This window comes from Odontesthes bonariensis, chromosome 11, assembly GCF_027942865.1.
Source record: "Odontesthes bonariensis isolate fOdoBon6 chromosome 11, fOdoBon6.hap1, whole genome shotgun sequence".
NCBI lineage: Eukaryota > Metazoa > Chordata > Actinopteri > Atheriniformes > Atherinopsidae > Odontesthes > Odontesthes bonariensis.
The window spans coordinates 19,127,315-19,199,403 of NC_134516.1; the positions used below are offsets into that span (position 1 = coordinate 19,127,315).

Consider the following 72,089-nt stretch of genomic DNA (forward strand, 5'->3'; position numbering starts at 1 on the left):
TTTTGCGTAAAAAGGGTACATTTCTGTTATTTTGTTTCTCAAAATATCTCAACATTTTTCCCCCATCGCTTTGGCGCCCCCTCTTGTGCAGCGCCCCTATATGCGCCGCATATAGTGCATACTCACCTTTTGGGCCACTAAACCCAGTGCATCGAAACACGTGTGAAAATATAAAATCTCAAAGTCTGCTTGTACATCTGAATTATTGTGTTTTTAAAAGATCAAACGGGCAGAAAGAAATCCCTCAATTTATAAGTAAATTTATTTAAAAAGACGTAATTTCCAAAGACACTAAACTTAAATTTGACCTTATAAGCTCTGTATTTTGTGTCTGAAAGTGATATCAATACAACAACTTTAGCAAAAATAAAATGCAATCAGATATAATTAAGTTTATTAATAAAAGTTTTTGGTCACAAAACATGTTATATGTTCATTTTAGAGTAAATTCAGACACTACAAACTATAAAACATATTATTTACTACTGAAATATAAATAAAAAGTAAAGTCGCACTGGTCGGGAAGACGTTATTCACGGGAAACTGGGAAATCATCACAAATATAAACAGTAAAACAGTTGAGTGTTAAATTTAAGGCCTGAAGCAAGTTTTTATTCAATTGAACTGTTTACTTTCATCCGATTGCTGTTGATTTATATAAAACTCGTGGCCACAACCCCGAAAAAAAACAGTTCTTTTCTTTTCTCTGTGATAGTTTTCATTCTTTCTTCCAGTTGCTGCAGCTCGTCGTTCATGAGAGCTTTTTCCGGTTCTGGTCTTTTGTTGTTCATGAAAATAAATGTCCAGCAGCAGAAGCTGGACGGACTCTTGATCGTATTAACTCCTTAATTGATTTAAGCCATCTATTAAGCCCGGGAGTTTGGACAGAAAATTGATAATAATAAAGAATTATGAGAGTTAAGGCTCATTACAAAAAATAAATTATTCGTATAGATGATTTTTTTTTTTTTAATAAAATAAACCCTTATAATTGTATAAAAGCTTTGTTTTTAAATAAGAAATATTTATCTTAGATATCTAAATCACCAGAAAAGCTCTCCGGCTTATTGCTTAAACGATTCCAGGGGATGTATTATACAGCTAAATGAAAACTGAGCTTGTATTGATCCTGCCTCACGGCTCTGTTAAATAGCATTTAGCCCAACTGGAAATGTGATTTATCACAATGTAAGTTGAAAATTTACACAGCTGTGAAAAGTTTAGTCGGTGTGAATCAGAGTTCGGCGTGTGCATGAATAATTTGGAAATTACCTTCATATATACAAATATATCCACATGTTTCTTAGACATATATCTATTGATGTTCCGTTCCTCCATCAGTCAGGAAAATGAGCCGGGTTCACTTCCCCAGAGAATCCACCGGGCGTCCACTGGCTGTGGGGCTGCCTGGAGGCAGCAGGGACACCTGCGTGTGAGGAGACCCGCTGTTACTGATGGAGCCGTGGTCACGCCTGGGTTGACTGGGAAGATGCTGAGTGAGCCTCCATCTCCTCCACCTCCTCTTAAACTCCTGCTGCACCTACAAATGTGCACGTCAAAAGATCCTCAATCCGGTCCACGCTTTCCAAAGTCACATTCACTGCAGTTCCTTACCTCTCCGTTCATGAAGCAGTAGAGGACCGCGACCACAAAGCCCTGAGAGAGGTGAGGAGAGAAAGGTCAGAGATGCGTTGATGTATTTGTGATGATCCTGAGCCGATCGGACACCACATTTTACCTGTGTGGATGAGAGAGCCAGCTCTGCCAACATCCATATCTGAGACACGGAGATGCTGACCTCAATGGGGAGGAAAACAAACAGGATGTACTGCAGGCCGAACAGAACCACCAGAAAAAATGTGGATTTGATCAGCCTCCTGGGGAAGAAAAAGCAAAACATTGTCCTCGTGGATGGTAAAAACTTTTAAGTGTCAGGTGTTGAGGGTCACTGGAACGAGACATTAATGGACTGGAATTAAGGTTCTCACATTGTTGGAATGCTACTATTTCCAGTTAGATGGGGTATATGAAGAGTCACAGCTACTCACTTGTACTGGCTGAATTCGTTCCTTTGTGCGTCTGGCATCCTGAGTTTGCTCACCAGTATCCTCAAAATACCCAAGAAAAAGATGAGATTCGTCTAAAACGATTAAAACCGGAGAGCAGTATTGTTATATTTTGATAGTCAAAGTTCTCTGTTAAACATTTTGATGAAGTACATGGAGAGTTTTTTTTGGAAACCGTGAGAAAACCAGCAGTTGAGGCTGCGTTCACTGTCACTGGTCCTGTTTAATAATCGCAGGTTTTCAATGCCACAAGTGGTATTGCAACCTGAAAGTAAATCCTCATATTAATATCTCTTTTGGTCTGAACATTTTTGCCCGTGTTTCTGCTTTATAAATAGTAAATGTCACTGTAAAAAGAAAAGAGACATCAAAAGTTATTTCACCACCCAGAGAGCAAGTAGTAGCTAACTACCCACGCTATGCTAGCCTTCTAGGCTTACGTAAGGACTCATTCTACTAAGGAAAAGTGCTTTTAAGGGTTGTGAATATAATGTAGGCTAGGAGACTTGTTTAATTTTACATTAGTATTATTTTTAATCGGGAAATGTTTTTTTCTGTCTATTTTTGAATTATAAACAAAGTTGGTTCCATGAAGCCTAAATCTGGGCAATTCCTGTAATATTCAAAAGTTTTTTTTTGCTAATAAGTTTGAAAAGTGTAATGCATATAGTCATCATACGTTTTATTCATTGATGCATTATTTTGAAATACATTCAGGAAACTCAGAGATCCAGTACAGATGTAGTGCAGGTTGTGCACCAAAGCTAAGACCAAACTTATGCCCTTGGTTTAAATATGTGTGTGTGTGTGTATATATATATATATATATTTGTTGGAAATTTAACTTAAAGAAGAAGAAACAAAGGTTTTACCAGTATTGTTAGAAGAACTGGTACTCGAAGTATCCACCAGATCCATTCATGATCTCGGGTTTCCCAACAGCTATGGCGAGAAAATGAGACACAATTGTAAAATCTAATGATGACCTCCTCTCTAATCCTGAATGAGCAAAGCAGATTCTAACTCCTCACCCTTCATCTTCGTAAAAATACTTGGCACATCCCCAGGAGACGATAACTACAGCCGGTAAACCTACGCGATCAAATAAATCTAGGTTAAATCTACAAAGACGGTCTTTGTGTGACAGCGCTGCTCAAAGAATAAAACCGTGAGGTGCACGTGACGCAGTACCCCAGCTTAACACGATGTACCAGGCCAGGTGTTTCTTCAGGGAGAAGAAGGAGCGGCTCAACAAGGTGAACAGGAAGTGACCCTCCACAAGCAACCAGCTGTAGTTTGCCAGGATGGAGTAGTTGGAAAACGTCAGCACGACCTTGCACGCCACCTGCCTCACATTGTCACAGCAGAGAAAAAGGCCAAGTGTTGCTATCAATCTTTGGGGGACAAAAAGTCAGCCCAGACTTCTAATTTAAAGAGCAAATGTGCAGGATCGGAGGGATAGACCGTCCGTACCGGGTAGTAGTCGCAGTGGTAGAGGTCTTCGTCGGTAAATAGCTGAGAGTCTCTGATGAAGATGAACATGGCTCTCAGAATGAAGGAGATAAACAGCTGCATGTGGATGTGGTTCCTGGTGCAGTGCAGCTTCCTGAGGACATATATTGACTCGGGTTCAGCTTTCAGTGATGTGCCAACGAAAGGCGAAAGATGCGGCAAGGCGCACGGATAAGAGCCATATTTCTCACCTGAACATAGAGAAAATGGTGATGGCGATGATCAGGGAGATGAGAGACACTGCGTATCCAGCTGTGTACATGGTCTTCACGTAGGAGAAATACATACGGGAGCCTGAGGACTGAACAGCGCGAACAGAACTCAGTAACTCTTAAAAACAAAACAATTCTTCAAATGTCTTATTAGGAATCATTTAAGTATTTTAGCCAAAGCTGAATGTGTCAGAAACTCGAACAGGTACGTGTGATTTATTTTGCCTAAAGTGGCTGAAGCCACCTTCAAAGCAACTTTGAGACCATAAGAAACTGTTCACCATTTAATTTGATATTTTCACATCAGTGAAGACATGATTTTACTCTACAGTTAAATCCATTGAGATTCTCTACAGTTGAGCATTAAAGATCTTTGAATATAAGATTCTGAGTGTAAACTAAATTGATTTCCATCATGTGACGAGTGTAAAATCTCATTTTGTAAAACATTCGTTGCTCATATATCAGCAAAGCTTTTAAATATATTACCTACATTTAACACTGTATTTATTTTGTAGAGGTTTTAGATTGTTTTCAGTTTATCTCTGTTTTTCTTTCTGTCCCAATCAAACACATTTTGAATAGATACAAGAGAACGTTACTTCATTCATCCCAGATGTATCTTATGTATGAGTAGCCTGTGAAGTAATATTCTACATTGTCTCTATGATATGCGATAACCTTTGTGTGATAAGATGTCATTAGATGATTTGAACTTTCTGGGACTTCAACAGTCAGTTTTTCCCCCTTTCAGTAGATCTGCTGTGAGTTGAAGGGCAAATCCAGCCTGAACCTGCAGCAGGTGGAGCTCTGGTTCGTGCACAGATACATAAACCCCGCCACGGTTATAGAGCAGAACAGGGATTGTTTTCACCTGGACGGTGGAGTTGGAGTCATACCCTGACGGAGGAGACTCACCGGAGAGGCAACTAAATGTCATATGACGCTGCAGCAACGCTCACCCTGCCACCATGCATATACATAAACACAATAAAAGGCTTTGAGGCAAACTATCAGCTTTAAACACCTTTTAATAGCTCATTAAACAATTAGAAGGAAGCTTTACTTCATGTTTGTGTGCCAAACATGTTGCTAACACCTGGATGGAGTTAGCAGCTTAATGTCTTATCATTAAAATATTAAATTATCTGCATTTGTAATGATGAATGTCAGTTTCTTCCCAGTCTAACCAGTTAATTTTTCCAGCATGTAACCTCTAAAAGAAAATCGCTAACATGTAGCTTTTATTGTATTTTCTTTAAATCATTGGGCACAGCTCAGCTAGCTGTGTAGCCAACCTTGATAATGAAGCACTTTTTGTAGAATGTTTATTGAACGTGTGTAGTTTCAGTGCGCCTGCAGTCCAGCTGCGAGTCGGAAAAACTGTATTTTTCTCTCACTGACCCGGATATCTTGTACATCAGTATTTTCATCTGCAGATATTGCACAATAGCAATGTGTGTGACTGATTTAATGAGACAAAAAGTGACAGAAGTGCTACTAAATAGTGTATTACTGCAGCTGCCACAACTTTTTGTGTGCATGGCAGCCATGTTGGTGGGCGCTTTTTTGGGTACTCCAACTTTCTGACTTTAATTTCTACGGGGATCTTGGAAAGATTTTCTTCCAAGTTTCAATGAAATGCACCATTAGCTTTTCACAAACCTGGAATTCGTTTCATTTTTAGCATAAATATAAGTTAAGATATTACCTCTGCCAAGGTGGATAATTGGTTGGTGTTTTTGAATGGATCTGCATAGAGCAGAGGTGGAGCAAGACTCAACTTATTAGTGATCAACTTACTGGGACATGAAATTGATATCAGTAATACTGTATCTAACTCCCTGAAGGTGTGTTTCCTAGACAGATTTAGGACTATCTTGAATTTTGTCTGTGGAAAACCAGGTGTATTAATGTCTTATGGTTTGCCACCATGAAGCACTTACAGTTCTGTTCCAAAGTCTTGTGCCAGCCTTCATTTATTTATATAGGGCAAAGAAACGTGCAAACATATAAATGATAAAGCAGAGTTTATACAATTCTAACAGGCTCTAAACGTGAATATCTGCTCTGAGCTCCTTTATCCTCCAACACAGCCTGAACCCTCTCAGACCAGCTTTCTGTCCTTTCTTTAAGGAGTCTTCAGGAATAGTTCTCCAGGCTTCTTGAAGGACATCCCAAAGCTCTTCTTTGGATGTGGGCTGCCTTTTGTTCCGTTCTCTGCCAACATGATCCCACACTGCTTCAGTAATGTTGAGCTCCGGGCTATTTTATACTATTTTATGCCTGTGTTTTTCATAGATGAAACCAAAGAAATAGGAACAAATGACTGTAACAAATTGCCTAAAGATGCTATTTACAATTGATTCTTTGCTAAGTTGTCTGTTATATGTAGACACAACACTGGTTCATGCCTGAATGACACATAAGTCAGTTAACATAGAATATTGCTCTGAAAATGGTGGAAAGAAATTACTTCTACAAAGCCTGGAGAACTACTGCTCAGGGCCACCTTAAAAGATTACAAGAAACTCTGGCTGCTGATAAGGAAAAGAGGGGTGGATCAATAATTTTGCACAGTAATGGATGTACAGGATAAACTACACGTACTGTGTGGATAATAGAAACCGCTTACTTCTCCAATGAAGTCCAGTGTGTCGTTGAAAGTGTAGCCACATGCATCTTCATGTGGGATAAGTAGGGCTGTCCATCCATCGACAGTGCAGTTGCGATACACTTTACCTACAAAATGCCAATAAAATCATGGTTTTATCTCTTCTTTTACTGTGGAAAAGTCAGACGGATATATATATTTTAGAAAATATGTGTCTGTGTACAGAATATTCTCCCAAGCTGCAAAACCATTCATTTACCTTTTGTAGGCTCTTCAATAAACCTCCGTCTTTTCAGATAATTTATTATGTAATCTATCACCCTCATCTTCGAACATAAACCAAGCACTCTCGCTTGTTACCCAGTGCCTCTATGTACAGAAGCTTTTTATGGCTGACTGTTTGGATAAAGACCCTGAGAGGAAGAAGATGTCTCACTTACTAGTGAAAACAAATGAGTTTCCTTTGGCAAATAATTAACCAGTGCAATGTGACAGATAATGGGTGTCTGTTTGTAAATGTGCGTCACTGTGTGTGAGTGTTTAGATATCTCACCTTCTGACCCAAAAAACTCTGGGCATGGTTGAGAAACCGTTTCCCCAGAGGAAGCAGGTGGCCAGCAGTTTAAGTGATCCCACATTCCCTTGCAGTGTACGCTTGTATTGTTTTCTGAGTAGACAAAGAAAAAATGGCACATTTTGTTGTTATTTGCTGGGATGCAGCACAAATTAAAGTGGTCACAACATAGAAATACTATTACAAACCAGCTGGACAGGAACCCCCCCAAACACAATAAAGTAGGTATTCAGAATAAATAGATGGATGGAAAATAAATAATGCTTGATTTGATGCCTCAAATGCAGGTTAAAAACATTCGTACCAACATATTTGGCTTAATCTTCATCCTTCAGCATACATTAGATGGCTGTGTTTAATCCTTTGTATTTCAAAGTGTGTGCAGTTATGTCACCACTAGCTGTCACCAAAACATTGCATCACATTTTTGCTAAATTCAAAGGTTTTACTAACTCCATACATTTGTAGCAAACCTGAACATTAAATTATTACCACTAGTAAACTAGTATTTACCACCAAAGTAGTTTTTTTTGTACAAGATGTCACAGTATGGTGGTAATACAACATTTAGAAATTAAAGGGACTTACCTGTTGCTTTTTGTGACATTATCAGTAGATCCCTCTTGCACTTTTCTTCGTCTTTTACAAGACTAACATGAGGATGACAGCCCGAGGATGTTTTTACCTGGTAAAACACATAAAACAGTCCCCAGAGGAAATGCTGAGGCCTGTCAAATTGTTATTCATTAAACTCGAGGAGACGTGTTTTTTTTCTCACCTGGGATAAAAGCAACACCCCAATGAGTCCAACTTTCTTCATTATGTAGAACAGGTTTCCTTTCCACCCCTACAGATGTGCACTTATGTCCAAACTCCAAGCCGCATATCTGATCAGAGTGAAAAGTAAGTATCCTGCCATGCAGCAGATATATGAGCCTGAAAATCAAACATGGGTTTACACGAAATCATTTTAACCGTGCACTGTACTCTTCTGAACAATCAGACAGACGTTGCCTTCAAGGTAGATTTTATTCAAATGGTATTTCTTCAATTGACTATCAAAATAAAATCCTGACGTACATGCACGTGTAAAAATGGCACACGAAGGATCATACGAACACATTTTTTTAGCATATACATGTTAGTTAATGTATTTTACCGTGGTCTTATATACTGGAACAAATTAAAGTAAGCACTGCAAGCCACCGCAAGTTGCTTTGCTTTTATTTTGAAGCTAAAACCACTCGTTTCCGGTTTTACGGCGACCAGCTTGATGGAGTTCAATTGAACGCTCAGCCGATGACTCATATTCGCCCGCCCCTTCTCAGCGCTGGCGTCACTATGGTAACGACAGCGTTTCAATTAACAACAGGAAAAAGGTACGAAAATATGTAGAATATGGCCGTTATACGTGGAGAACTAAGATCAACACTTTGTCTGTAATCTAAGTAAGTCGCAAAGTAACAATTTCAGAAGTTTTTTTTGTCCGTAGACGTAGGACAAAATACTTTTATTTAAGTTAATGCGAGTTTAAGTAAGCTAATTACTTAGCTTCATTGCTAATTTAGCATAAATTTGAACAGTTATTATTACTGCTAAGACACGGTAGATAAGTTATATTTTCTTTATGTTTGCCGTCATTTCTACAATAAACGTAACGCTCAAGTGAGTTTACTTAATTCCCTTAAGTTTGCTTGATTTGCTCACATAAAAATAACCCACTGTCCTTTCACGTCTGCTCTTGTACACTGATCGCTTGGTTCAAGGTTTTCCACCATGATATTTCCCACCACGCAGCTGTCTCCTTGATTCTCCTCCAGCCTTCTGTCGTTTCTCACATGAGGAGCCAGAGCTGACCTTTTGCCAGGATGGAGGTGGCCCTGTCTGGCCCGGAGATACACTCAGAACCCCCCAGGAGGGGTGCGCCGCTGCCCCTGAGCCAGCTGGTGGAGCAGAGCAGCAGCAGAGCCAGCATTCCCAATCATCTGCTAGAATCAAGTACACACCAACCATTACCTCTGAAACCCTCTGATAGGATACATTAATAATGCTGACTTGCTGCAGTGATACTACAACCTTCCAGTGACATTCAATTTTACATATTTGACATCCACTAAAGATATTTAATAAATTACATTTTTTTTTATTTCCCCCACTGGGGGATGAATAAAGTATTTTTCTATTTCTATTGCTATTCTATTCTAGCCAATTTGTGTGCTTAAAGCAGATCCAGATGCTTAAGTTGTCTTCATTTCACTCTGTTAAAATCTGTTTCATCACTCTGATGAAATTTGTATTCTTATACACTTGCATTTTTATTCTACCATCTAGAAATCTATGCCAAACTGAGAAGCAACAGCCAGATCCAAGCAGAGCCCTCAGAGCTGCACTTCAGCGGGTTCGAGCTCGGGAAGGATTATGTAAAGATCCTGGTGAGGGAAAAAGTGCTGGTGTTATGACTGTTTGAGTATTTTTTTTTACCAATGGTTATGTCACTGTTTCTTTCACAGGCTAAATTGGACCACAAATGTACTGTTCCAGAGCTATGTTTGAAAAGTATAAAGAGCAGAGAGCTTTTTTGGTCAGTCTTTTCAGGCTTTAAGTTAAAAGTAGTGTATGGATTCCTCCTCAGTGAGACACACAAGTGAATAAGATGAATAAAGACGAGCCAATTGGTTCTGAAACGGTTTAATTCTAACACAGTGTGCACAGAATAAAAACGTCTCAAGTAAAGAGAAAATAACAAAAAAGAACAAGTTATTCCAAATCTTATTTCATAACATACTTGTAAAGAAGTAAAAGAGGAAATGGGACAAAATAACACCTGAAACTCCTCATCATTTGGTGTTTTCAGAGTCAGAACATTCTGTAAATGTGGTGAGAAGGTCTGGAAACATTCAAATGTGTTAAAAGCTTTACCGTCTCAACTCTTTTGGCCATGTGTTTCATGCCTGAAATGTAAAAATGGAGGCATGTTATCCAAGTAAATTAAAGGTGACAGGCCAATTCCTGAAATATCTTAGGTTCGTACTGTCTGCAGTGACATAAAAGTTAATTCCTCTAATTTGTTCCATCAGGGACAAGTTTGTTTTCAGTGAATATGGTCTGATTTTACACCCTACATGCATGATGAAGCACTGCAAGCTGGATGTAAGCATCAGGAATATGGAAATTGCTTTCTCAAGCGCTCATGATTTGATGGAAATGAATTATTTTTTTCTCTCTTTTCCCCGTCTCCTACAGAAACTAATCAACGTCTCATCTGAAGTTATGAATATTCATGTCATTCCAACCCTAACCAAGTACTTCCAAACATCCTACAACAAAAAGGTATTTGCTGACCTAATCTAAGTTAACGCAACTTGTCCATAAGTGCAGTCAGCGTTGTCCCTCACGATTCAACCGTCTCTTTCCGTCAAGCATCGACTCATCCCCGGCCTCGCCTACACCCTGAAGGTCAGATTCTGTCCAGATGAGTGGCGTTACTTCTATGACTGCATTCGTGTTCACTGCAAGGTTAGCGTCCACCAGTTTTAATGCCATGCGGTTGCTCTGCAGCTGTTCGGCTGTCGCATGTTCTCTGTTTTACACTTTAAATGTTTGAGCGTTCAAGTTAAAAGCAAACGTGAGGAAGCTGAAACACCGCCCAGCTCCTGTATCATTTGTCTTATCTCACATCTTATGTGGTCTGGCAAACATTTAAAAACAATGGGAACAATTCCGTGCTTTTTAAACTCATCTCTCTTGATGACGCGTTCTTGTATTTAACTTGAAACCTCTTCTTTCTTCTCTGACATGCTTTCTCTCTGTCTTGTTCATTCAACCCACCCACACTCTTTGTAAGGGGGAGGAGAACCTGTTAATTCCAGTTCATGCTTACCCTGTCATCGATGACCTGCACATCCCTTCTCGTATTGACCTATCAGCCGTACCACTTGGACAAAGGTGTGTGTGGGGATCTGCGATGGAGGGTTTTTGACCTCGTATCTGCCCGAGGTCTTAACTGTCTCTTTGTATCCCTCAATACAATCAACCATGCTTCCCTCAACCTGTTGGCGTCAAACCATCGTAAAAATAGTCTTATCTCGTTATTTCCTCCCCTGTCTGCAGTGTTTGCCATGCTATCCCTCTAAGATGCAGCTGCCCCATTGACTTTGAGTTTCAGGTGTTTGTTATTCAGCCACACGAGGCCTTCTACATCCATCCGCTCACAGGTAAGAACTCATGAAGCCATTTCATATCAACCGACTCATTTCAGAATTGATCTTTCAAGTGAAACGGACGAATAAAGTTCTTCGTTTCTAGTTCCGATTTAGCCGGATGAATTTAGAATATAACCCACCAGAAAGAGCAACCGTGCAGCTCTTTCTAAAAAAACCTGCGAGTACAGTGTTGTCATCACAGGACTTGAAGGATGCCTCCAGTTTCCACACACTGACACAAAGCAGTATTCATGGTCTGGAAAGCATCAAAACAGATGGCGGAAAAAGCACTTGGGATCTGGATTACAGACGGCTTAGCTCTGAGAAGAAGACATACAAATGAGTTTCTCATTTTGGAAATGCCTTTATACCCTTCCTCTTTTACACCACAATACAGGGAGGCCAACCACTAGAGTTCAGTAACCTTTAAAGGCTTCAAAAGTGGAGAGTTTTTCTATAAAAGTTCAAAACGGAAACACAGAATTGAAATAAATTAGGTAATTTGTTTACTGACTAAAAATATCCAACATTACACACGTCTAAATATGCCTGTTTAGCAGCTTAATTGAAGGGGAATTGATTTTTAATTAATGGGGTGTCCTTACTTAAAAAAACTGGGATTTCTCAAAGTCAGATCATTGTAACATGTTCCAGCTAAATGCTTTGAAAGGCCTGTTTCCTTAAAAATGTCCAAAATCATAGTTTATCTCTATCCATCTAAGTTCTGTGATGTTCACTGCAGCTATGAGTGAACCAGTTCCCACCAGCAGTCGCATGACAAAACACTCAGTGACTTTTGCCTCCACTTCAGGTTGTGTTTACACACAGCAGAAAGAGATGGAGAGGATAACAAAAACATGTTCTATGGCCCAAAATAACGGCAGTGTCGAACAAGCTGTCAACAAGCAGCTTGTTGGAGGATAAATTCAGCAGTGACAACTGAGATTCGGCTCCAGACAGTTTTAGATGCTGTTCAGGGGATGGTTTTAAAGGAGTGATGGCTTAATTCGAGGAGATGTGAGAACGTTTCGACACACTTTGATCGACTCACTCAGTAGCGACTGGGTCTGCTGCTGATTTAGTCTGTTTTATAGCATGAACATCACAATTATGAATGTAGAATAATATGCTGATTTTCTATCATTTCTTCTAAATGTGATAATGATAACGCAGGATATGATAACCTCCACTTTGATGACACAGATGTCACACCTGCCAAACAAAACTGCTGTAAAACCAGATGTGTTAAAGTCAGAAAATGCCTGTCCAGTGTTCCCTGAGAGGGGGTAAAATAAAAAAAAAGCCTGATTTTAGATAGAAACTGTCTATAGTTCATGTGAGGACGAGTGTGGAAAACAACCAGTGTGTTTATGTGATATGAAAGTACACTTTTTGATATTTATAGCATGTGGAACTCTTGGGTCTTTTGTTTTAACCGTAGCACAGAGCTGCTAGCTTACTGCACAGTTAAGCACCCCTGGTTTTAAATCTCTGACCTTGTCCTGTTCTTCCAGGTGTGATACCGGCCGGCGGAGGAGCCAAGATCACTGTGACCTTTACTCCTCTCCAGTATGAGACTTCTCAAGTCACCTTTCAGCTGGTTGTTTCACAGTTCAACACGAAGCCTTACCTGTGTACCATCACAGGGAGCTCAGCGCCTCACTTAGCCCTCAGGTAAAAGCAGATGTGACATGTAAAAATAAGTGCTTATTAAGTAAATGATCGCAATGTGCTTCCAGACATCACAATGGTGCATTAAAGTTATTTAGATGGCACAGATACCGGCACCTGAAATTAGTTTCAGCAGTGGTGTGTTTTTCATCTGCTGTTCATATTTTTACTTTCCTGCTCTCGCTGTGTTATCTTATCTGATCTTACTGCACGATCTCATACGCTCAACTGTTTCTTTTCCTCATTCAGTGAAGAGTTGGTGACCTTTCAAAAGATCCTGGTTACTCCACAGAGCATTTCTCTTCTGCTGTTCTGTAATAAAACATCTCTCAGGTTGTCTGAACGAACTACCAACCAAATCAGCTGCGGGGAGCGAAAACATGCATCCACTGAGATTCCCAGAAAATGGCCTCATGTTCCGATTTGGAGATCTAATTTATGGTTCCAGCCAGCATAAAGCCCAATATTTAATTTTGTTCCCATGAGAATGGGAGGGCTATCCATCACCCAGCAGGAGCTTCTTCCACTGCACTGTCTGGTGTTATCTCGGCCAAAAGTTAATAATTCATGAAAATAACTTGGTAGCGGGTGCAGTGATATCAGGATAGATACGGTTTGCAATGGATGTTTAACATATAAAACACTCTCGCTATGTTTGTTGCCTCCCACCGGAACCAAGGAACAGATGAGATATGTGCATGTGAAAGATGATGAAATGTATGGACCAGCCAATGTTTTTCCAGGCTGAAACAACCTCTGACACCTGCTTGTTTCTGATATAGTGGGTATTTTTAATGATAAACTGATGATTATCCTCTTAATATCCGAATGCCTGTGCTTCTGTGTTGCATTTTCCATCACTATATACATTGAATGTTATCTAATACGGGCTATAAGTAATAAATCCTGTGGGCAGAGTCAGAGATGTGCTGATTCAACTCTAGTGATTTAAGACTACATTTAGTGACGCAGTTGTATTGGACTATTGCTTTATTGAGAGGTTGTTTCACGCTCAAATTTACAGAAAATGAGAAATGACTGACAGTGAAAATATCTGACAGCTGCTAAGCCTCCCTGCACCTCACACCCTTCAACCTTAAGTATCCATAAGTCACTATATAAACAACCCTTATCTTGAATCTTTCAGACTCAGCCATAAGAACTGCTCCTAGTAGGATCACCACCTCTCTTTCACAGTTATTCAACCCAAAAGAATGGATCCCACAGTTCATTTGTCAGTGTTTAGTTGGTGCCATTTAGTAATTTTGTATGATTGCAAACAGTTTGAGCCCAAGATATTCCATCTTTTGTCACGTCAAATTCATTTAATTTGTCAATATGTGTTACTTTTTTAACATTTAAGGCCTGCAACACGTCTCTGAAAAGGTTGAAGCAGTAAAACTTTTACCGCTTTGTAACTTAAAGATGCTCTGGCTCAAATGATGATGAGTCTCAGGTGTTATTCTTTCCCATTCTTCCTCCAAACAAACATTAAGATGTGCATCAATGAAGATCTCCGACATTTTTTTGTCGGGGGATGGCTCAGGACTGCACACACAGTTCGCAATCAAAACAACTTCTTATTTCTTTATCTTCCTGCTCTTAGACACGCAGTACCTGCAGAATGCAATGGATCTCGACCTGCTGTGCCTCGTCGAAGTAAAACCAGATGCAGGTCAAAGAAGGCTGATGAATTAAAGGTAGAGTCCAGCTTAAGAAGAGAGTATTCCACATCTATCTCCACCTAAAACTGTCTCTTTCAGCCTGGAAGTGGGTTAGTTCTCAAATTAGATTTATTTTCTCATAATCCCTCAAAGGAATTAGCCATTTTTTAATCGAATAAACCGTTTATTCTTTGAATCTTTCTTTTGAAAAGATAATTGAAATTGTCACTTTGTGACACAAACGTTTTTAATCTTGACATCAAAATTACACATTGATTTTCTTTCCTCTCTCTGTCTCTCTCTCCGTAACTCGGGCTGTTCCTCTTCTTCTACCGTTTCTTGCTGCTTTGTCTTCACCTTGACTCCAGACACACAGAGATCAGGGTGATGTTAAGCATGGCTTAACAGCCTCACTGGATGTCTGTACCCCTGCTGGGGTGGCAAAGATGCTGATCAAAGACATCAATAAACTAAACTCTAAAGACCTGAAGCAAGGTAGATGCACCCAGTCACCCAGTGACTTTACTCTTAAAGTCGAAGCACATGCCACTCCTTCAAATGTGTGTTTGTACCGAATAACTCTGCTGTTTTTTGTTGTTCTTCTCTTTAGCTTTATCCTGCGGCAGTGTGGCAGGACTGCAAAGCAGGCAGATAAAAGAAGCCCTGTTCATGAAAAAGGTTCAAAAAGATGTGAAGGAGGAACAAGCCAACCACCTCAAATGGTAAACGCATACTCTACTCTCAAATATACTCGTAATTCCTTCAAATGTTTGGCCAGTTGTTGTATTTTCTTTAGGTTTGACCCACTTTTTATTTTAGTTTAAAGAATCTAAGAGCAGAATTTTAAGGTTTTGTGCTCCAACTAGACTTCATATTCATTTATCCATGAGTAGAAAAGTTAAAATGTTTTGGTATATTGTTTTTTTGAAGGTGATAGCTTAATTAATACATGCATATAAATGAACCCCAGGCAAGTCCATCTGGGTGTGGACCCGATGTCAGAGCAGACCAGGAGGCAGGTAGTGGAGGAGAGAGAGATGGCTCTGCATGAATATATGGTAAGATTCACACTCAGTGAGGACATACAGGACGCTTAGATCTGTTTTCCATATGTGTCCCTCGTGCTCCTCGGAGCTTATTATTTATTTTTTAACAAAAATGTTCTCAAATTACAGAAAAACTGTGAAACTAGTGAAAAACTAAGTCCACCCTTCCTGCTTTAATAGGAATTATAAGGGTAAGAAGCAGCCAGGTGCTGCTGATTAATTGATCATCAGTGTGAGCACCTCTATAAAAGCAGAAGTTCTGTCAGTTGGTGTTTCTGTCAGGTGTGTGTTAACACGATGCCAAGGAGGAAAGACATCAGCAATGATCTTAGAGAAGCAACTGTTGCTGCTCATCAACCTGGGAAGGGTTATAAGGCCGTTTCCAAACTATCTGGAGTCCATCGTTCTACAGAGAGAAAGATTATTCACAAGTGGAAAACATTCAGGACAGCTGTCAATCTTCCCAGGAGTGGACGTCCCAGCAAGGTCACCCCAAGGTCAGAAACCCAAGAGCTACATCTCAGACTCTGCAGGCTAAGCATGTTAAAGGTTAAAGGTCATGACAGCACAGTTAGAAACAGACTGAACAAGTATGGCTTGTGTGGAAGGGCTGCAGGAGAAAGCCTCTTCTCTCTAAAAAGAACATGGCAGCACAGCTTAGGTTTGCAAAGCTGCATCTGAACAAACCACAAGACTTCTGGAACAATGTCCTTTGGACAGACCAGACCAAAGTGGAGATGTTTGCTCATAATGCACAGCAGCACGTTTGGAGGAAACCAAACACAGCATATCAGCACAAACACCTCACACCAGCTGTCAAGCACGGTGGTGGAGGGCTGATGATCTGGGCTGGTTCTGCAGCCACAGGACCTGGGCACCTTGCAGCCACTGAGTCCACCATGAACTCCTCTGGATACCAAAGTGTTCCAGAGTCAGATGTGAGGCCGTCTGTCCGACAGCTGAAGCTGGGCTGAAACTGGCTCATCAACAGGACAAAGATCCCAAACACAGCAGCAGATCTACAGCAGAATGTGTGAAGAAGAGAAGAATCAAGGTGTTGCAACGGTTCAGTCAGAGTCCAGACCTCAGCCTGCCTGAGATGCTGTGGTGGGACCTTCAGAGAGCTGAGCAGAAACCAGAGCTGCAGACCTCAATAAGCTGAAGCAGCTGGAGAGAAGAGTGGGCCGAGATTCCTCCTTTAACCAGGAGAGAGACTGAGAACGTCCCACAGGAAACCAGCTGCTGGATCAGGGGTTCACTTAGTTTCTCACTGCTGCTACCAGCTGCTGGATCAGGGGTTCACTTAGTTTCTCACTCACTGCTTCTGCATCTTTGTTTTGTTTTCATTTTCATTCATTCATCTGCAGCTGTATTCACTTCATTTTACGACCCGGTAAGAAGCAGATGATTGTTTATGTAACACATTGATATTAAAAGAGGGTGCACTTTGTTTTTAACATGACTGTATGTATGTAGTTCCTTTAATGACTTACCAACCAGTGTCTTATATCATATAGATCTATCTTTTGTAGTGGAATCAGCACTCCCTCTTTGCTCTAATGCTTGTTTTTCCTGCAGTAAACGGACGACCGATGTGTAGTTTTCTTCCACTTTATGTCAACATGACATTCGCCAGATGTGTTGATAATTAGTCGCTTGGGCTCGGCTGCCGAGGCGCACCGATGTCCTAACCCGATTCAGATGTTGTATTACTGAATCCCACTGCGATTTTCATCCCTTTAACAATGCACTTCTGTTTTTAAGTGTTTGATTTCACTGAGTTAGGGAGGACTCGGCTGAGGTAACACTGGATTTGAAATATGACTCTTTGTGTGTGTGTGTGTGTGTGTGTGTGTGAGTATCATCTGAAAAGTTTGTTTGAATAGTTCATAGAACTCTCACAGAAACTTAACAGCACTTCCTCCCTCATGTCCTCTCCTCTCCACCCATGCTGTTTATAATACACACACACACAGTCATGCAGACACACACAGAAAACTGTTTTTTTTATCTCTGTGGTGAATTGCTTCCCTGGCCCCCTTTTATCCTAACCCTAACCATCCTCCTGCATGCTGAATATTAACCTTTAAACCTCACCTTAAGACCAAGTTCTGACCATTAAAAATCTCTTTAAACATGTTGATCCCACCATGAGGTCCCAAAAAAATCTGCTGGACCCCACAAGTATTGTATCCTTCCACAATTTGGTCCCCACAAACAACACACACGGACACACAGAGACAATCTCCCTTTTACAGCCTCATATCTCCCCACTTTGATATTTTATGGGAACTCTTTGCTTTTATGATCCGATGAGCTATCAAGTCTTCTTTAGGTCCTCTTTGGGAACCTTGATTAAAAATCCACAACTCAAAAAGCCACTTCTGCTCGGCTGTTTTTGCTCTACAGCTTTGCAGGACGACTTTCTCATAACCCGCTATGATGTCGAACATCAGAAAAGAGAAGAGAAGTTTGTCACCGAGTTGAGCCATCAATCTTTTCTGTGACAAAGGGAACATTTGGAACTGTGGCACAGCATTTAGATTAACATTGAAGTGGCACAAATGACAACCTAAACCACATCTGAACATGTGAAATCTGAGCTTAAAGCTGCCTCTAACTGTGTTATTTGTCAGCGTGGACAACAGAGAGCTTCATGAAGCTATGCTAACTGATTGTGTTGCAGGTAAAAAGGGGAGATGTGAGATTGGATGAAGACTTTGATGCTGGACGACCCAAACTTTCCTCCCAACGGGTGCTTTGTGACGCAGGACAGGTTCACCTTTGCTTTTGTTAATTTTCAGGTTTCATTCATCTGGCATTACTAGACTAGATTAACTTTAGCATCAGTGTAGTAATGAGCACAAACACTGGTGTGACAGGAGCCCTCAGACAGCATAACATCTGTCCTACATGGGAATCTGTCACTGTTACACCTGCAAATCACTCACATCATCTTTTGTAAATATATATAATCAGTGGAAGTATGTGGATGTTTTCTTTTATTCTTTGTACCCCAAAAATCAGATTTAGTGTTCAAATGGTTTTATTTCATTATGTTTTTATCTATATATCACTTATGTGCCGGTATTTGGCCCATTTCCTGGTGGGCGTAGCCAACTGCCGCTGACCAATCAGAGGGGCACACAGCCTTTCTCTTATTGTTGGAGGAAACATGTCCTGCTTACCGATTCATGTCATACATTAAACAAATACAACCTTTTTTTTACTATTTAAATCAAATCTAAGACCTCATGAGTTTTTACTTTATGGGTCATATGGTTCTTAAAAGTGTGACAAATGAGCATATTAAAGTCAGCAGTGAATGTCTTTCCATCCTCTTCCAGGTCCCAGAGGGAGTCCCGTCCTTCCAGTTCTACACCGATATTCAGTGGGAGCTGAGGAAAAGAGCCCTCAGACTGTTCCAGCAGGCAGCACGCAGGGTAATGCACGTGCACAGATTATAAAGTCATCCTTTTGCATGTGAAAATACTCACATCCATGATTATTTGCTCAGATCCTCACAGCTCCATCACTGTAGTTCAGATTCTTCAGATGCAATCAATTCAACTTCCAGCTGTCAGCACATCAGTATCAGAGTGGACTGTTCATTTAAAATGCCACCTTGCAACTAGTGTTGCTGCCAGTTTGCTTCATATGTTGATATGTAGGCACAGTACTGTGTAAAGGTCTTAAACGACCTCTCATTTCTGTATATATTACCAGGAAAACAGGAAATAGATGCAGTGATTTATTAAAACTAGGGCTGGGTAACGATTACAATTTTTAATCTAATTAATCACATGATTTCCCTGATTAATCACATTTACGTGAGAACGCAAAATCCAAAAATTAATTCAAAAGTAGTGTATAGCTTTTAGCATTTAGTTTTATTTTAAATGTGCTGCCATATGAATGAAAGTGCCATAATATTTGTTGTGCAAACACACTTTTAACATCAGCATCTTTCTGTAGTTTTTATGTAGAAGCCTCGCTCCACTGTCTCTTTCCTTGAATGACTTGCTGCTATCAGTTGTGTGTTTTGCCTTTAAGTGATATTTTAGACTGGAACTACTACGCTGAGAAGACAATTCAACTTGGCAGTGTTTACAGATGACTTTGGTTCTGTGGACTCCGCCGTCTGGAAGAACTTTAAAATGAAAATGGCCGAGTAAAAGTTCCGTACCCTTCTCCATGTTTGGTGGATCCGCCGATTACTTTCTTTTCCGGTTCCACAGCAGACAGCAACAGACTTTTACAAAATAAAAGCCTGTGAGCAACAGACTTTTACAAAAATAAAATAAATAATAAAACAGGGGTGGTCCGTGGCGTAGTGGGTTGAGCAGGCGCCCCCTGTACAAGAGGCTATAGTCCTCTCTGCAGCTGGCCCTGGTTCGAGTCTCGCATCGGACGGCCCTGTACTGCGTGTCGCCCCCCTCTCTCTGCCCCCTGCTTCCTGTCTTTCTAGACTTTACTATCCATTAAAGGCACAAAAGCCCCCACAATTTTTTGGCAAGCGCCAGGCCGGAAACGTCATTTTGACGTCACGGTCCACCACCGCCGTGACAGACGCGTCAACTGTAACTCCAGTTTTACAAGCACCCAACAGTTTCCACGTGCTTTAAGCTTTTAAAACCGTGCAAACATGAAAAATATTCAGCTCACTCGGAGGATGGGAGCTATATTACATTTTTACATAAATATTATTATTTTAAAGCTATTAAACTGTTATCCAAACATTTTCTATCATTGAAATGAATGTTCGAAATGCTCAAATCCCCGTGAAACAAGGTAAAAATGGATCTCCTTTCACGTACATTCAGTCAGATACGCCGTTCAGACTTGATATTAAACTTATATCCAGATTTTTTGATGCAACGTTTAGAGCTGCAGTGAGTGCAGAATGAGGGTGTCCATCTAATGCTTTTTTTTCTGAATACCAACACTTGTTTTTAATTGTTCCCAGTAAAAAGAGAGCATGTGGCAGCATGTGGCTGCTCCAACCAATCAAATGAAGCAACTGTCGCCCTGATAACCCGGGGAAAGCACAGAGACTATCTGCAGACCTGATCGTATCTCTGAATGTTGCACTGTGGACCATCTGAAAAGAGTCCCACTTAAAGTTGTGCCGTAATCAACCTAAAATAGCCACAGAATCGGGCTCCTTCTAATAGCGGCTCTTAAAAATGACTGATTTTCATTGTACCGACGCCTCCGACTTCTCCCTGCACCACAGCTGTCTAACTAAGTTGGGCTCATTCAGCCAGTATTCGGGCTCCATTTCCTGCTCACGGTGAAATAAACAAGGTTTATCGTGCAACGGTTAAAGTGGAGATGTGCTGTCATCACATGGTTGTCATGCTATGTGGAAAACTCTATTCAAGCGCTTGTTGTGTCCACAGTTTTTACACTACAGGCATTGTTTTACCACCAAAATGCAGGAGAGTTTATCTTCTCTCTTTCAATGTTATTTCTTTAGCCATCAAGCTGAAACTTCATCCCCTAAAAGGCTCTGAATCACAGCAACCCAGCCAACTGCCCAGATGACGTTAATACAAACTGAGAGCAGCTTGTCTGCCTAAAAAAAAAAACACACACAAGTTAACTTTTAATGACACGATGTTTTATCGCAGAAATACAAGCGACGCACCAGTGTGTTCGGCGAAGCCTTGTTGTTCCAGCAGCAGGAACACTGTGTTAACAGCGGTGGTGGATTTTCCTCAAAATCAAGAAGTCTGAGACCAAGTCTGAGTACATTTTCAGCCTGAGTCAGAGAGAAGGCTGCACTTACCATCACCATGGCAACGCAGCTGACACACAGAACACACAGCAGCTGTTAGAAGTCAGTGTGTAGAAACACACACACATTTAACGTCTCCTTTACAATATATTTTGCTACAATACATATGACACCAATGGATTAAGACCCGTTTATCCAGATCTCAGATTAAAAAGTTCACCCCATCTTCAGGAATAGTTCTCCAGGCTTCTTGAAGGACATCCCAAAGCTCTTCTTTGGATGTGGGCTGCCTTTTGTTCCGTTCTCTGCCAACATGACCCCACACTGCTTCAATAATGTTGAGGTCCGGGCTCTGGGGAGGATTCATCCCTCCCGTGATTTTTTTCCTCTTTCTTAAGGACATCACTTTCAGATCCTGTTCATTTGCTGGAGATAGTTCTTTAGGCCTGACACTTCTTCTTTTGTCCTCCACTTGTCCAGTTTCCTCAAATGTTTTAAGGACACACTGCACACCATGCTGAGATATGCCAAGTTTTCAGCTAACAGCTCTTTGTTGCTGCAGAAATCCTGTTTTCTGTCTGTCAAACTGTGTTATCTTTGCTGTTTTTCACACATGCAGCTAAAGAAATGGGAATAAATGATGTGTCTCTGTGACAGGCTGCTGGGAACAAAGTGTCTAAAGATCCAATTTAAAACAGGGTCTTTGCTAAGTTGTCTGTTATGTGTGGACAGCCTGTTTTGTTGTGTGGACATATAACACTGGTTCTGTCTACACATAACAGAGTTTGATGCTTTTTTTATGCTTGAGTGATTCATAGGTCAGTGTTAAGTGGCTTAACAAATAAACAACACATCCCTCTGAATATGATCACGTACAAGGTCTGGACTGAAAATCAGTGAAAAATAGAAACTCTGACAGACCTTCAGAAAGCCTGAAGAACTATTGTTCAAGAGCACTTTAAAAGATTAAAAGAGATCGGTTCCTTTGAAGTGAAATATAAAGAAATGAGGACTGGATGGAGACTTCTGCTAAGTTCTGTCATTAAGAAGCTGTTCAGGCTCTTTTATTTGCAGCACACTTGTTGAGAGGGTTTTGCTTCATGTGCACTCCATTTAGGTACAAGACATATTTGAATTGCAGCTTAAGTAGGCAGGATACACCCGCCCAAGATTTTGCAAACAGTTTGAATGTTTTTGTTCAGGATTTCAGATGAAAATGTCATTTTTTTCAACCACCGGGAATTAATTCTACAGCACGATAAAAAGCGGCTTCGTCTGCAGCCGGTGAGTCTCATTAAGGGCTCATTATGGAATAAAGAGAAGTGTGAAAGTGTCAAATCCCCTGACATAACGAGCATGAATGGCTTGTAAGTAAGAAGAAGTGGCACCACGCTGAGCTCACCTTTCTCTTCCAGGTCGTGATCCGATGTCGCATGAACCGGAGACTGTCCTCTTTGAAGAAGCTGGCTGATACTATGAAGAACCTTACCTCAATGCAGAAAGGTTCGGATCATTTTGTGAGATAATCTCCTTATGAGCATCTTTAATTGAAATTTAAATGAATTCCGTTCAGACACAGGGTGCTGCATGCATGTGGTTGCACATCAGATGCTGTCATAAACCTGTTGAAAATAACTTTCCTTTTATTATTTCTCACGTTGGCTTCAGCTGAGGAGAGGACACATGACCTAAAAATCTCTCCAGACAAAGTGTTTCTATCATCTTTCCCCATTTTCTGTAATGAGGACGACCCCTTGGTGAGTACAACGCAGAGCTGCCAACACCAAGCTGGGAAGAAATCTCCATTGCCTCTCCAGTAATGTCACAGACTAATAATCAGCAGCCTGTTAGCGAAAGAGCTTCATCGCTTCTTTATGAATCGGGCTCCTCCTGATCAGACACCTCTGTGGAGGAAGAACCGGTTAATGTCGAGCACATGAAGCAATTTTCACCCATTATTTCTTCCCCTACCCGAACCAGGGTTTGCATCCCCACCCCGCTGTGACTGGTGTGCAGTTGGTGAGAGGCTGGTTGGTTATCGCACTTACTCTAGCACTAGTTTTGCTCTTAGCTGTTTGGTATTGGAAGGAAATGCACTTATGATTTCTTGTGACCTGAAGTTCTTTTGCCTACCGATGTTGAACGCACTTATTGTAAGTCGCTTTGGTTAAAAGTGTCTGCAAAATGACCGTAATGTAATGTAATGTATTTCCTCTGAGAGACGTCTTTGATCTGAGCGTGGAGTCGAACAGGAAGCTCAGTTTGCTGCTCTTTGATGTAGCCCTTCATTCTTCAGGTGCCCCGCAGAGAAACTGACCCGAGGGCTCGATCGAAAAAATACTTACAGTTGTCTTCTTGATGTTTCCAGGTTCTCAGTGATTTGATCACAGTTCCTGTGGATGCTGTTAATGTGACATTAGCGGCACATGTGCCTTTCTTCAAGCTTCAGGTACGTATTTACATCAGTATCTGGCTTTCAGAGCATCAAACACTTACTCTATAAGTCACTAAAAACATCCATTTATTAGGTATAACAGCGCAGGAGGCTGTAGCATCTCCCAGCTGGCATTTGCCCAAAGGCAGTGTAGACTCCGGTCAGGTTGCCAGTCCATTACAGAGACAGACAACCATATGTGTTCACACTCACACCAGCTCAGCATCACCAATTTACTTAACATGCATGTGTGTGGACAGCAGCACCCAGAGGAAACCCACAGTGAGACACTCACAGGGAGAACAAGCAGGGAAAGGTCTAGCCGGCCTTCGCAACCGCTCTTTGAATCCCTCACAAAAATCAGCATTCCTTCCTATCTTCTGACCCACAGAAATAATCAGCTGCCCCAGCCTTTTATTTTCACCTTACACATTGTTACATTGGTATTAAAACTCTGTCTTATGTGATAAAAAGATCAGTCTCAGCCTCAGGGGAGCTTTCTCTCTGCAGAAACTGCTTTTATTTTTCAGGCTTGAGTTTAAATTGGCTGAATACTTCTTTATGTTTAAGTAGTCTTTCATATATAGTTACCTATCATCTGATGATATCAGTGTTTCTTTCTCCTTTTCCATAACTGAATGGTCATATTATACTTTTGTTTTGTCCCTTTCCTAAAAGTTCTGCATTGTTACAAAGACGGAAAAAGCTATTTCTGATCATTAACATTACCTTTCCTTTATAAATATAATCCTTTTATGCCATTGAATGGCTCAAACGTGAGTCTAACCCTGCCTGCTACACCCTGCAGCGTCAGTCAGAAGGTGAAGCATGTACCAAGTGGTACCACCTGAAACAGGAAAGGAAAAAACAGACGAGGAAACTCTCACACTGAGCTGTAATTTGGATAAAATCTGCCCGTTTGAATCCTTGAGTTTGAGACTGACTGTGTTCAGATTGCAAAGTGAGTAAGGCTGAGCAATTTTATCGTTACTGCGATATATATCGATATTTCGATTCCCGATAAAGTATCGATTTTTCAGCCGCGAGTATCGATTTCTTTTTTTAAATTTTTTTTTAAAGCAAACTTTATTGAAAAGTCAGACGTTACAATTAGTGAAAACACAGAACATTAAGGTAATAAAATACAATGCCAGGGGGTCACATTATACAAAACAGTGATAAATTAGTTCATAAAAATGTATAAAGTGCACAGCTCTGAACGTTTGTGACATGTTCGTTTGTTTCTGTTTATCTGGCGGTGTTTTCCTTCCGGTTCAAAGGTTGGACCACCACTCCAATCAGCGACGATTCATTTCAAATCACATTGTACCTTTTTTCACCCCAGAAAATGATGTGAGTGTATCGAATCGTATCGAATTGTATCGTTGGCTGAATATCGTATCGTATCGTATCGTGAGATTAGTGTATCGCTACAGCCCTAAAAGTGAGTAAGACATTTTGTAGGCCTGTTTGAAATTTCATCTGTACATATAATCTACTATTTAGTGTGCAACAAACTCGCCGTATTGCTCAGAAGCTGTGCATTACGTCCAATAAAATAGACCGTTGTGCATCGCGGCCTGTTGCCGGCACCTCTAGAGCTGATGGAGGATGTTAACTGAGCACAATACTAACTCCTCAGATGTCTCAAGAGTAAAGTGACCTGTCTCCTCCTCTGACTGAGCTGCAGGATTTTCTATGCCGTTGTTAAAATAACGACAGGAACCATATTTGAAACATGAGATGTTCAGTCTGCCTGGCCACCACAATCCCCTAACGAGTCGTCTTTGTATCAAACACTGTGTAGTGGGTGAGTGAACAGACTGAGCTCAGACTGTCACATGTGCAGTGCAGTTGCAAGCTGGAAATGTTCAGCCACTGTTTAACTGTTTGTTTCACTCATGATGATCAGCTGTTAGCCTATAAAACCCCACATGGACATCATTTCCAATTTAAAGCTGAAAACACATGGGGTTAATGCCAGCAGCCTCCAAGTCTGCATAGCATGTTTTTTATAATACTAAAATAAATCAAACTGTACTAATAAGATGAATAACCAGATCATATTCCATATGAAAGTACAAGAAGGCCTTACCAGTCATATAACAGCTGGGGTAGTCTCCAGCTTCCCCATCACCCTGAGCAGGATAAAAGCAGGTGTGGAAAATGGATGGAGGGATCATGTGGGGTCACCCGTCACTTTGACACAATTTCCCTCCTGAAGAGCCAATCTCCAGGGCCGGGCCTCCCCAGGCCGTCATATTTGAAACGATGGGGTCGTGGCCCACACAGATGTGGAGTCCAGAGTAATTCTTTGTTTTACACAAGAGAGAGAGAGAGAGAAAGCAACAACAAGAGGCGGGATGAACAAGCAGGGAGCGAGTGGGGAGGATGTTTTTGTTTAGCTGTTAAAGAGGATGAAGAGTGATGTGGAGGCGAAGCCTTAAAGAGGCATTGTAGTCGGTGACAGGTGCTGTGGAAGTGCACAACGGGAGAAAAATACTTAAACTGCTGAATAAAGTGTTTTTTTTTCTTCCCCAAACCTCAAATGGGACGAAACAGGTGATTTTCTTATGTCTGAATGAACGTGTATGAAAGGTATTTGCCCCACACTGTAATAATGGATCCATGCGGTTCCTCGTTATCTAACCACACCATCTGTTGATGTCATCAAGGTCCCCCAGCACTACAAGCTCAGGGGTTACCAGCCTGTTTCAGCTTGGGAGGCATTTAACTCTCACATTCCCACAACTTTGGCCAGACCACTTCGCACCGGAGCTCCGGTAACTGCAGCACCTTTTGTTAGAAGAACATCGGATCGTGTACTCGACCACCCGAGCTGCGCTCATCTCTTGTTTTTGTCACCTTTTAGGACGAGCTGGGCATCGATGTTCCCAGAACGGAGGAGGAACATGTGGCTGCAGCTGCTCTCTCCTTCGTTGCTCCCGATGCTCTGCTCAGACCCTTTGCAGCAAACCCACTCAGAATCTTTGTAAGGCTGGAATTTTTTTGCGTCATCATCAAGCCGATCACACACAGTGTGTCTGGTGCTTCCTCATGCAGGATACATGTATGACAGTATATTTGTCGTATGATAACATTGTTTAGAATCCAGCCCCGGACATTCAAACTTACAAACCTGACCCTAAATACCTTGAGAGCGAGTTGGAGTTTCACCTCTGCCTTCTGCCGAGGTAACTCAACACAGGCTCATCTACGTTATCCCTTTAATCTTCTTTAACTGTAACGTTTATGCTTTTTGTCCAGGTATACGCTCCCTAAGAGTAACACACGTGGCTCGAGGACTCAAATCCATCACAATCAGAAGATGTTTCACAAGGTCATTTCTGTTATACTTTCCAAGTTACGAGTTACTTTGAAAAGCTTTTAGTGTCTTTAAACTGATTGACCGTGGCTGTTCTTAGTAAGAAACACAAAGAGTTACTTTCCTGCTGAGTTAAAGTGTCCTGTACTTGAAACAGATGTTTTTTCAGATAAAGTGTCTGAAAATGAAAGAAAACATTTCATGCCTGGCGTTTCCCTCTTGACCTACGACAGGAAGCGATTGCAGGGGTCAAGAAATGGAAGAATTTTGACGCCATGTTTTTGAATCATCTGTCCAACCAGCCGGCTCTCACCGGTGACAGCGCTCCACGCAGGTGGGTCAGAACTGTGTTTGTTTTCGTTGGTGCAGAACGCTGCTGCCCGTCTTTTAACCAACACCAACAGACGTGTGCACATTGGCTTCCTGTCCTTTATAGAACTGATTTTAAACTTTTAATGTTTGTTTTTAAAGCTCTTAACGGCCTCGCCCCATCGTATTTATCTGAGCTTTTAACAGTCCTGGTAGAGCTCTGAGGTCAACAGATCAGTTTCTGCTGGAAGTGCCCAGGTCAGAACACAAACCCTGGGGTGAGCGAGCCTTTTCCCAAAGCTGCCCCCAGGCTCTGGAATAAGCTCCCCGTCCAGCTGCGTCTTATTTCTGACCTGGGCCTCTTCACATCTAGGCTAAAAACCTACTTATTTAGGATGGCTTTTAATACCCAGTATTATGATGACACCTTATTTTATCTTAATCGATTTTGTTGTATTTCATTGCTTTCACTGTTCTTTTATTGTTTTTATTTGTTTTTATTTATTCTTCTCTTTATTTATTACCTGCTGTAAAGCACTTTGGTACATCATAAGGATTGTCTGTAAAGGGCTGTATAAATAAAGTACATTTACATTTACATAAAATATGTTCATCTACTCACCGATAAGATATATGGAGATCGGTGTATATCCATATAACGGGAGAGAACAGGGCAGAGACGATACAGCCTCTAAATAAGGCATTATCTGTCTTTATTTCACCAATACTTTAACACCAATGAATGAATGAACGCGTACTATTGCACTGTTAGCTCAGAGCTGCCCTGTTGTTGTTATCGGGGGGCTTTCTACACACGCGTCTACTGGGATGATGTCATCAACGCGCGCCGCTGCAGCACAGTTCATTCACTCCGTGCTCTGTGACGGTCGGCTAGCTTCACACAGAGTTTGCTGCTGCTAGTTTTGTGCAACATGGCAGGATATTTATCAGATTTTGACAACGTGGACGAAGACTTTGAGTACGATGGATGTCCTTACCGGAGTGAACGCATTTTATGCCAGAAATAAGGTCCAGGTTTAAAAAAAAAAGAACTTCTCCTTTAAGTGCTGTCATGGCTGTCATCTGTGTGGTGAAAAGGCTTTCAGCTTTCTGCTGATGGTTTGCCACCACAGCTCTGTGTACAACATTGTGTTTTTTTTTTTTAAAGACAGAATGACCAAATACTGATAGCAGCCACCCAAAAGTTAACACAGAGACCATAATTACCATGTAAACACCGTCATGAGGCTTTTGTTTACAGTAGCCTTGTTTACAGAGTGGAAAGTGGCTGTTTTTCACTTCTTCTTCTGCTCATATCAGTCCAGTCTGTGGAAGCATTTAAAGTTTTGACCCTCGTGTGTAAAAAGAGAGTGAACCCCATTTCAATCCTGAAGTCTAAAGAGGATGTGTTACTTTCAGAAACACACAGTGTTTACTAGCTATTTATCTTCCTAAAGAGGATATAATCCTCTGTCTGTCAGACTTCACGAAAAAAACATCACCGCTGTTTAAAGCGGCAGTCGGCAACTTTTTTTTAGTCATATTAGCTTGAACTGTCATGGGATTCTGGAAGTAGAATATTAAATAGGCTGTTTAGGAAAAATAACGAAATCTGTAGCTCCCTCTGAAGCCTGTAATCATGCTTGCAAAAACCGAGCGCTCCCAGCTGTTTTTAACCAATCAAGTTAGGGTGGAGGAATCTTACCTGTCAATCACAGCTTGTGCACACGCTGCTGAGCGTGAGTCTGCCCCAGCTTGTGTGCGCTCACACTGGTGTGAACTCACGTGCACAACCTCGTCCACAGAGGGGGAGGGGTTTGGGGGGCGATTCGGAGCTTGTTTGAGGTTGGGGGAGGGACCTGAAAGTTGTGTCAGTTCGAATTTTCCGACTTTAGACTCGCAATTTTGAAAACTTGCCGACTGCAGCTTTAACAGCTTTGGTATCCATTCCTTCCTCTCACACTTAGCATTACAGAAACATGACTTCTCGCTGTTGCTTGACACAAATATGTAAAAGTAAAGTCCGCTAAGCTTCCTCCACCTGCCGGGTTGCAGGCTGTCAGATTGCCTGCTTGTAATATTTACAGCATAATTCTTTTTTCATTTCATTTTGAGTTGGAGGAGAGCGGTGGGGCAGCGTTTTGCACCTAAAGAGGTTTCTCTTTTTGGATTTCAAGTACTGGGTCAGATTTTTTTACATGTAAGCTGAAGTTATATTACAAAAAAAAAGTTATTTGCCAGATTAAGTGAGCAAGAGGATATTTATCAACTGGATGGATACAGAGACACTCATTCCCCTTGAAATCCTTCTGATTTTCTCATCCTGTTGTTGTTGCTTTAGATCAAATTAGAATCTAGGTCCATCCATCCATCCATCCATCCATCCATCATCTTCCGCTGGTCCGGGGATCGGGTCGCGGGGGCAGCAGCTTGAGCAAAGAGACCCAGACGTCCCTGTCAATCTAGAATCTAGGTCATGCTGCGTGATGGCAAAGTGTTCACTTCCTCTGAGAAATAATGATTTATTCAGATTCTAGGCTGAAGGACAGTGAATGTTTTGATGTCGTGTGTTGGGGAGCCCAGTGTCAGGATGTCCCGCTCTGTTTGTGCGTCTTCTCTGCACTCCTCTACGAACCCTTTCTGTTTCCCACCCTCCTCCAGAAAGTAACTCATTCACGTTTAACGTTGCAAAGCCAACAAAGCAGCATTCCTTAAGATCTGAAACTATTTTAAGTCATTGTTTGATGAGAAGGTCAGGTCATTTGGGCGGCCGCTGGTCAGATGTGTTCCCTCACCTTTCTCTCCTCCTCCTGCTTTTCCCCCTCACCTCCTTCAGGTTGCATAATCAGACACCTTGCAAGACGACGGATCCGCTTTCTGCCTGTCAGCACTGATCTGCAGGATAACTGTGGAAATTTTCTTCTTTATTCATGCGAGTCAAAGCTCTCCCTCAGCCTCTCTGCTCGGTCTTTTTTCTGTCACTACCTCGCAGTGTCTGTTTTTATCTTGTAAATACACAAACGCTGTGATTTATGTCAAGCGGACAGAAGGAAAGATGGGAACGAGCCCAACTCGATGATGCTCCAGCATATTTGAAACAGTAAATGTGGCTCCAAATGTGGGCAGTTTTTTTGGGGGGGGACTTCTGTAGCTCCTTCTGAAAGCTCTGACTTAAGTATCAGCTTTCATCATTCCTGCTCAATCTGACATCTCAAACAACCCTCGGCAGTCCTTTCATCTCAGTAAGACAGAGCAGAAATGCAAGCATTATCTTGATTCTGTAATGTGTGGTCCGACTCCTCGGTGTGCGTGTGTGTGTGTCTCCTGTAGGTCTGTCGACTACAACACAGATATACTTCCACTGACAGTACCTCCTCCTCCAGCTGCCCTCCCCGATGATCCGGCATTACTAATGGACACCCCGTAAGCACAACGCTATTCCCACAATGGAGCTCCTCTTTGTCGGAAGCTCTCTGTGTCGGCCTCCACTTCTCTTGATGTTTTTCGGGCGATGTGTTTTGTAGGGCTGCGTGCCGGTGTGAAGGTTCAGGGGTCCAGCTGACGCCTGAGATGATCAGAGCAGACTTCCTGTCTGGGGAAGCTCCGGTCGCCAATAGCAACCTCACAGCGGGAGTAACAGCCAGGTCAGTTTACTACCGGCACGATGTGCACGTTACAGAGGAAGAGATGGCTGCATATCTACATGAGGGAAGCACCTCCAGTGCAATAAATAGGATGGATGTTCACATGTTCATAGACGCTCGCATACTGCAGAGGCTGCTTTTTGAACTGAGCAAAAAAAACATGTTTAGTTTTAAGAGGGGAAGTGGTCAGGATAAACTAAACATGAAATTAATGAATGAGCAAGCCGTGTCTCTGCAGTTCCTTCCATCAACAGCTTCCTGCGAGCTGGAACACATCTGTGCATGATGCTGCTTTTCAGCTGCTGTCATAACAGTGAAATAGATTCACGAGCCTTTATTTTTGTCTCCTGGATCCTGGATATAAACAGTTGGACCCTCCTCTTTTTGTGGCATCAAATTTGCATGGCGCTAATATGTTGATGCTGTAAAGGCTCAAAAAAGAAGACGTAAGTGATGACGCGGTGCCCAGATATGAGAAAAGGTTCTCTTTAAATTCAATTAAATCTCAAATTGAGCTGAGAATAGAACAGGAATGACCTTCTGAAGCAGAACTTAGTGAAGCTGAGTGGAAAAAGCTCCAGCCCGAAGACACTTTTATGTGATTGCCATGTTTTATCGGTTCAATTACTTCTTTTATCAGGTGGTATTAACTGAAGAGGAAATGATGAGACTGGCCAGCGGCTGGCATTCCTGATTAAGTTAGGAATAACAGAGTCGTACATTAAATCCTTTAAAGAATCGTTGGGAGAGTTTCTGTGATCTGTGATTTGTTCACACAAGTTCAAAGAAAACGTTTCCTGAGTCTGCACTGGACAAATTCATTGAATCTAGAAAATACGAAGAAAGTGAAAATTCGATGCAGCAACACACAAGAAAAATTGGGGAATGTTGATGTTTCCCATTGTGTTCCATCAACTTCCTTTTGATAACACTTTTTAATGGTTTAGGACTAATATTTGCAGTTTTTCAGAGGAATCTGTGTCCATTCTTACTGAAAACAAGATTTCATCTGCTCAACAGTCCGTGTTTGTTGTCTGAAAACTCATCCATCCAACATCCAGCTCTGCATCAATGGCACCTTCACACATATGAAGCCATCCATGCCACGGACCCTGATGCCCCCCCATACCGTCACAGACCTTTTTCTGAGAACAGCCTGGATGCTCTTTCTCATCTCTGTAGAAGCAGAAGTCAGTTTTTCCCAGAAGCAGCTGAAACGTGGACTCATCTGACCACAGAACACATGTCCACTGTCTTTCTGTCCATCTGAGATGAGCTCATGTGTTGATACATGGCTTCCTCTTTGTGTAACACAGTTTCAGGTTACATTTCCGGATGCAGAGGTGAACTGTGATGAGTGAAAATAGTTCTCCAAGGTCCTCCTGAGCCCATGTGGCTGTATTGATCATGGTGGCATCCAACAGTGGTTTCTGTCCTCTTTTTTTCGATCTTATTGATGATTTTTTGACAGAGTTCGGCACAAAGTGGTGACCTACGACCCATCTTTGGTTGTAAAGACAAAGTCTTTGGTGGACGCTCCTTTTATACCCAATCTTGACACCCTCACCTGTCACCCTTTAATCTGCTGGTTGTATAAATCCTCCAAAACGAGGTTACTTTCATATTCTATGAAAGTGCGCCATCAATTTCTGTGTTTATATTTGTTCATTACGATTAAGTTGGTCAGTGAGGACTCAAAAAATCCTTTCTTTGGACTTTTATCTGTTATATAAAGGTCAAACTGACATTTTTAGAGATGGTGTCGTGATTACATGATTTGTTAGACTTATTTGTATATTGAAGTGTTTCCAGGCATGACCGAGTTCTTTACTACAGCTTCTTTTTGCCAGCTTTGAATCCTCCGTGGGTCCATCAGTCATGTTAAGCTGCTCTGTCACAGGCACCAGCGAGAGATGGAGGTGACCCACAGGCCTGAGATCAGCAAGATGGGACAAAGAGTGACGGCCAGGCTGGAGCAGAACGTCTCATTCACCAGGAGAGGACTGTGAATAGGCAAAACCTCTGCACACACATACTGTATATGAACACTATCACAGGACTCCAGGGACACATTATACAGCTGCCATCCCACTCACAACATGCAAGCCTCTCCTTTGTCTGCTTCGCCACGTCTGTGAAATAAAACCTGTTTACTTTCTCGCCCACCTGTACACCTTCTTACCTCCCACTCAAAATTACAAGCAAGCTTTCCTTCTTTTCCCTTCGAAAAAACTGGAAATGTGCTGTCCCTCCACCCACTCGGATCCGTGTGCAGTGAAAGCACAGCTGCAGTGCAATCTAAAAAAACACAACTGCGTATAATTAATCTGCCTTTTCCAGTGTAGCTTTGTTGTTCACGGCTGACCCTTTCTTGATTTGATTGCATTTGCTCTGCAAATGATTTCATGCGCCGTGTCGGTCTGACCAGGAGTCTTAATTGAGGTTTTATAGAAGATTCAGCTGTTAATTTGTCCAACAGCTCTCTGATTTGTGGTATTATTCTTGCCGTTTATTGTAAACATCCAATCAACAATCAGACATATGTGGCTGTCAGAGGAAAGCAGCTGAGGCCAGGATTTAATTGCAGAAAGGGCTGAGCTGTGAGCTCACTGCGGGCCTATAGAGGGCGCTCCGACTCTTTGACTTTTACAGCATTTTTGATGTGAGATGTGTGTGCGTGCTGCAGGAAAATACAGTGAGACTGGATTGCCTGTTTGAACTCCCCTCTGCAGACGCACACGGTCAGAGATATGCAAAAAAAAAGGTCACGTTGTTTAGGTTGGATTCTCACAGGGACACCGAAGCCCGTAGCCATATGACGTGTCCGTCAGATCTGTCACATGGAGATGACGGTAAAAGGACATCGCTTGTGTTTTCACTAAAAGAAGAACTCCACAGAGAATGGAACTGTATCATTAGCACTCACGTAATTATAGTTTTGCTCCTTGGTGCAGGTCGAAGCCTCAAAGGAAGCAGGACTAAAGCCACATGTTTAATTACAGGCCATAATCATGTATATTTAATAAGTAATAGAAAGTGTAAGAATAGTAACAGAAATGTATGCGGGAGGGACAGCAAATATAGCAGCAACTTATTCCTGCTGTAGTCATTGCGAGTGATTGTCTCACCCCCCGGTCAGTCATTTCCACGAAACGTATTTCTGCCTTCTTTTCTTTCACACCCCACTTTACTTGAAAGCTTTCACCCTGTGAACACAGGTGCCATTATTTCTTTCTCCATTCCAACTGAAGAATGAGACGAAGCGCTCTCCGACCCCACGGTGAAAATGAGAACTGCTTTGCCTCATCCAGCTGAATTTGAGCAGAGACGAAGCGGCGAGAAAATAGCTCCACACGTTCCCCACGACGACCAGAAGCGGGAGGGTTTGATCAGAAACAGTCTCTTTTTCTGCCTGAACAGAATTCTTAAGCTCAGACTCACAGTTTTCCTACTTCTGAGCACGTTTCGCCGGTTTGTGTCCCAACACTTCTCAATAGAAACACCTGCACGGCCCCCTGTGTTTCCAAATAGGGACACGAGAACACATCTTGAGCAGCTGCTCTAAGTCCTGAATGACCAGGTCCTGAAACCCACAATGTAAATTTCCCTGTAAAATAACAGTAAAATACTGGCAGTTTACCAAATAGCAGAAGATGTCTAAGGGACATATCAACATAACATCGTGGAATATTAATGGGTGTAGGCACCCAATTAAAAGACAAAAAGTTTTGACTTATCTAAAATCCAAGGGCACAGATATTGCATTTATCCAGGAATCACATATAACTGGGGATGAAGAAGCTGCTAAGTTCAAAAGAGGTTGGGTGGGTAAAGTGTTCCACAGCTCATACTCAAACAAACGAAATGGTGTAATGATTCTTGTAAATAAAAACATAAGTTTTGTTATGCTTAAACAACATAATGATAAGGAAGGGCGCTTCATATGCGTTGAAGCCTTGCTGAATGGAATTAGGACTGTCCTCTTTAACATTTATGCACCTAATCAGGAAGAACCTGACTTTTTTCATGAAATTAATAGCATATTAGGAAATACTGAGGGCCATATTATTTTGGGAGGTGATTTCAACCAGGTGATGGATGGATTTATTGACAAAAGTGTGATAAGGGGGAAACTAACACCTAAGGACAGGGCTGCAATCCAAATGTTAGCAGAAGATTGGAATCTGGTTGATATATGGAGACTGGTAAACCCACGAGAGAGAGAATATACTTTTTACTCTCACAGCCATAAGGTATATTCTAGAATTGACTTTTTTTTAATATCTAATAAGTTAGTGGAGTCTGTAATGGGGTCTGAAATAGGAGCAATTATCATCAGTGATCATGGCATAGTGGAAGTACATATAGACTTCAATATGGAAAAAGAAAGCAAAGGACGTTGGAGACTTAATACTACGTTACTTGAGAACGAGACATTTAATAACTCTATTTTGGAGGATCTTATCTTTTTTCTCCAAGTAAATACTGGTTCCACAGATAATATGGCCTCTGTGTGGGAAGCATCGAAAGCATACATACGGGGAAAATGCATTGCGTATGCATCTAAAACTAAAAAAGAAAACAACGGGAAAGAAAAAATGTTGGCGAAAGAAATTTGTCTGTTAGAGAAAAAAATAGCACATAATTACTCAAATCATTTATATCAAACACTTTGTAATCTTAAATATCAGTTACATGAACTATATAATAAAAAAGTTGAATATGCCTTATTTAGACTTAAAATTAGATATTATGAAAGTGGAGAAAAAAATGGCAAACTATTGGCAAGACAACTCCAATAATATCCCACTAATTAAAAAAGATGGCAAAACATTTACTGCAGCCAAAGATATAAATAGGATCTTTGAAGAGTTTTATAGAAACCTCTACACATCCACTAATAAACCCGACATAGAATAAATGAATGCTTTTCTCTCGTCACTGAAGCTGCCTACCATTTCCAATGAGCAAAGAGAAAAATTGGATTCTCCTATCACTCTAGAAGAAATCAAAACTACGATCTTGTCTATGAAATCTGGTAAATCGCCGGGCTTGGATGGCTTTCCAGTTGAATATTATAGAAAATATATTGATGTCATAGCCCCAGTACTACATGATGTATACAGAGAAGCCTTTGAGTCAGGTTCCCTGCCTGACACCCTTAATGAGGCTCTGATATCACTTATTCCTAAAAAAGATAGAGATATTTCAGACCCATCTAATTTCAGACCCATTAGTCTCATAGGAGTAGACTGCAAAATATTAACAAAAACGCTAGCATCACGATTAGAAAAAGTACTCCCTGATATCATAAATGAAGATCAAGTAGGCTTTATTAAGAATAGATCTTCAATTGACAATATGAGAAGACTTACGCATCTAATACATTTGAATTCTTCTAATCCAATCCCCGTTGCGGCGCTATCTCTGGATGCCGAGAAAGCCTTCGACCGCGTGGAGTGGGGGTTTCTCAAAACAGTACTTCAAAAATTTGGACTTGGATCTATGTTTTGCAAATGGGTGGAGATATTATATTCTAAACCAAAAGCAGCAATTATGACGAATGGTCAGTTGTCCAAATTTTTTCAGCTCTCCAGAGGGACAAGACAGGGCTGTGCTCTGTCCCCATTGCTCTTCACGTTGGTTTTGGAACCTTATCGCAGAGGCGATAAGAGTCGAACCAAGAATTAAAGGAATTCATGCAGGAGGAAAAGAGCACAAACTGCTTATGTATGCGGATGATATCTTAGCTGTAATAGCAGACCCAATCGCTTCTGTTCCAGTTCTGTTACAAACTGTTGAATCGTATTCCAAATTTTCAGGATATAAGATTAATTGGAACAAATCTGAATGTATGCCCATATCCCAAGCGTGTTACTCAAATACTGTTACACAATTTAATTTTAAATGGGTTCCCTCAGGTATGAAATATCTGGGTATACGACTCCACTCGAATCTAGAGGAAATGATGCTACTGAATATGGAACCGCTTCTTCAGAAGATAAAAACTAATCTTAACAAATGGGCAAAATTGAAATTCTCTTTATGGGGAAAGGTGAATGTGATAAAGATGGTTATAGCCCCATTATTCAATTACGTATCCATGATGGTGCCTGTTGACATCCCATCTCAGGTTTATAAACAATATGAGACTTATGTTAAGGACTTCCTCTGGGACAAGAAGAAACCAAGGATTAGCATCAAGAAATTGTGGTGTGCAAGGGACGTAGGGGGCATGGCCCTCCCTAACGTAAGGCTATATAACCTCGCATTTGAAATGTCTAGGTTATTCAAATATTTTGAAAAGGGTGAAACAAAGCTGAGTTGGATGAACATTGAAGAAGAATTAGTGAATCCTTTCAGACCGATAGATATCCTCTCACATGGTAAAACGGATAATAGAAAACCTCTTCCCACAAACCCAGTGTTAGCACATTCTAAATTAGCATGGAAGGAGATTCATAAAATATGTAGGATATCACATTTAAAACAGTTGTACTCCTCATTGTGGCTTAACCCATCCATCTGTGTTGGAAAGAAAACTGTTTACTGGGAACAATGGCTTGTGAAGGGAATACGTACAGTGAATGATTTGTATACAGACGGGGTCTTTATGTCTTTTTCAGATGTCATGCTGAAATATAATATAAAAAAAGATAGTTTCTGGAAATATTTACAAATTAGAGACTGTATTATTAAAGACAATTTCATACATAATGAAAATCCAATACAGAAATGTATGGGCTCGAGTAGTGTTAAATATAAGGCATCTACATTCTATAAATTATTTAATAGCATGCAAAAAGATGTATGTAAAGGTCTGGGGATTGTCTGGCAGAGGGACCTTGGCTGCACTTTTAATGATGAAGAGTGGTTGAAAATATTATCAGATAATGGGAAATACATTAAAGAATCAAGAGGGAAATTTACACACTACAAGATGGTACATAGATTTTATTTCACCCCATCCAGGCTCTATAGAATGGGCATACTCACCAATAACCTATGTTGGAAATGCAAAAATGAATCAGGAACTTTTATACATGCAATCTGGGAATGTAAATGTATTCTCCCATTTTGGAAAATAGTACTACAACACATTTGAACGTGGATAGGTGTGGGTATACCCATGTCACCAAGACTCTGCTTACTTGGAGATCAAACAGTGATGCCTAATTTGTCAAAACACCAAATCACTGTGGTGCAGGTGGGGACGGTCACGGCTGCCAGAATAATCCTCAGACTATGGAAATCTACAACTGTTCCCAATGTTAAAATCGGGAATGTAGCATTATGTGTTTTACTGAGACATGGCTACAGGATCATATACCCGACTCCAGCGTCTCTCTGCCGGGCTTCCTGACTGTAGGAGCAGATCGAGATATAAAGAGTAGCAGGAAAAGGAAAGGGGGTGGATTGGCAGTGCTTGTCAACAACAGATGGTGTCACCCAGGACATGTTACTGTGAAGAGTCGTATCTGCAGTCCTGACATTGAACTATTGGCAGTAAGTTTTCGTCCATATTATTTGCCAAGAGAGTTCACCAGTGTTGTTTTGGTGGCTGTTTACATTCCACCCTCAGCTGTTGCCGACACTGCATGTGATGTCATCAGTTCCGTTGTTGCTAAGATACAGACTCAACACCCCAATTCTTTTGTGGCAATATCTGGTGATTTTAATCATGCCTCACTCTCTGCTACACTGCCAACTTTTCAACAGTTTGTCAGCTGCTCTACCAGAGAAAACAAGACATTGGATTTGTTTTACACAAATGTCAAGGATTCATACATTTCCAAATCAAGACCTCCCCTGGGAAAATCAGATCACAACCTTGTTTTTCTCTGTTCAGCATATAAACCCCTTGTTCAGAGACTACCTGTCACAAAAAAGACTGTTAGAAAATGGTCAGAGGAAGCTGAAGAAGCCTTACAGGGTTGTTTTGATGCAACCGATTGGATTTCTCTTTGTAAGCCACATGGAGAGGACATTAATGCCATGACTGAGTGTGTGACTGACTATATTAACTTCTGTGTGGACAACACCATCCCCACCAGAACAGTGAGATGCTTCCCTAATAACAAACCCTGGATCACCAGTGAGCTAAAGGAACTATTGAACAAGAAAAAAAGAGCCTTTAGGGAGCGAGACAGGGAGTTACTGAGGAGTATACAGAAGCAGCTCAAAGTCAAGATCAGAGAGAGCAAGGAGGTGTATAGAAAGAAACTTGAGAGTAAACTGCAGAGGAACAATATCAGAGATGTGTGGTCAGGAATGAAGAAGATCACAGGCCTCAAGCAGAGGGAGGATCGGATGGATGGAAGTCTGGACAGAGCAAATGAGCTGAACACATTCTTCAACAGGTTCAGTTCAGGAACAAGCTCACCATCCTCCCCTCCTGTTCCCAGCCAAAGAGACATCCCACCCTCCTCTGACCCACAGCTTTCCTGTAACATCTCCACCTCCACCTCAGTCATGGATTCTTCTGCTTCCACTAGTTTGTCTTCAACCCAATCAGGAGATGCTGCTGTCCCCTTTGCCTCCCCCTCCCACTTTTCTGTTTCTAGAAGTCAGGTGAAGAGGCAGTTGGAAAGACTGAACCGGAACAAGGCTGCAGGTCCAGATGGTGTCAGCCCCCGAGTCCTGAAGGCCTGTGCAGAGCAGCTCTGTGGGATTCTGCAACACCTTTTCAACCTTAGCTTGACCCAAGAGAAGGTACCACTGTTGTGGAAGACATCCTGTCTGGTTCCGGTACCAAAGAAAACTCACCCCTCAGACATCAATGATTACAGACCTGTTGCCCTGACATCCCACATCATGAAGGTCCTGGAGAGACTCCTGCTGACTCACCTGTGTAAGCAAACCAGCACATATCAGGACCCCTGCAGTTTGCTTATCGCCATGGAGTTGGAGTTGAAGACGCTATCATACACCTGCTTCAACAAACCCACTGTCATCTGGACAAAGCAGGCAGCACTGTGAGGATAATGTTCTTTGATTTCTCCAGTGCATTTAACACAATCCAGCCTGATCTGCTTAGTCTGAAACTCCAGAAGACTCAGGTGGAGGCCTCAACAATCACCTGGATTAATGACTACCTGACAAACAGACCACAGTTTGTCAGACTGAAGAAATGTGTGTCTAACCAGGTGATCAGCAGCACAGGAGCACCACAGGGGACTGTACTCTCACCATTCCTTTTCACTCTGTACACTTCAGACTTCCAGTACAAGTCAGACTCCTGTCATCTACAGAAATATTCAGATGACTCTGCAGTTGTCGGGTGTATCAGAGATGGACAAGAAGCTGAGTACAGAGAGCTGGTGGACCGCTTTGTGGCATGGTGTGGGAACAATCATCTCATCTTGAATGTTAACAAAACAAAGGAGATGATTGTAGATTTCAGGAGAAACAGGGTCAGATCAAACCCTGTTAACATCATGGGATAAGAAGTGGAGGTGGTTGAGGAATATAAATACCTTGGTGTTCATGTGGACAACAGACTGGACTGGAGACACAACAGTGAAGCCATCTACAAGAAAGGACAGAGCAGACTGTACTTCTTGAGGAAGCTAAGGTCCTTCAAGGTTTGCAACAAGATGTTGCAGATCTTCTACAAGTCTGTTGTTGAGAGCGTCATTTCCTCTTGCGTCATCTGTTGGGGCAGCAGCATCAGAACCAGGGACCTAAAAAGACTCAACAACCTGATAAGGAAGGCTGGTTCTGTTCTGGGGACGACTGTGGAACCTCTGGAGACAATAATGCAAAGAAGGATTTTGCATAAAATCAAGAGAATTATGGACAACCCTGAACATCCTCTCCATGAGACTGTTATTGGAAAACAGAGTCTCTTCAGTCAAAGGCTTCTTCAGTTTGGATGCAAAACGGACCGCTACAGGAAATCTTTCCTGCCCACAGCCATCAGCATCTATAATAACTCTTTGATTTAATTGAGCTACATCAACATTTAATTTCCCTCTGGGATAAATAAAGTATTTTTGAATTTGAATTTGAATTTGAATAAAAGCTGGTTGGAACTAATGTTAGAAATAGTGTCATATGAACAAATGATGGCCAAGCTAAATAATGACATAGAAAACTTCAAGAAATCCTGGAACTGTTTCCTCTCCTGCAATATTGGGACAAGTAAACTACTATGATGAACTGCTGCTTTGCTTTGATTTGATATGCGCTGACCTGGTTATTATTTTTTTTAATTTTTATTATTATTATTATTATTATTATTTTTCCTTTTTTTATTTTATAATTTGTTTTGCTTTGTATTTGTGAATTTTGTCCTGTGAGGGTGTGGGGAGGGCCGGGAAGGGTTATGTGCGTATATGTTATAAATCAATAAAACCTTTAATAACAAAAAAATAAAAAAATACTGTCAGTAGGGACGTCAGTATTTTACTGTTATTTATTTTAACAGTATATTACCGTTTTTTTTAATTACAGTATATGACCGTAGAATAATGGTAGGTGTTGTAGTTATTTTACAGTGCAACTACAGTTATTTATCAAACAGTATAATACTGTTTTTTGGATTACCGTACATGACGGTAGCATAACTGTGTTTTAGTCATTTTACAGCGCATCTACCGTAATTTATTTAACAGTATAACAACGTATTTTGGATTTGGACATCAATTCATTACAAATACTGTTTTATGCTGTTAAATTACAGTTATCTACTGGTATTGTTAAATGACTGGTTTAACTGTTAATTTACATGTGAGGGATGAATATTCAACGGTATTTTACAATTATTGTAAAATACAGTCGGATACTGTTGTAAATCCACCGTAAATATACAGCAATTTGTTACAGTGCATTGTGGAGGCGATCGGCAAGGGGATCAAGGACAGCCGATGCTACCAAGCTGCAGCCAAGGCCATTCGCTTCGTTAAGGAAGGACAAAGGCCAGAGAGGGCACCGAAGAACTGCTCTGTTTGGTTTGCCCTCCACGCCACGAGACCCGGAAAGGCAGCTGAAAATCACGCATGAGACCTGACCTCATCTTGGTCTCGGAGGCCACAAGACAACTGATCTAGCTAGAGCTCACGGAAGAAAGGGTTGAGGAGCAGTGACGGACTGGGGTAAAAAAACGGCCCTGGCATTTTGCACCCACAAGCGGCCCGTAGACCAGCATTTGCTAAACCCCCCCCCCCACACACACACACACGCACACACACTTCGCCACATGACGCATTCTGTAAGCATTTATTGACGCGCAATGTCATACTACATCAATAGGCAAAGAAGATGGAATGATGTGGCGATTCTCAGTAGTAATTACGTGCAACACACAGACATATAGAAAAATGGTGACGCGCACCTTCAATACAAACATTGGTGACAGCGCACCACATCCACATCTAAACTCAAGTTTCAGAAACCAAAATTAAGCTTCAAACTAGAAACAACAGGCACCGGGCATCAAACTTGCCTGCACGCACACACGCACGCACACACACACACACACACACACACACACACACAATCGTCCACTAGTTTTTGATGTCCACTTCGCTCCTGCACCCTGTGTTTATATGCAAAAGTCCCTTCTTTAGATCGCTGTCCACTCGAGAGAGACCCAGCTAATACTTCATGACAAGACAGTTATGGTAGTCCAACTAACCAGTCCAGAGCTAAATACAAAGCAAATTGTCAGCAAGACAAGCCGTCAAATCGAGAACCCATTGTCATGAAGTTAGTAATAGGAATAAGAACAACTACAACAGCGCTGCCATAGATTACCAGGCAGTTACCACAAGCTAAACAGGTTTACACATCGTGAAAAGTGTGCCTTGTATTACTCTTTAGGTTAGCCAGAATAGCCACAGACTAGCTTATGACAGTAGGCTACACTGATATAGAAAAGTGAGTGACAATACAGACAGACCCTACGTCAAAGAGATGAGATGAAATATAAAAATAAATAGTGCCACGGCGGACACAATGATTAGTGGAAATCCTTCGGCCCCTACCTTGTCTTGTTCGTAGCGTCTGTGCAACACATCTTGTTAATATCCATATTTGTGTAGACTCGTTGCTATTCCATTGTGAACGTATTTCTTGGCGATTGCAGAGACTAAACTTCGTCATGTTCTTTTTTTCTAGCAAGCCAAGAAGGCATACTACAACATAGATTATAAGTTATTTATATTTACTTAGTTAAAACTCTTTTCAATTTGTCCCTCTTTTTCTCCGGCGGGAGCCGGGTAAATGAAATTCCCACAATGCATTGCTTTACTCCAGTTGTCTCAAAAACATACAGAACATAGATAGGTATACATTTCTTTTATTTTAAACATTTTTACATTGTACGAAGATATATTCAGATAAAATAAAATAATGGAATGTAAATTAACCATAATAAAACACATCATCAAGGTCCCACCGTCAGTGTGTAATGTATAGCGATTTTAGTGGTATAAAAAGCGAAAAGGCTCCACTGAAAGGTCAGTAAGAAGGAACTTTTAGGATGACGAGGGAGCGTGATGACCGACCATGACTGCGGGCCCGGGATGGGTATTGTCGGGCCCGCGATCAGCATTGTCAGGGCCGCGGCCCTTCGGGCATGTGCCCAAATGCCAGACCGCTCAGTCCGTGCCTGTTGAGGAGGCTCAAGAGAAAAAGAGGGAGAAATACCAAGAGCTGGTGGAGGGATGTCGGAGGAACAGGTGGATGCCAGTGGAGGTGAGCTGTCGCCCGCCACTCTCTGAGCAAGGGCTGCGGCACGCTGGGCATTACAGGTGCCAACCAAAGAAGAGCTATGAGCAACAACGTGGAGGCAGCAGAAAAGCATCCAGGTGGCTCTGGGTGAAGAGGGGAGTGGGGGCAGCAGAATGGGGGCTGATCAGCCTCGGTCGGGTCGTCTGGAGGAGGGTTGTAGGACCCGAAACAGCAATGATGATGTGTCCCAGGTTCTGTAACCTCAGGTGAAAAATGTGCAGGTGTTTTAGTTTGCCCCGACAGAAATACAGCGTTCTCCCTGAATTTCTTCTCCTGGCACGCCAGAGAAACAAGTTCACTTCGACTCATCTGTTTGGAAAGCCTTCAAGAAGGAAAAACGACAAACGTAATCCTCCAGCACTCAAGGCTGTTTGAGTGTACTAAGGCTAAGAGTCTTTTAGACAACACGAAATAACTCAATTCGTTGACTTTGTCTTCAGCCAACGGCAGAGCAGAAGGTGGAGGGCAGGGTGGAGGATGGCCAGGTTGCTGCGTTTGAGAGATAACGCAAAGCAGAATCTGCTCGTACCGTGTCAGCTGTTCACTCAGCTCTAACAGCTCCGCTCTGAACAACAGCCGCGACATCTTCCCCGACTGTTTCTGACCTGCAGGTGAATGTTGAGCCTGCTGCTCTTCCTCTTGTCCTTGATGACAGCGAGGCTTAATGGCCGTGGCAGTGGCGAAGCGCCCCGAAACCATTTTCAGAGCGGGACCGCTGAAAGGCCCGTTTAAATCCCACCACAGCGCACTTCTACCTCTGTCCAAATTGAGTGCATTTAGGTGGCCGGAGCGGGCGTGCTGGCACAACACAGATGGGACTGAGCGAGCTTTTATTCAGCTCTGCTGAATAAAGCCGTTTCATAGATTTCACTAGAAGATGTGGGACTAATATTTCTAACTCTGCAGCCATGATTAGTTTAGTTGGGCTTATGAAAACCTGATGAACCGCTGCTCAATAGTATCGATCAATCGCTCGGTGTCATAAATTGGCTGTGATTTTTGCCATCGTGGCAGCATAAGAGCCAGAATCTGAGAATCGTAACTGCTTTGAGCTTTAAAAAACGGCACTTTAGAGTCTTTTTTTTTTTTTAACGCACATTTAGAATTGTGGAGTGAAAGCTTTATTTTCTTTAAATGCCAGACGTATCCATCTTTCTGCAGCTCTGAGGCTTTTTGTGTACTCGACAAAATTACAAGTTGCTCCTGCTTCTTTCTCGTAGAGGTGCTGTTCTTTGTTTAATGCACTCGGGCTTGAGTTGTTTCGGTGACTGTTGTTGGTAATTACCTCTCCTTCAAAATGTCATTTTCATCTTTTTCTTTTTTCTCGATGGTGCTGAAATCCTCTAAAACAACTCTTACTGTACAGAGGCCCTACTTTAAGAAAGGGACGACGCACACGTCGGTGCATCGTGTAAATGTGCCATATCATTTTTCTTTGGAGTCCTTTGTGTTCAGCGTTAATTAGGGGACATTCTCCATCTTAACAATAGATAACTTCCACATTCCCCTTGTCCACCTTGGCTTTCACATTTGTGTTTCCAGTGTTAATGTGCTGTACTTTAAATGTCAGCGTGCTGCAGCCCTTGCCATACCCTAAAGCGATGTAACACAGCTGGAATTATCTCTGAGTGGCATGATTGCAGTGCTTGTGATGCTTTCGGTCTCTGCTGCTTTTAAAATGACAGGGTTCTGCTAACTGATGGCTGTCAGCTTTGCAAAAGCTACACGACTGCTGGGAGTTGACACATCAAGGATGATGAAGAATCAAAGATGACTTCGGTGTTGCCAGAGTTATTGAAAGTCCAGGTATTCCGGTGACTGAACAGACTTAGTTACATTTCTTACTGATCCACATGAGGAAAAACGTCCCCGACCGTTGCTTTAAATGTTTTTTGTAGCTCGAAGCGATGGAAGAAATGAATCAGTCCACTTTACATCTATCTAACATAGTATGTACTGTCCTGTGAAAAAGCAAGCGCAGCCTCTTTTAATTGGAAGGTTTTACATATCAGAACACGAGGAAATATTTTATTTATAAAATAAAGTAAATAGAACCTCAGGTGAAGAAAAACCCTCAACATATAACACCTTGTTATTTATCTAACGTAAACTCAGTCCATCCTTCCTGCTTCAATAGGAGTTAAGAGGGTAAGAAGCAGCCAGGTGCTGCTGATCAATGCACTGATTTATTGATCATCAGTAAGTGTGAGCACCTCTATAAAGGGGTGCGTTAACACGATGCCAAGGAGGAAAGACATCAGCATTGATCTTAGAGAAGCAGCTGTTGCTGCTCATCAATCTGAGAAGGGTTATAAGGCCGTTTCCAAACTATTTGGAGTCCATCAAAGATTATTCACAAGTGGAAAACATTCAGGACAGCTGTCAATCTTCCCAGGAGTGGACGTCCCAGCAAGGTCACCCCAAGGTCAGAAACCCAAGAGCTACATCTCAGACTCTGCAGGCCTCAGTTAGCATGTTAAAGGTTAAAGGTCACCCCAAGGTCAGAAACCCAAGAGCTACATCTCAGACTCTGCAGGTCTCAGTTAGCATGTTAAAGGTTAAAGGTCACCCCAAGGTCAAAAACCCAAGAGCAACATCTCAGACTCTGCAGGCCTCAGTTAGCATGTTAAAGGTTAAAGGTCACCCCAAGGTCAAAAACCCAAGAGCAACATCTCAGACTCTGCGGGCCTCAGTTAGCATGTTAAAGGTTAAAGGTCACCCCAAGGTCAAAAACCCAAGAGCTACATCTCAGACTCTGCAGGCCTCAGTTAGCATGTTAAAGGTTAAAGGTCATGACAGCACAGTTAGAAACAGACTGAACAGGTATGGCTTGTTTGGAAGGGCTGCAGGAGAAAGCCTCTTCTCTCTAAAAAGAACATGGCAGCACAGCTTAGGTTTGCAAAGCTGCATCTGAACAAACCACCAGACTTCTGGAACAATGGGCCTCATGCAAGAACATTTTCGTATTTTTATTCTAAATTTCTCACTTTTTTCGTAAGAAGGTCTCGTACGAACACGCCACGTCAGATTCAACAAACGCTCTTAACTTCGGAAAAAGTGTGTAAAGGACCTGCATAAATGATGAATCCCACCTGTGCGTATATAATTGCACGTGCACGAGGATAGTGAATTTGTATACTCCACGCCCAAAATTATACCATATAAGGCTGTGCTTCTTGAGTCATGAGAATACGGGCTCTGAGATTGAAGTTCTGCTTCCAGAGATCCAAAAAGGAAAATCTGTCCTTTTTAGCAGAGTCAGCAGTGGAATAACGGGACCTGCTAAAGCGAAGAACTGGGAAGCAATTAGGAGTGTTGTTTATTGTCACCTGTAGTTCGTAATGTCACCGAAATAAAAAATAAATGGTTTGATATGAAAATGGCTTTAAAAAAAAAACGTCTCGCCATGGCCAGACGCTCGATGACTGCAACTAAAGCCGTGCAATCAGTTGTTGCCTCATGATGGCTCTTTGATGGGGTGGTCCATGAGGGGGGTCTTCTGGCACCACACCTTCTGGTCTGCCTGGGCTGGTTCAGGTGGAGACCCTCGTTCATGCCCCCCCGCTGTATCGAGACACACCCACCCGGCCTTCAGCTCAGTGCGCTCCACAACAGCACGAGTGCTTTGATGTGTATATGTGTCTCGTGCTCCGATTATGTTTGGCAGTCCAGCCACGGCATGAAAGTCCCTCTTAATTTGTACTTGTTGGACAGTGGTGTATGGGAATTTGATGTACCATGGGTGATAAACTGATGAGAGCTTTGATGACCAAGGGGAGCGCACGACTCACAGAGGACTGGGACACCCCCGATCTGTCTCCAATCTCCCTCTGAAAGGTTCCAGTGGCCAAAAATCCAAGGGTGGTGAGGACCTGGACGTGTGGTGGAATTGGGTTTGATCGGCGTGTTTCTCTCTGGAGTTGTGGCTCTAGCAAGCTGCATATATGCAGCAGCACAGTCCTTGGGAATCTTAATCGAGATGTCAGCCATTTTTTTCTCTCTACACGGTCTCTTCCAAGAGCCTGACGCACTAAGGCATCCGAAAGTAGAAATCAGCTGCTGGTTCGTGTTATATACAGAGTCAGATTAACCTTCAGTTAGTGCATAATTTAAGTCAAACAGAATAATTTCAGCATCATTATGGGGTATAATGTATATATTTATTTATATTTTCTTCAAAGTAATTAAATATACAATCCATTTGTCAAGCAAACTTGATTGGAATAACAGCGGACTATTTTACGAAATTCCTACGACAAGTCTGGATCACTGTGAATTCTGTTCGTACCTGAAAGAAAACGTAAAATACAAAGATTGGTGAATGCGCAAATTCTCTTAAATCACTCGTACGGACGATTTAAGAACAAATCTGTGCGTACGAACGGCATGAGGCCCAATGTGGTTTGGACAGACCAGACCAAAGTGGAGATGTTTAATATAATATATATAATGCACATCAGAGGTTCACTTAGTTTTTCCCACTGCTTCTGCATGTTTGTTCAGAGTAATATGTTTTGTGTTGTTTGGTCATCTGAGGTTTTATTTACCCAATTTTAATACCTAAAACACATGATTATCTCTATTACATCCTGATACGTAAAACTTTAGAATTAAATGGGTTCACTTTTTTCATGACTGTAATGTTCATAACACACAGTATTTACTAGCTGTTTATCTTCCTAAAGAGGATACGATCCTCTGTGTCAGACTTCACGAACACATCACCGCTGTTTAACAGCTTTGGTATCCATTCCTTCCTCTCACACTTAGCATTACAGAAACATGACTTCTCGCTGTTGCTTGACATAAATATGTAAGAGAATAGTCCGCTAAGCTTCCTCCACCTGCCGGGTTGCAGGCTGTCAGATTGCCTGCTTGTAATATTTCCAGCTGAATTCATTTTACAGAGTTGGAGGAGAGCGATGGGGCAGCGTTTTGCACCTAAAGGTATTTTAGGTGCTGAATCTGTATTATTATTATGACTGTTTCAGTGAAACAAGCTAATTTACGCTTTTAAACTTTAAGCTTAACCCTGACTGTGGTGCAATACAGAGCCAGTAAGAGGGATCGAATCACCTCTATAAAAACGCTTCTATTTGATCACAACTGAGATCACAAGTGTTTCTGAGGCTTTGCCACACATTTAAAGCAAAAAAATGTGGTTTAGCATCAGTCCAGCTGGCTGTTTGTGAGCAAACTTGTCCACCAAGTGACACTACAGTCTCCAGAAGTGCCTCTTCCACACACTTGCAATCATGTTCTTGAGAGAAAAATAGTAATAATTAAAAAAATTTAGTGGGACAGGGCTGAAATATGTTTCAAATCGGTGTCTGAAAGTGTTTTATATAAGAGTTGCTCGACCCAGGAGTTTGATTCGTCACACTTGTCCGTTTGATGGGCAGGAAATATGGCTGCCTACATAAAGAGGCATGCTTTCGTTTCACTTTGTGAGGGTTGTGCAGTGTGGCATTAAATAATCCAGCGATACAAAACAGGGGCCGCACAAATCCCCCTGACATTTCCGATATAACACAAATGTTTATTTTTTGATGGGCGACAGGGGGGGACAAATGGCAAATATAATCCTTTTTTTTACCAAGAGTGGAGCGTGCGCCTTACCTTGGAGTCAGTATTCTGGCTCCCGGATTAAAAAAAGAACGGAGAAATGACTGGATTTCACGGTCATAAAAGGATTCTTATGACTTCTTTCAGTTCAGTTAATATGTCTGAACATTTATTATTCCGTCCCTCACGCTTCAAGAGAAGCGTTCAATACATCACCATCTGCGCTTCTTGATATATCTGCTGTGGATCTTTATCAGAAATCACTTCACAGGAAAGGATTGTGAAGTTATTTTGAGCTTCGTGCATTTTCTTTCTGAGCTGGAGTTTGACAAGATGTCGGGGTTAAGACCCAAGTCTCTGCTGCTTGTGGACATTTGTGGTCGGACCGTATTGGAGCACTCCCGATTCTCCTCACGTTGCATGTGTGCCTGTATTCTTCTGAGACTCCTTAAGGGTCCAATATGTCTCTTTCTACCAGAACACACAGATTAATACTGTTCTGCATGATCCCCTGTTGATAGCTAATGTCACAACTCGTCTAATGCTGCCTCACGGTTTTAAAATATCCGCTATAAAGATGGCAAAAAGGGAAGAAGAAAGAGGGAAATATGCAGTTCTGTTATAAAACACTGGGTGATAAACTTTATTTGTCTCATGATTCAAAAAGCTAAATTTGAATATGATGCAGCAGGGAGGACATAACGGGTAGGTGTGACATGTCAGGTGTGTCTGCCTGCTAACGAGCCGTCTGAAAATATGGAGTCAAGAGCAGACAGAGTGAGTCGAGGTAAAATAATTTATTAGTAAGCGATGTAGGTGGAGAACGGAGGGCTGAATTCAGGTTGAGTGGGAGCTCTGCAGGAGCAGGGAGAAGCTTAGAGGGTACTTCCAGGATTGTGGAACGATCCAAAATGGGTTGGCTTGTCCTTACTTGTTGTTTCGGAGGGCATCAGCGCTGGCTGTGTTGCTTGGTTCTGGGTCGGCGGGTAAGAGGGAACCAGAATACTGGAGGAGAGGGTTAAGGCAAGGCAAGTTTATTTTTATAGCACAATTCAACAACAAGGGGATTCAAAGTGCTTTACAGATACATTAAAACTGTAGAAATAAAAAAGCAAGATTTAAATTTTAAACAAAGAAAGAAATAAGAACAATACATAGAATCAGATAAAATCAGGAGTTAAAATGTGATTAAAGGTGGGGTCTGAGATCTTGGAAAAACGGTTCCTGCAAGCTATATTTTTGAAAATACACAACCTTGCCTCTCCCTTCAGCCCACCCCTCGAAACCACGCCTTCAAAACACATGAACGAGTCACGAGTCTGTGAACGCGCGGGGGGGAGGGGTGAGGGGGGCTGACGGTTGATTGGCATGTCAGAATCCAATAGAAGTAACTCTCATCATTACTTCTATTGGTCAGACATTTCCTCTTTTTACACCCGCTACAATGGACTAAAATATTCATTTTTTTCCCAAACATTCTATTTTAGTGGGTGCAATGGCGTCGTGAGGAGGTTTTCAGACAATATGATAAAAAATGCTCCAGAAAACATCTCATACCCCACCTTTAAGTTTTGAAACTCAAGCTTCAGATTTGGAGCTTTGCTCAAATGCAGCTGAAAATAGGTGTCTTCAACCTGGACTTAAATACACTGAATGTTTCAGCTGATCAAGTAATTTAATCCAGACTCCGCCCAAGGCTCCCAGGAAACCAGCCAAGCATGATTGTGACATCAGGTGCTGTGGAAGAGGTTTCCTTTGGCAGAGAAACCCTTTCCCAACAATATTTGACCCTTCGAGGCTGAATAAACCTTATTTGTGGCTGTGGTGCGAGAGCTCAGATTAATCTTTTGCCTAATGTTTACCGTCATTTATGTGACGGAAATTGCTTCTGACCAGGTTCTGAAAGCGGTCGACGTATATCTGTTGACCTTCGCGAACAGCAGCGGACACCAAAAGGGAACAACTGTTGAAAATGTTCCAAAACGAACTCTGAAAAGTGAAGCAGAACATCTGAACCTCTGTGTGTGAATGATGTACTTCCTGTATTCTTTCTGTGGGCTGTGAATAGAGTGTCGCGGGGTCATGTCTCAGCATTGTGTTGATGAGATGTTGATCACTTTGTTGCAAGGCTTTTTGAAAAAGCGGATTTTTTTTTTGCCACATTCGGTTAGAATAAAGCTGCATTCTTAGCTTTGTCGTGTTTAATTAAAAGGTCGAGCAGCCTCTACCCCAGAGCCCTTGTGATTAATGGCCTTTTAGAAATGATCTGCGGGCCTCTCATCATTCATGGTGAAAATCCTCTGATTCATTTCAAACCAAGAAAGTTCCTGGTTTGAATCTCAGTTGGATCCCACCCCCCCATGCCTTTATTGGTTTTCTGTGGGTTATTCCCAGTTATATGGCTCCTAAACAGCATATCCCATCAGTGACCGCTGGGATATGCTGTAGCCCTATCCCATCTGAACAGAATCAAACAATTATAGAGAATGAATAAATGTTCTGAGTGTAAAGCTTATCATACACTCATTAAAAACTGTGATTTCCTGAAAGAAAGCATTCCTCTTTCAAAGACCGCAGTATCATTGCCATGTTTCCGTAATATCCTTGATGGCTGTTTTAATTCGGGTTAGAATGGTCTTGAGCTCGGAACAATACATCCACCGCTGGACGGGTTAATCCTTTGAAAAGACCAAGAGGGCAGAGGAAAGAAATAATGCTCCCACATCACTCTCAGTGCCATTGTGAGATAATTAGAAACCTTAAGTGCTCCTAAGATCTTTTTGAGTTCTTCCAATTAAAGCCCACCTACAGCAACTGAAGTCGAAGCCGTACATTGTTCTAGCATATGACTTGAATACTCAGTCTTGTTCTCAATGATACCCAAGAGAATAACAGTCACTTAAGGTCTTTCGTTGCGCTGGTGAAGAGCTCAGAGGGGAAAATAGCTTTGAACACTGAGCGATGCCTGAGAACTGTGGGGAGAGCTCTTCTTTATGCGAGGCACAGAACAACCAAAGAGAACCTGAAAAGTGGTTACCAGCTGCTTGTTTACCGCTAATTAGCATAGTAACCACAGCACAAACATACCGAGGTGGGCTTTACAGGATCTGATAGATCTGTCCAATTACTGAGCACTAAGAGCTCGTTGTAGTAGAATATGATTCTGTTGAAGCAGGTCCTCCGTTTAGGGAGACTTGGACAAGAAAAGACAACGAAAAAAAAAGACAAAAGTTTGTAACATGCTCTTGAAGCTGAAAATAAACTTGTTTGCCTTGTGATGCCCCTCCAATTAGAGAATTCCCAGCATCTATTTCAGTGCTCATCCTGCTCGGCCTGATTATAATCCACTGCGTGTGAACAGACCAGAGACCATGCTATCTGATGTTGCATTTATTCGTCTGACGGTCCACAGCTGCAAGTGGTGTGGCTGATGTCGTCCTAAGTTGTTCTTTATTTATTGGTGCAACCGTCAAAGCAGTGCGTTTAGTTGCGTTCAAAACCGATGCGGCTCCTTCAGACCAAGTATCAGTATTTAACTGGGATGAAGGGAGTTTGTCATTTTACACTTAAAGGAGAAGTTTGGTTTGGTTTTTTTTAAAACCTGGACATTATTTCTGGCATAAAATACGTTCATCTACTCACCGATAACAGTTTGGTGAAAGTTGGCGTCCTTCGGAAGATATTTAGATTACTTGAGATCAGCGTATATCCATATAACGGGAGAGAACAGGGCAGAGACAATACAGCCTTTAAATAAGGCATTATCTGTCTTTATTTCACCAATACTTTAAGCCCAAAGGCTCTCCGTCGACGGAGACGCTCTCTGTTGCTTGCGTGCGTCGGCCAAATTTCCTATCTATCCGTCGAGGCGACGGAGACTCGAAAGAGTTTACTGTGTGCCGGTCAATATTTGGTCAAAATTATTTGCATGTCAATATCAACAAGCTCCAACTCCAACAACAGTCTTTCTCTCTCGCTCGCCATCGTTCACTGTGAGGAGTGGAACGGAGCCGGAAGGTGAACAATCAATCAGCCACTTTCACAATAGACGTCACGAGATTGGGTCGTTTAACGTAGCGACGCCCACTGATCGGGAGGTGAATTGCCTTACGTATCCGACATCCCGACGGAGAACTTCCAAAGGTTTAATAGCCTCTGCGTGACCACGGAGTCGGATTGACAGATAGCTACGGAGAAGCATACCGAGGCCTTAAGACCAATGAATGAATGAAAACGTACTATTGCACTGTTAGTTCAGAGCTGCCGTGTTGTTGTTATTGGGGGCTATCGGGGGCTTATAGGAAGTTTTCTACACATGCGTCTACTGGGATGACATCATCGTCATCACCGCTGCAGCACAGCTTTTTTACTCCGTGCTCTGTGACAGTCGGCTACTACTGCTCGTTTTGTGCAACATGGCAGGATATTTATCAGATTTTGACGACGACTTTGCGCACGTCGATGACGTCATCCCAGTAGACGCGTGTGTAGAAAGCTTCCTATAAGCCCCCCGATAGCCCCGGATAACAACAACACTGCAGCTCTGAGCTAACAGCTCAATAGTACGTTTTCATTCATTCATTGGTCTTAAAGTATTGGTTATATGCATGTACGCAGATCTGAGTGATCTAAATATCTTCCAAAGGACGCCGACTTTCACCAAACTGCTATCAGTGAGTAGATGAACGTTTTTTATGCCAGAAATAAGGTCCAGGTTTAAAAAAAAAACAACTAACTTCTCCTTTAAAACTTCTTTAAATTGCCATTTGTCTTCTGGGTGTGGAGCAGATGATCTGTTTGCTTTTACTACGTTAGAAAACACACCGACTACGAATGAAAATCACAGACTTTGCCTGATCTTTATTAAAGGATTGTAATGCTAATATGCTCCCACAGACCCACACCCTGTGTAGAGCATTAGTTTTTTTTTTTATATTTCAGTGCTTTTATCCACTGATCATTATAAAGGCTACACAAGGTCAGTCCTTTGCAGTGGTGATTGTCATTGCAATCACTGAAGCTTAAAATTATGTGAAAAATAAACCTTTCTCAGCTCGGGCATCAGATCCAAGCCGCCTGAAAACACGAGGACTCAATAGCAGACAGGTGAGGTTTAAGTGAAAGGATTTATTTACAGACAGCGGATATGAAAGATGAGGGCTGAATACAGGGGTGCTGGGAAAGCTGCAGGAAGAGGGAGAATGTTAGCGGTTTGTTCCAGGTTCCAGGCATGTTGCAAAACTCAGGTAAGGTTATCGCTGGGAAGTAAAACTCACAATAGATTGAAGTAGATGGCTGGAATGAAGAGCTGAACTAAAAATGTATCCATCTTTTCATACTATGTCGATTTAGTATACACATGTGTGTGTATATATAGATACACACATTTATTTATTCACATATTTTTCATTTATTTATCTCTCTACCACCATGATTCTTACACAAGCAATGATATTTTGTTTTGTGGTTAAAAACGTCCCTTTTTTTTTCTTCCAGTTATTTATTTATTAATTTTATTTTGATAATTATTATTGCTATTATTATCGTTGCTTTTTTTCTTGTATGTACCTTCTTGTTCTATGTTGTTCACCGTTTGTGAATTTTAAAAATTAAAAAAAAAAAAAAAAAACTCACAATAGACCGTTGGAGTGGGCCGAATTACTACAATAAAGTGAGAACAATCTGGCGAAGACTGGTTGCTCCAGCAGCTCCTGTAAGTGTCTCCTAATGAGGGTAGACAAGATACAATCAAGTCTCTGCCCAAGACTCCCAGGAGACCTGCCCGGCCCCGCCTAGGACCCAGAAACCAAAAAACAACAACAACCAGACATGATCATGACATTCGTAGTCGTATTCCTCGTTTTCGTGCAGGACTGCGTTCTTTAACAGCTGCCAAATCTGCTGTAATCAGAGATCTCAGTGCATTCGTTGAACTTCAGAGTCTTTAGTCACAACATTCCTTCCTAAATGTGTACACGTCTCTACCTCCGATGTTGAGTTATATTCAACTAAACCTCTGTGGAAGTACGTTTTCCCCTCCCAAACTCGCATGTCTGAAATTAATTTTACAGTCGGCGCAAAGCAATTTCATCAACATTCCTCACTTTTGAGTTTCAGCAGCAATAACAAAACGTTCCAGCCATCAAAAGAGCCACAAGTCAGAGTTAATGAGAATACAAATTGTTGACACGGTCCGTCTGTGTAATTGTGTGACAGTCTGTCTCCACCAAATGAAAAGAGCTTGAGTGCACTCTGAGAAATAAAGGTCTAATTTGACTTTTAATGTTTTGAAACTGTGGCGCTGTCTAACTTTTCTCCCGAACAGCTTCAGTTCAATTTTATTACTCAAGGCTTAAATTGAAGCCAGCAAATGAGACTTTTTTTTTTGTAAATGTAATTCTTTGTGGCCCCTTATTCACATAGCAGTTCATCTAGAAAGAGTATAAAGATGCTCCAGAGCAGAATCTTTCATATATATACATATCTATATTAGGGCTGGGCAACGATTAAAATGTTTAATCTAATTAATCACATGATTTCCCTGATTAATCACGATTAATCGAATTTGTACGCAAAATCTACCCAGGCTCCGCCCTCGCAGTGACGCAACACCTTCGGCTCTGCTGCACTACCTTAGGCAAATTGCTTGTTCAGGTTGATTCGAGTTCTCCCTGGCAGGGGAAGCTCCACCCACTTTGTCGGGAAGCAATCAACTTTGAGCAGCGCCAACGGCCCCGGGGCAGAGGCGTGTTCAAGGTAGTGACGTGGTTGAACTGCCACTCAACCCATGGATTGTACACGGAAGCGCTTCATTCAATATCAACATGGAGCAGCGTCAAGCTTTTGACACTGCTGTAGATGCTGTAATGAAAGTGTTCGACGGGAGATTCTCGTTAAAAATCGAGCAAAGAACAGCCCTTGAATCATTTCTTGACAGGAAAGACGTTTTCGCCTTGCTCCCTACTGGCTTTGGTAAGAGTTTAATCTACCAGTTAGCCTCGTTGGTAGCTAAAGCTCTTCTTCCTGTTACTCAACCAGTTCCCGTCGCATTACATATGTCAGAGGAAAGAGGGATGTGATTGGCTTAAGCTTAGGCACAGCCTTTTCTGGCCACAACCAGTAGCAACCCGAGGGAGGCGGGTTGACCAGGCCATTTCGAATCGTATTCGTTATGGTCTTGGTCAGACCAGAATCTCGAAGAGATTTGAAAGTCTATGTTAATCAGGCTACGCAAAATCCCAAAATGAATCCAAAAGTAGCTTTTAGCATTTAGTTTTATTTTAAATGTGCTGCCATATGAATGAAAGTGCCATAACATTTGTTGTGCAAACACACTTTTAACATCAGCATCTTTCTGTAGTTTTTATGTAGAAGCCTCGCTCCACTGTCTGTTTCCTTGAATGACTTGCTGCTATCAGTTGTGTGTTTTGCCTTTAAGTGATATTTTAGACTGGAACTACTACGCTGAGAAGACAATTCAACTTGGCAGTGTTTACAGATGACTTTGGTTCTGTGGACTCCGCCGTCTGGAAGAACTTTAAAACGAAAATGGCCGAGTAAAAGTTCCATACCCATCTCCATGTTTGGTGGATCCGCCGATTACTTTCTTTTCCGGTTCTGGAGCAGACAGCAACAGACTTTTACAAAATAAAAGCCTGTGAGCAACAGACTTTTACAATAATAAGATCAATAATAAAACATGCGTTAATGCGCGATAAAATATTTATCGGCGTTAACGAGTTAACGCGATAATAACGAGTTAACTCACCCAGAACTAAACTCTCTCTCTCTCTCTCTCTCTCTCTCTATATATATATATATATATTTATAATACTCCAGCCCTGTGATAGACTGGCCACCTGTCCAGGTTGTACCTCACCTCTCGCCCAATGACTGTTGGGATAGACTCCAGCCCCCCCGCGACCCGACAGTGTGATTAAGCGGGTACAGAAAATGGATGGATGGATAATGCTCCAAAAAACTTTGTTAATTAACCAAACATTGCATGTCTGTACTGTCCGGCATCCACTGGGATCTGTAAACCTTTCATGAGAAAGTAAATAAGATGCTTCATAAATGAGAAGCAGTAGAATACCTCAAACTTTCCAGCAGTCAGTGGGGTTACATGGCACTGTAAAAATCGGATTAAGGGCTAAATTACATTCAATTATTAAATTCATATAGACACCTTAATCTGACAAGAAATTGGATCGAATCAAGTTACTCGCGATCAGATTAAGCCTCCGAGATAACTCAGTTGAAGGTCGCACTAAACGTGCTTGTAGATGGTGAAGCACGTGGTGAATTAGACTTTGCGTTCTGCACATGCTCGAGATTTTTTTCCCGGGGTCGTGACCCGGAAGTCAAAGGAGACGATATTCCTGTTGTTGTCGCCGTCAGAAAGAAACAAACAACGCGATGGAGAATGCTCCGTTGGGCATCGCGTTTGTGCAACAAGCAGCTCATCACAGACCAAATGTAGAGGGACGTAGCTTCATCTTTCTCTGCGTTCTCCATCTTTCTTATTAGCAATAGCTGGAATGAGTACAGCGCCACCTATCATACAGGGGTATGACACGTTTTGTGCCTCTGATCCCATTCATTCACCGCCATAAATCCAAGGAGAATTACCCTAATTACTCAAATAAGGAGCATAACCCAACTGTAGCTATAATGAAATTAATCTCACCATGTAGACCCAGTGAGTGACGCGAGAAAACAATTCAATGGGAGAACAAAGAGACCTGATGACTGAGAATAAAAGAGCCGCTACTGGGATAACACTGAAGGTCAAAGGGAAGACACTAAAGCGCTGAAGCACTTTAAAACACCTGAAAATTATATCAGGAGCTTTTCCCGGATCTTTGATCCAAAGCCTGGAAAAAAAGAGTCCTTGTTGTTGATGTTTCAGAGAACAAACACACTGTGATATATTCCAGCATGTAGAGGCAGGCTTCATGAGATATAATCATAGAATTAGTTTGAATAAATGGATATGAACATAGAAATTAAAACGCAGGACAGAATCAAACATCCAGTTCCCAATTTTATCAAACTAACAAAGGCACAGCAAGGTGTTAACAGTATTTAGGAATGAGTGACAATATCTAACCTTATAAATACACTTCAGATGGAGAACAATGCTGGTGTGAACTGAACCTTATGTGTTACCACACAATTACAAGCTGCGAACGCTCCGTTAATGGACTCACGGGAGGGGAAATAGAAGCAGTTTGCCTTCAATGAACCGAATCTCTGCGACACCAGAACATGATGTATGAAGTATGCCGTATTCAAATAAACAGACGGATGCTTGTTTGCTTTTGTGGTTTTCTTAGGGCGACAAAGAAAAACAACGCTATCTTTAATATTATGATTTAAACCTATGTTTTTGCCTACTTTAGCCTATCTTCTAGAGGTGAACACATAAAGAGTGTAACACTGTAATAAAGTGCTCTTGAGTCATTTTTTCACCAAAAGTAGCATGTTTAAACATGTGTTTATGTGCTAAAAGGAGCTGAATAATGCTTTGCCATTCCCAGTGTTTACTGTCAGTGCTCTAAAGTTTACCTCCTGTGAGCTACAACATGAAGGAACGACATTATTCTTTGTTCTGCGAGCTGTGGTGCACCACAGTTTCTGATAATCGTGCTTTCCTGAGGCTAATTTACGATGTTAGACTGGACAGATGTCAGCCAAACCAGTGGGACTGAGAGTGGGCTGTCAGCTGCCTTGCAGACAGGTAAGATCGATCATTCTCGTCAGCTATTGTCTGCCAGTTGCTGCTGTCAGCTGTAAGATATTACAGCCTGTAAGCGTCTGTAAATACTAGCCTACTCTTGAAGTCCAGAGTGCAGCGCCCTCATTGAAAATTATCGCGTTCCCGTCAATGTCGATCAGAGGCGGAGCTGCTAAATGCCCACAACTACTGCAGGGCTTAACGTCCATTAAAGTTTTCCCTCTGATAATAATGAGCGTTCCAGGGTTTTCTGACCAATGTAAAGATGCATAGAGTGGACATATCCACAGTGGTGTTTGTTTGATCGTTTGCAGCCAGAAGTGACATGTCTGCCAAAGGCTCTACCACCTGACTGTGTTCCACCAATCAAACGTAGCCGTGCAGTCTCGTCATGTGACCATACTCAATCTCAGCGGCGGGACGGGTTAGCTTTACAGTTTACAGTCGTAGCAAACAAACAAAGAAACAGATGAAAAATGTCAGAATCAACGGTGGGAAATGAAGACGCAGACGAGGCCTCATACTGAAAGCATGTTTACCTTACAAAGAGTGAGAAACAGCAGCTGCATTATGTGTCTTCTGTGTCAACCAAAACAAACGCACATTTCAACTGAAACTCAACATCTAACTTGAGGAAACATGTAGCGGTAAGTTTCCTAAATTCGTTTCCCCCGTGGATAGGTGAATGTTTGTTTTTTAGGTTAGATATGGGTTACATGTTTTAAACATTTCCTAAGTCTTTCATTTTTTATTGAAATACTTGAATTTACCTGGATTATTTTAATATAAGCTATTATTAGCTATTGTAATTAATTAATTCATTTTAATTTATGTTATCAATTGGATGAACTTTGATTTGCCTAAAGATGATTATTTAGTATTTTTGTCTGTCTGATTGAATGCTTGTGTTAACAAATAAATCAGACGTTACTCAACAGTTACTCAGTACTTGAGTAGTTTTTTCACCAAGCACTTTTTTACTCTTACTCAAGTAATTATTTGGATGACTACTTTTTACTTTTACTTGAGTCATATTATTCTAAAGTAACGGTACTTTTACTTGAGTACAATGTTTGGCTACTCTACCCTCTGCTGACCATCTTGGGTTTTCAAAACTCTCAAGTGAATAGTGGATCTGACGCTATAGTAGCAGATCTTTGAGGTATAACCAAGTGAACCCTGCTTTAACATCTATTTTACTCTGAATGGGACCATCATTTACAAAATTAACATCATGTTTTATTAAAGAAGACTAGAAACTAGTGATTGCGACCCTAAACTAATTGGAGAAATGTTTACTAAAGTCACAGATGTAGTAAGAAGTAATTTACCCATAGACTTCCATTCAGGCCTTGAAATGATAAGAGTTGCCCCCTGATGGATAGATCGACAGATCCAGACATTTCAGGCCGTCTTGCTCTAATATCCTCCCTGCCTCTATATATTAAGTCCTATTCTGCTCACAGCACTTTTCTGATTATATTAAAGATACAGCGGGTGTCGCTCACGAGATTCTCCGTCTCCGTGGCCTGGGGCCGACATCGCCAAGCTACAAATGAGCCAAACCCTGCCTACATCTTGATTTAACCCCGGCGCTCACTTTCATTATCGCCAAATCCGGGGAGTCCGCTGACGATGGGGAGCTCGGGCTCGAGAAGGGACACACTTAACGGTACATTTTACTCTCTGGCTGCGGCTGGAGCGACCTCGGGCGTGACAGAGGGCGGCTATCAAAAGTTTGAAACAGACACCGTTTTAAGATGTCCACCCTGGACCTTGACTGTTAAAATGAGAGAAACGTGCAGCGCGGTGTGTCTGCACATGTTGTCACTGCACCACTGCATGCAAACACTCTTACATCACAGAACAGAGGCTGCGTTGCAAGATCCACCTTTTAAATAAGTGAAAAGCTTTCAATTAAAGCTTGCTTTAGAGCTGCCTAAATGGGATTTATGCTGCCGGGCTTCATCAGTGTGTGTGTGTGTGTGTGTGTGTGTGTGTGTGTGTGTGTGTGTGTGCTCCAAGAAGGATTAAGGCTCCACGGCACAGTTTTAATCTCAGATACAGATTATGATTTGGGTTTTTCTACGAAAGGCTTCACCACTGTATCTCCTTTGTGCTCACCTTTGATTCGAGACAGTACTTCTGAGATAAAAGACAGTGATTCCCCCTTCTTTTAGCAACAAGACATGACAAGATGGTGGAGTGAGTGGGAGTGAGTGAGGAGTGACTTCACCATCTTCAACTCTTCTTCAACCCTTATTAACACGTTCACGTTAACACGCCTTTGAAGTAACTCCAGGGAGGATTATCACACTTTCACACGCTCACAGCTGGGAGCTTCACTGCATTACCAGCCACTCGCCTGTAAAAACCTTCCAGTGAAACGTCCTCCTCATCAATACGCTTTCATACATATTGGTTTGAAAAGGTGTACAAATGCAGCTGCATACAGGTGTTTTTCTCCTTGAACCTGCAGGTTTAAGGCTGCGTAGGTAAAAGCTTGGCAACTCGGCGGGTGGGCGCTCGCTCTGAGCTTTGCCGCCTTTAACGTCATGTCAACAACCGTTCCAAGAAATGCAGACGCGGTCGTTTACTCTACCTCCAGGTTTCTTTCCTGCCACTCCCCACCTTCAAGTCGTGTCACAAGCTCACCTTTCAAGCCGTCTGTTTGTTGACCTCTTCCAGAGATTTGCTGGTTGAGTGGAAATGTACTCTAAAGGCGTTCGCTGACTCGTTTATTCTTCTAAACTCTCAGAAAAATGCTGAGCTGAGCCCCAAACTGACATGTTTACTGATTTTTCCACCTATTTATTTACATGTTATTAGCATTTATGTAGTTTTGCTGTGTAGCTGTGGTTGTGCATCAACATATTTGGGCTTTTTTCGAGGAGTGATGACATCATTAATTATTGACCAGAGGTGCCGCGTGGTCAACATAATAATTTTTGCTGTCCATCACTGATCCAGATCCCAATAGCTCAGCAGATGGCTGAAATGCTTTTCCATTACCACTCCAGTGTGCTGGATTCAGAGCGATCTGTTGGCAGAAATACAATAAAATATTCATAATGATGTGAAAGTAATTATTTACATGCAAACAGGTCCGACTGAAATGCAAAAATATACAGAAATGTCTAAATAAATAAGTTTATATGATGATAAATGCTTCTAAAACTTATTTTTTTGCAACATAAATTCTGTTTTCGTGTTAGTTGCATTAATTTAAGCTTGTGTTAATGCAGCATCCGTCTCTCTTTATTTGTTATTCCTGTATTTCTTGCTGTTATTGTCCCCTTACATTGTTTTGATCTATGCATTTCCTCCTAATACATTTCTTTGTTCAATTCTTTTAGAATCTGTCTTATTTATAGATGCATTGCCTTTGCGTTGTCCTTCTGTGCATTTCCTTAAAGTCCATTCATTTACATTCCTGTTGGCATTTCTTCTGTCTTTCTTCTGTCTTTTAGCTCTTTAAGTCGCCTTCCACTGGGTTAACTTTAATATTCAATGTGCTGCATGCTGGTAGAAATACATGCATGCTAGCAGCAAAGCTTAGAGCACCTGTGAGATGAACTCTATGCTGCTTTATTCTCTCTGTTACACGCAGGTTGTTTATCACCACAGCGTGGTTGGAGTCGGTTTTCATTCAGTCTGGTTAAGGAATATTTTAACTCCTCAAAAGCATTTTACCCGTCAAAAGAATTGGCAAAAATCCGCCAACGAATCGCTGAAAATGAATTTCAACCCTGCGCTCCTGGAACGTGAATGCACTCGGTTGGTTGCTTCAGCCTGTATATGTGTCCATGGGCGCGCACGGCAATGTAATCTGTCAGTGATCATCACCGTCAGCGATGATGCGCTCCAATCCCTCTGGGATCTCACACTCATGTACACACACGCTCAAAAGCACAAAGGATGAGCGACACAGCTGCTTGTGAGGCGGAGAAGACCGGGGATTACTAAGGGTTACTGTTATATTAAGCATGTTTGTGCTCGTGCTTTTATATCCTCGTTGGGACTTTAAGATGACTGCAAACCCTCCAGTGGGATTCCTGTCGCTGTGGGGACCAAAGATGAGGTTTAGGGTTAGGGTTAGGGTTAGATGTATGGGTAGCGACTGCATATTTTCAGTGAGTATTGCTGTGGGGACACTCTGACTTTATCAGATGGGTAATGGATCCGTGTGCGATATTATGAAGATTTAGAGTTGAGTGTGTGTGTGAGACCCTGACCTGTTAGTGTAATGTGCACTCCTGACCCATCTTTAACCATCCATCATGATATTTACTGCATGGCTCTACAGATAAACACCTGATGAGATGAAATATCGATTTTCCCTGCCATAGTCTCTCTGTCTCACTCACACACATCCCCACATCTACTCCCACCCAATAAAACTGTAACCTCACAGCCTCTGTGTGCTTAAGGAGGCAGTTTAAATGATTTGTGCGCAGTGGCTGCTTTACTGTATCTCTGGTGTATTCCTCTTCTCCATATTTATCATTGAGCTGACAGGAAAAGGTGCACTTTTACTTGAAGATTGCATAGTTTAGGAGGAGTCGGAGAAAGGCACATGGAGTCAGCCTTGATGAAACAAATTGCTCACAATATTGGGACATCGTCTACAGGTGTTTCTGTGTGTTTGGCTGTGACTGCGCAGCCCGGTGTGTCCTGTGGGAGGATAAACTGCCAGCAGAGCTGCTGCCGCAGGCTATTTGGTGCCTCTAACACCCAAGCAAGGGTGGTTTTTCCCTGTTGTGCATTACAGTGGACCACAGTCACCTTGTGCTCCCATTCAAAGCATAGAAAGGTGCAGCTGGGGTCGGGACACAGTCCAGTTTGGTGACATTAGGCTGATATCTGCTCTTTGCTGATGACACTGCCCTCTTTGCTTCAGTGAACCGGAATTGTTGATGTGCATTGGAGCCCTTTGCTGGCTGAATGTGATGTGGATCAGCACCTCTGTGGTCCCTGTTCAGGCTCTGATAACTGTGGCAGTGGGCCAGCTGTCTGAGCTTGTAACTCACATCGGAGCAGTTAAAGTATCTGGGGTAGACGCTGACCTACCCCACTAACCCTTTGGTGCATTTACATAAATTCGTGGTTGAGTTGAAGGAATTGCAACAGTGAATGTGCCTGGAAGTAAAGCTGGGTATCATATAGTTGACATTTCAGTATTTTAGTGAAATACTTTGACAGGTGTCTGAGGACTTATTACAGAATTTGGAACAGAAGATAGTTCGAAGTGCCGGTCATGCTTTGTCAGGAGCACCGGCTGCCCCTTTACCACCATGTTCCCAAGCATCCATTACTGAAACGTTGGCCATGCCAATTGTAAGCACTGAAAACATCATCCTGCAATAAATTTGTTAAGAATTAAATTGCTGCTAATTTAAAAAAGGCCGTAGTTTGGGTATAATTAAAGAACCTGCAAACATTGGGCTTGAGTTGGTGTCCCGTTGTGAGGCTGCTCTTCTTCAGTCAGTTGTTCTAGGTCAGAACATAAAGCGTTGTGCACTTGGTAGTACACAGTTATTTGAAAGTAAGTGGACAGGAAGGGGGGAAGAAATGCAGCAAAGGGCCCCAGGCTGGGACTCAAATCCAGGCCGGCTGCGTAGAGGAACTACAGCCTCTGTATATGGGACACCTGCTCGGCTATTTGAGCAATACGGCGTCCAATTGCATTCATGTTACACAAATTCACTGTTAATTTTCAGAAAATGATCATTCATATCTCACACACTTTTAATGTGGTTAATGTGGTCTCATTTCAACAAGAATTTGTCACATTGGCGCATCAGTAACCCAATTAAAACAAAGTCTGCAGCCATACATACTGACTGAAATTTTTAACTTAAAACAGCTGTCAAAACCAATCAAAACACAACTAAATGAATGACCAGGGTGTTGCAGTGTCACAAGACTGTCCGCCAACCACCACTCTATATTCTTTGAAGTTAATTGGGTCATTAGATACACTGGAGTGCATTCAGTCTAGAAGAGGACATGCCAGCTAAGCTAAAGCTAACACAGGCAGTGTTATTCCAGACATCAGCCTCCCTGTCATGATTGATTCAGGGACCTGAAAGAGTTGAACGCTGTGATCTTTGTAGAAGCTGCAGCTCTTTGTGGTGTGAGCGCCATCCTCCAACCGCTCTGACCTCTAAATGGAGATTTTTTTTGCATATTAACTGTGATGAAACCGGCAGAATGTGACATGAAATGCTGTTTCACTGTGTTACTCTGTGGGGTTAGTTTTCACGTAAAGCACGTGTCTCTGTGGACACGAATTTTCAGGTTTTTAACCTTCAGTACGACTCGTAACAACGTCTTACGTCCCAACAGCGAAGGGATAGATGGTGAGACAGATTCTGTCAATCACACAACAAGGAAAACACTTCCTGGGTGGGTTTAGACAGTAAGATCATTGATTAGGGTTAGAAATCGATTACAGTTGGGGCTAAAGAAATCCTTTTTACAATGTGATCCTCACTTTCATGGACACGCAACCAGGGCCGGAGTGGGACTCATTTTCAGCCCTGGAGTTTCATGCCTCAGACCAGCCCACTTTAGATCACAACCTGTTATTAAAATCATCTAATTATAACCTTACATTTGATGTGGAAAGCACATTTTGACTTAACCAATTAAGATATTTTCAATGGCAAAATATGCAGGTTTATTTCATATTACTTTTATCCTATTCTCTTTCAATTGTGGGCTTTGTGTATTTACTATCTTACTTTTAATGATAAAAAATATAATGAGTCACTACTATCGTTTGGGCATAGAGAGTGGTTATATTGGAACTAATTCTTGCTTGTTCACACACGCAGTTGTCCCCTCATTACTGGCTCCTGGCTCTGCTTCTGACACTAAATCACATTTTAAAATTGGTCAGAATTCTCCCATTTTTACAAAGCCTTCTGATATATTCAGATCAATTTCATTAATGTAGTGCTGAATCATCTAGCATCATAGAGCAGGTCTACACTAGCCTGGCTGACGCGTCCACATCTCGATGAGATGGTGGTCTGGGAACTAGGTGTGCATTTTCTCGTATTTGAGGCGTGGTTTACGAATGCCTAGAGCCGTTTATTGGGCGCTACGAATGTCTATCAAATGGCGTCTGGTTCTTCCCATGCTGCTTTGTATCACTTATACCAGATGACGTATGTAGAACGACAGAAATTCGACGAGGAAGAAGAAAAAAAAGTTAAATAAAAGTAAACTTGCGCTCTAAGCTACTTAAAACACTTTCTAAGGCTGCATCGAACGGTAAAGTTGTGTCCGCTGCCATGTTGGATTAACACTCCACAAGCTTCGGTGTAGCGCATAGACGTCGTCATCGTCTTGCTGCCCCCCCGTTCTGTGATTGGTTCCCTAACTCAGGCAAAAATAAGGGCGGTGGTTTCCAGGCTGCCTTTGCAGTGAGAATGAAATCGCTCACAAAGCAGCATGGGGATTCCCACGCTAGGTCTAAACCATACTTTTCATTATATTAATTCTAATAATATCCTACCTGCCCACTCTGGACTTGTGGGCTCATGGCTGGTGCTTGGTGCTGTTTCTTGCTTCTGAGGGGCAACAAGACAGTTTCCCAGTTATGTGGCGTCGCATCATACTATTATTTAAATTATATAACGTTGTGTTATATGCCACAACGCCACACAATTCATTGACTTGATCATCATTTAACTTGAACGGTGGTTTGCAGGCAGAGTTCAACATATTGCCTCACCCGTTTCATCGTCCTCATTTGATACAAACCGCGAGCTCGTTTTAGTGAAAAAGTTGCCAATATTGGCATATTTAGCTGCGTCTTTTTTTTTCTAGCCTTCTCCATGCCACCCTTGCTCTTTCTACTTTCCATCTTTCAAACACCACTGACCAAGTGCACTGATGCGTCTTCAAAAAGAAAACAAAACAAAAAATGAGAGCTGCCAGTGGAGGCGGTCCAGGGACAGAGGTAGCAGCACATAATCAACCCACTACCATGACTGAACACCGGCCCCCCCAAAAAAGAAGAGAACACTGGCCCTTGCGGCCACAACATCAGACTGGCCCATCTGGAATTGTCCCGGTCCTCCCAATTAGCCAGATGGGTCTACACGCATCTGCTCTCACGACCACTGGAGGTGAGTTATTCTTTTTGGACATGAATTACAACTTTAATGAACCAAATGTCCACAAATCGAAGGATTTTTCCATCAGCCTCAGCTACAGTTTAGCATTAATGTTGCTTCCCTTCCATCAAACATTGGTTTTTTTTAAGCTTCTGGTGAATTTTTAGGCATCTTTGTGTCATTGCAGGCTTTTCGTGATGCTTTACAGACTAAACCCAGTATGAAGTCATCACCTGCAACAACCCTGCTGAAGAGGCACGAGAGACGGTTGTGCTCAGGCAGGTACTCTTTGTTGCTAACATGTAATCTTACTCCGATACGTTTCTGAGATAAAGCCAGTGATGACAGCCAAGATATATGTACACTGCTTACCACATGCTGCGTATATGACACATCTCGCCTCTCATCTCACGCTGTGTCCTCACATTACAGAATGTGAGAATGACTCACTCAGCCGTCTAAATACTTTCATTCACAGCTCCTCGCACACTTGGCGCTCAAAGATCTGTACAAACCTACATCTTTTACGGCTGTTACCTTAGCAGTTAGTCGGAGCACCGTAAATTATCCTGCGCTTCACAGACCCCACGGAACTGTGGAGTCTGTTTTCTCCACTTTCTTTGGCGTTCATCACAGCTTGGCGGCAAACTCAATGTTGCAGGCTTTGCCAAGTGAAAGTGTAAAGCAAACCGATATATATTTCCAGGATGAAATTCTCTCGTGGATTCACACAGTAAAGAGCAGCAGGGGGTGTCAGCAGGTGCGCCTCATCGGGCAAGAAAAAAAAAGAAATTTCCCCAAAAAATTTGGTTATTTCCAGCATCTTTTGCAACTAATTCCACCATCCACTGTAGATCTCACTGCTGAGGAATGCTAATCCAGTTAGAGACAGGAGTGGTTGTTGCATTGGTTTGTTTTAAATCTGTGTTGTTCAGAGTTTAAGCTGAATTTTTAAACTTGTTGGCTCATGAAGCTATGAGGTCAACAGGCCTGATTAGTGGTGATGGTTATCGGTAGTTATCAATTCTTGTAAAAGACGATACCTGGCTTTTTGGATGATTTACCCAGTAAGATAGGATGCAACATGTGCATTTGTTTCCCTTCCAACCAAACGTGTGTGTGTGTGTGTCCGGTTGAAGTGGTAATAAATGGGCTGAATAGTAGGTCCCATAGGGGAGTGAGCAGCAAGTCCGTCAGTGTGTCCACATCAGAGAAGACGCCATCCTTCAACAAACCACAGAGTCCTCCAGAAGAGGAAGGACGGGGCTGGATGGTTCAGTCACATGCAGCACTTTCATGTGGCTTCAACCCTCAGACGTGTTTTCACCACTTCCTGGTTGGGTTTAGGCAAAGAAGCGACTCTGTTAGGGTCAGAAAAAACGCAACAATTAGGAGTAAAATACATCTTTTGTACTGCAGCGCTGACACGTCAGTGGACGCTACGTTCTTCCAACATAAATACTGTCGGCCATTTCTGTTTGCATGAACAGGGAGGACAGTCTCTGGCCCAAAGTTAATTGCCCAAATCGGTTACGCTCGGGTTCATGAGAAGAAAATGTGCTTATCTGCGGTCAGTTTGGGTCTCCCACGTGTACGAACCCCGTTGGGCTCTTTAATTGGGTCACAAAGGGGAAATATGTGCATAAGTATTAGTTCACAAAAAAGTTGACCACAAAGGCTGAAGCTTTAGTTTTTATCAGGTTAATGATTCAATATGTTCAACGACTGATTTCAGGCAGCTGACTGATGTGAAACAAAGTTGTTCATAACTGTGAGACGAAAAAATAAAATACAGTTGTGTGCAGATGTTTGGGGAGTCTGCTCTTAATTTCTGTGACAAGATTATCAAACCAGTGAAAGTTAATTATATTTCTACATTTTAACAAGACTAGACAATACTTTGCATTGTTACCGCAGTTTGGAGTGATAAAAGGGAAAAGTTTTCACAGACCTTCAGATGAAGATATGTCCAGTGATACCTGCACAAATTAGGAGGGAGAAAATCTTTCCCTCTTTCCTCCTGTGGGGTTTCAAGATGCACTCAAATGCCGGCAGATCATTAACCCAGTAAGAAACCTGTACAGTTTACAAAACTAACTGAGTGGGAATTAAATATGAGGAAGAGATTGGAGGCAAGTAAAGATCATAACTTACCTGAGGATAAGACACAAAATCATACACTTCATGGGATAGTCAAGCATTCAACTGTGTTATATTAACACTGATCAAACATGCATTGGTAGAATAAAACAGTATGAAGAGGAGGAGAAGAAGAAACAACTTTAAGGCCCTATCTTTAAGGAGTTTGTTAGGAAAAGCCTCATGGAAGGTGCTTAGTTTTCTCTATCCGCTGCGCCACACTCCTGTCCAGCAGGTGGCGGTAATGCTCCTGTAAGCTGGTTGCTGAGCGCCACCGAGGAGCCGCGTGAGCGGACTCAGGTGAGCTAATTGGGAACGAGGCGCAGGTGTGATGTGAAGAGAAGGAAACAGTAAGTAGAAGTTTTTTATTTGTTTTTTTTTACTGTAAAAAATGTCAATAAGTTATTCATATTTAACATTAATGTTGAGTAAATGAGACAAAGAGACAAATTGGTGCTGCATTAATACCCCGAACTGATCTGAATGAAAACGTACCCTGATTTATCACCAAATTTACACCAATAAGACCACAATTTACATTTTAGACTTGAAACTAGCTTTTGAGAACATTTATTCATCTGGAAAATGTTTACTGAGGTAATGAATAAGAAGTGGGGTCATTTTTCACCGGCTTCTTTATCAGGCTCCTTCATAGAGCCAGTAGAGTTAAGTTAACGTTGAAAATATTGAGCTTTTTGTTTGATAAATGATAACAGTCCAAATCATTTGAAATGAGAACCCCTCACTATACACACACACTGTTAAAAATGTTTAAAACAGCTCATTTGAGGGTGGAAACTAACCATTCAAATGAGTTTAGTTATGAGTGTAATACTGTATATAATAAGGGTTAAATTCTAACATTACTTTGTTTTTGTACTACCACCTACAGCATTAAAACCTGACGGTTACCTGACTGATATGTAGAAAGATGAAAGTTTAATTACAAAGAATGAAGAATTATTTTGATTAATACTGACTGGCTTGTCATAGCTGAGTCAATTGATGGCAGTTTTACTGTTTTTTTTTTCTGTTGTTTGGATGTGTTTACGGCTTGTTTATGTTAGAAGCCATAAGTGTAAAGAATGGCACAAAGAAACACAACATTATATATTTCATTGTAGAATTAAAGTCTTTGAGGAACAGCGCTGTGGTTGTTGGATAGTGGTAATGATGTTAGGATTAATTAATTCAGAACAATGTTTTAAAACCTATGCAAAGATATTTAGATCACTGGATATCAGAGTATATCCATATAACGGGAGAGAACAGGGCAGAGACAACACAGCCTCTAAATAAGGCATTATCTGTCTTTATTTCACCAATACTTTAAGACCAATTGGAATGAATGAACGTGTAACTATTGCACTGTTAGCTCAGAGCTGCCGTGTTGTTGTTATTGGGGGCTATCGGGGGAGATGACGTCATCGCAGCGCCCCGCTACAACACAGCTCATTCACTCCGTGCTCTGTGACGGTCGGCTAACTCCACATGGAGTTTGCTGCTGCTAGCTTTGTGCAACATGGCAGGATATTTATCAGATTTTGACGACATGGACGACGACTTTGAGTACGATGGACGTCCTTACCGGAGCAAATGAGCTGTGCTGCAGCGGTACGTGTCGATGACGTCATCCCAGGTGACGCATATGTGTAGAAAGCTTCCTGTAAGCCCCCACGATGGCCCCCAATAACAACAACACGGCAGCTCTGAGCTAACAGTGTAATAGGACGTGTTCATTCATTCATTGGTCTTAAAGTATTGGTGAAATAAAGACAGATAATGCCTTATTTAGAGGCTGTATTGTCTCTGCCCTGTTCTCTCCCGTTATATGGATATATGTGGATCTGAGTGATCTAAATATCTTCAGAAGGACGCCGACTTTCACCAAATTGTTATCGGTGAGTAGATGAACGTATTTTATGCCAGAAATAAGTTCCAGGTTTAAAAAAACAAAAACAAAAAAAACTTCCCCTTTAAGGAGATGAGGGGGGGGGGGCTTGCAGACCCATCACTGGTCTTTTTTGAGCAGTTAGAGAGCCTGATGTCACCAGGAAATGTGTAATATGTTTGTTTTCCCACATCTTTAATTTCTAGTCTCACAACAAAGCGTTAGAAATCATGAGATGTCTGTTTGCTGAGGAAAAGTTAAACGTGTAAGCCTTGTACACCTAACGTGGCTATTACACGTTCTGCTGTTTGAGTGAACATAAAGTGCATCTTCCTGTCTGAGGAAGCTACTATCACAACGCTGTCGAGCATACAGAAATGAGCTGCTTACAGTAGTTATGGGCTGCTGGGTAATTCTGCTCCGAACATACCGTTTGAATTGATGCACATGTGTGCTGCACACTTTGGGAGGAAGCTAGTTTTTGGGGTGCGACTAGGTCTCAGAGGTGTTGCTTTTTGACACCAATATGGCAAACTGTTGTTCTGTAATGAGCTGAGAGATGGCATCACACTCTTCCACTCCCTGGCTGCCAGAGTATAACAGACCTCGTGCTATTTTTGACAGGAATTGACAATTCGTGTTTTCTCTGTGTGCTCAGGGAGAGGACAACAGAATAACTGCTCCGTGTGCTCTGGGTCAGACAACGAGCTCACGGCTCAGGTGAGTTTTTCCTCAGACGCTGACAACATTATATTTTCAAACACGTGTTAGAGGCATGTCAATGTGATAAGCACTTTACCTTCACATGAAAAAGAAAGCACATGTTTACCAAAAACTAAGTGAACCCCATGATGCAGCAGCTTGTAGAGCCACCTTTA

The 72,089-nt window shown here is 41.8% G+C and overlaps 2 protein-coding genes across 3 annotated transcripts; one reads left to right on the forward strand and one right to left on the reverse strand.

The window, feature by feature from the left end:
* Nucleotides 1-382: 382 nt before the first annotated feature.
* sctr (secretin receptor) lies at nucleotides 383-7,975 on the reverse strand. The gene is made up of 13 exons (XM_075477861.1): nucleotides 7,757-7,975; nucleotides 7,567-7,663; nucleotides 6,958-7,071; nucleotides 6,426-6,532; nucleotides 3,770-3,879; nucleotides 3,540-3,672; nucleotides 3,258-3,411; nucleotides 3,098-3,158; nucleotides 2,939-3,008; nucleotides 2,049-2,140; nucleotides 1,739-1,877; nucleotides 1,615-1,656; nucleotides 383-1,540 (listed from the first exon to the last, which is right to left on the reverse strand). The coding sequence occupies exons 1-13, from the start codon at nucleotides 7,796-7,798 to the stop codon at nucleotides 1,361-1,363; spliced, it is 1,341 nt and encodes a 446-aa protein (XP_075333976.1). The 5' UTR covers nucleotides 7,799-7,975; the 3' UTR covers nucleotides 383-1,360.
* Nucleotides 7,976-8,322: 347 nt separating this feature from the next.
* cfap221 (cilia and flagella associated protein 221) lies at nucleotides 8,323-33,173 on the forward strand. Of its 2 annotated transcripts, none has more exons than XM_075477172.1 (25): nucleotides 8,323-8,357; nucleotides 8,745-8,976; nucleotides 9,310-9,410; nucleotides 10,222-10,308; nucleotides 10,399-10,494; nucleotides 10,823-10,923; nucleotides 11,089-11,192; nucleotides 12,695-12,854; nucleotides 14,458-14,551; nucleotides 14,884-15,010; nucleotides 15,126-15,237; nucleotides 15,486-15,573; nucleotides 18,248-18,337; nucleotides 18,909-19,004; nucleotides 22,717-22,804; nucleotides 22,970-23,058; nucleotides 23,670-23,750; nucleotides 26,411-26,518; nucleotides 26,608-26,727; nucleotides 26,844-26,929; nucleotides 27,003-27,075; nucleotides 27,294-27,394; nucleotides 30,700-30,792; nucleotides 30,894-31,013; nucleotides 32,914-33,173. In XM_075477172.1, the coding sequence occupies exons 2-25, from the start codon at nucleotides 8,847-8,849 to the stop codon at nucleotides 33,020-33,022; spliced, it is 2,454 nt and encodes an 817-aa protein (XP_075333287.1). In that variant the 5' UTR covers nucleotides 8,323-8,357; nucleotides 8,745-8,846; the 3' UTR covers nucleotides 33,023-33,173. The 2 variants fall into 2 exon arrangements, with proteins under 2 accessions (XP_075333287.1, XP_075333286.1); XM_075477171.1 differs by having other exon boundaries at nucleotides 8,354-8,426.
* The last annotated feature ends 38,916 nt before the right edge of the window (nucleotides 33,174-72,089 follow it).

Coding starts and splice junctions, on each gene's coding strand:
- cfap221 (XM_075477172.1), top strand. CDS start 8,847: ATGGAGGTGGCCCTGTCTGGCCCGGAGATACACTCAGAACCCCCCAGG. Junction 12,855..14,457: donor GCGCCTCACTTAGCCCTCAG/GTAAAAGCAGAT, acceptor TCCTGCTCTTAG/ACACGCAGTACCTGCAGAAT. Junction 27,395..30,699: donor GGTGACAGCGCTCCACGCAG/GTGGGTCAGAAC, acceptor TGTCTCCTGTAG/GTCTGTCGACTACAACACAG.
- sctr (XM_075477861.1), bottom strand. CDS start 7,798: ATGAAGAAAGTTGGACTCATTGGGGTGTTGCTTTTATCCCAG. Junction 3,880..6,425: donor CACTGGACTTCATTGGAGAA/GTAAGCGGTTTC, acceptor CGCGCTGTTCAG/TCCTCAGGCTCCCGTATGTA. Junction 3,159..3,257: donor GTACATCGTGTTAAGCTGGG/GTACTGCGTCAC, acceptor TTGATCGCGTAG/GTTTACCGGCTGTAGTTATC.